The sequence below is a fragment of the Cavia porcellus genome, unplaced genomic scaffold (genome assembly GCF_034190915.1).
Source record: "Cavia porcellus strain 051 isolate PalLab524CR breed Dunkin Hartley unplaced genomic scaffold, mCavPor4.1 scaffold_277, whole genome shotgun sequence".
In the NCBI taxonomy this organism is placed as follows: Eukaryota; Metazoa; Chordata; class Mammalia; order Rodentia; family Caviidae; genus Cavia; species Cavia porcellus.
In genome coordinates this window covers 1,955-74,043 of record NW_026947760.1, presented here as the reverse complement: position 1 = coordinate 74,043, position 72,089 = coordinate 1,955, and the positions used below count along the sequence as shown (strand labels likewise).

The window sequence follows — 72,089 nt, the reverse complement described above, 5'->3', positions numbered from 1 at the left end:
TAGCCTGAGTGTTTTTAGTGTCAGTGTACTTTGACTGTGATGCTTCATGTGGCAGTGTGGCAGGCAGCATTCCAAAGGTTTGGGATTTTGTAGCAGTTTGGTATCGGGTCCTGATCTAGATCGCCCATCTCCCAAATGAGTGTACGGCAGAGGTTAAATTAAAAGAGAGAAATTGTATGATTTTTTAGGGCTTCAAGAGGGTCAAGACCCTTTAATTAAGCCCGAGACTCAGAGGGCTGAGACAGAGATTTCTCTGGACCGCCCATTTTATTTATGAGGTCCAACAACAAGGGGTGGGGAAACTGAGGAAAGTGCAGGCAATGAGCAGGACCTTGGGAGTCACTTCAAGGACGTCTCCAAGAAATGAATCAAGTCAGTTCAGTAGCTCTGTCTTATCATGAAGACATGCTAGGAGTGACTGTAGGAGTAATTTCTGCAGCTGCAGTCTTTACCTAGTTAATTAGGGTTGGAGCCAAGTGTCTGAAGCTGTGGCCTTATTTTGCCCTTTGAGGTATCCCTGACCTCACAGGCCACTATAGGCCTTAGCCAGGACCAGTGATTCATAGAGGTTCACTTACTATGAATCAGCTCCCGTCGCCAGGCAAGGTGCCTAGGCCTAGGACAGACTCACAGATAAACATAGAAAGCCAACTAGTAAAATTTAAGTCCTGCTCAGAGCTGCTTTTAATGGTCTCGAACAGTTTGGATTTTGGGTGTTTCATCAGGGATGCTGCCCGTGGCGGTGAAGCAGAGCAGCATTGGAAAGGAGGATTAGCTCTGAGGTGGCACCAGGAATTCGGGAGCCTGGGTTCCAACCCTGACTCCGGTGCTGCCAGGTTGTGTGGCTTTGGTAGGTCACACTGAGCAGTGATGTTTGCTTCTTAATCTGTAAATCAGAAGGATGGGCCAGGTCTTGTCTTTCCTCGTGGGAGCAAACCCAGAGCAGCCTGAGCCCCTTGTGAGGTGAGCAGGTAAGCGCTCTGCTGCTGACCCTGCTGCGTGGTGAGAAGAGGTCCGGTGAGCCAGATGCTGTCCTGTGTGTTCTTTGCTCACTGCTGGGCATTACACTGGTAATCGACGGTCCAAGGCTACAGTATTATCATAAAGGGAGCTGTAGGGCAGTGTGGGAATGAAAGAAAAAGAAGATCTTTTGTTTTCTTCCCTCAACACATTGAAAATAAAAAAAAAAAAATAAAACAAGACTCAGGTGCCCAGATGTTTTTAAGCCTGTAGAGAAAAGTTGAAAAGTCCTTTGTTGCAGGCCAACACCTGGTGTAACCGAAGGCCTGGTTTCTTACCCACTTGTCCTGTAGTATATACACTAATCCACAGAAAGATCCTTCTGGAGTGTAAATATATGTTATCAGATGAAGCAGCATTATGGGTTAGAAAATGAGAGTCAGCGCTTTGTAACCATTCTGCTAGGAAGTGAGAGCACTACTCACCCTCACGGGATCCCTCCTGCGTGGGAGGGAGAAAGTTCAGGAGGGCTCCGGGTGACTGCAGCTTGGACCTTCCTTTGCCAGGACTTCCCCTTTCAGGAGTTGCTGTTCTTCTCTTCCCCGGCTGCTCCCTGCAGTCTCCATGCAGATCAGAAGCAGTGTCCCTTGGATAGTGAGGCGTCCATGGCTAGGCTGGTGTGAAATTTGTTCATGAATTGCTACAGTATTCTCCTCATGTTTCCTAAAACTGGTCATTAAAATAACTTGATTCCTTCTTTTCAATAATTTCCCTGACTTCTTTGGGAAATGAGTGTGTGTACATTTTGTTACACTTTCAAATGAGTAGAGAATGCTTCTGTCACAGGTGCATACAGAAATCTGTAAGTCTGTGGCACCGAGTGTTCCTGTTTTACCCAGTGTCCTGGGTTAGGGTGTGATATGTTTGGATATTGGGTGCTTTTGAATTTTAATCACAGTTTTTGATGACTGTCTCTTTTTATATGAAGAACATTGGCCATGGAGTCAGGAGACATAGTTTCTATGCTTACTACTGCCACAAAAATATTGGAGAATCTTGGATAAATCTCTTGATGTCCTTATGGTTTATTCATGTATAAATAATGAGGGAGGATTAGATTTATGTGGTCTAAAACATAGCTTGGGGATTTCTTTTTCTTTTTGTTGAGAAAGTAGATTTTCACCCCGCCCCCACAGGTTTGCCTGCGGCCTGTCCTTCCTTCTGTGTGCTGCTAACAATATCCCTTGGCTGGTGCTGCCTGCGCTTCTGCCCTGGCTGTACTAATTTTAGTTACCCTTTTTGTTTCTGGAATTTTTTTCCATCTCTCTGAAAATGCAGAGAGTGAAAGTAGAGCCCACAAGTACACAGGCTTCCCAGCCTGGTGTCTGCTCTCCTCTGGCATTTTTTCCTCTCAAGGAAGTAGTTTGACCTTCTGAGTTAAAGTCCTGCTCCGCTGCTGCCCTGCTGTTGCAGAGTGGTGCTGTGAGCCCAGCCTTGGACACAGAGGACGGAATGGTGGCCCTGCTGCTTACAGGTCCCTGTGATATTTTGAGGCCCATCCTTTAACCGCACATTAAACCTCAGTATATCTGTATGCTTTCTTAGTATGTCTGTCCTTCTGCCCAGGGGGCTGTGAGGGTCCAGTGGTGTCATAGATCTGGAAGTACTCTCTAAAAATAAAAGTTTATGTCTGTACTGGAGTTGCTTCTGCCCCGTACGGTGTGCATCCTGAACCGATGAATTCAGCATTGGTGGAGTACTTGCTATGAGGAGAGTCAAGGGTTTATAGTTAGGTTGGGTTTATATAAAGTGTTAAATATCGCAAAGAAGGTGCAGCTGAAACTTCTGAGAAAGTTGGGGGAGGTAATTTCAGGTTAGAGGTTTTAACACCAGCTCTATAATTTTTATATTTATTTTCTAGGTCATTATGTATTTTAAAAGCTGTTCTTATACTTACTAGGCATAGTTCTTTATTACCCCACTGCCATTGGAGTTTTATTCGCAAATAGATGGATTTAGTTGTTCTGTAATGTAGCACCTTTTTTTTTTTTAAAGGTTTCTCCAATGCTTGATGTCATTTGCCAATTTTAATGGATTTAGTTCCATTTCTGTCTTCTGGTTTGAGAATGAAGATTCATAGATAAATATGGGTTAAAGATTTACCCTTTGAGATTAAAATCTCCACGGTGGGCCTTAAGATCTGATGTGTGACTTTATGGCTGTTGTACAAAGTGTTTATAGTGTGTTAAGGAGACTCCCAAGCTCTCCTGAGGAGCCCACCATACCTGCTGCTTCCCCTTAGGCAGGGCTTTTCACCCTTTTTCCTGGCCCTGTTAATCTGCAAGCTGCTGCCTCCTCTTTGTGTTGGGGCTCCTGGCTCCTCCTCTAGTGCAAACAGTGTGCAGAATGGGATTGTTATAGTTACGTTGTCAAATAGCATTCACATTGTTTTTCAGAGCGGAAGTACGCATTTATTTGTTAGATTTTGGATAGCAGAAATAGGTAGTTCTGTTAGTTTTTTGTCTGCAGATAAGATAGAAGATACAGGAGGAAATGATATAAAATATATTGAGGTCATGTTGACATTGGGATTTACCTTTATTTTCCCATTTCCCTTATAATCTGGTAAGTGGATAAAATATATGACAAGTAGAAAATATTGAAAAAATAAAAAGCCATCTTTAATCCACCACCCAGTTATAATCTCTTGTGAGCTCTTTGCCCATCTTTTTAAATACACTTGTTTAACTTCATTACCTGTATTGGTGCTGTTCAGTGTTTCCCAATGTGTTACTTCATCACAGAGCCAAAATTTGTGCATTGGAAACATCCCTTATTTCAAAAGATTTTTTTTTTTTTACACCTGTTGTGTTACTGTCTTGGTAGTTGTTTTGAAAACTTCACCTCTAATGCCAATGACTTCTGAGCGCTCCTGGTGATGCTTAGATCCTCCCAGGCAGGTATGCAAGTCTTCCTGTGCACTTCAGCTATTGCTGGAGTAGTTTGAATGGCTTTAGTAATGCACTAGCGCTGTGCATATCTGTTTTGTTGGTTTGACTTCCTAGTTGTGTTTAGTATGATTCATTGTTTGATAGACTAAAACCCAGGAATATATGTACATCTTATATGACTTTACTGCAAATAATACTTAAGGATTTTTTTTTGCCAACTGCCAAGCACATGCCACTTTTTTGCAGTTACTGTGTTAGTCCTAGATTTGCACTGGTGCCAGCCTGTCAGTCCTGACTCCAAAATCACTCTACTGTGACTCCATGTCTTTGACTCTGAAGTTACTGCCTTAGTTTAAGTTTTTTTGTTGTGTTGTAGGTGCTAGGCTACTGCCTATATTCTTGCCTCCTCCTCTTGTTTTATAATACTTTTCAGCAATTTATTTTAGCAAATTTGAAAACTACAAAAACCCAGAAGATGTCCTATAGAGACATGAGCTTTATGCTATGTGTCTTTTTATCAGTGCTGTGCATACACCAGTGTATTTGGTATAGCTTTTGAAGTTGGATCAATCTATGCATTTTAATCTTTTAAAATATTCTGTGCATATTTTACTGTATTTCTTTACTTTTTTTGGTTCTAATGTAGACACATTATGATTTATGCCTCATTGCTGATATTTCCATTTTTAGGCAGGTCCTTTGCCATGTGTTTTAGCTTTTAACATTGTATTCCTAGGGGTTGGTCTGCATTATGATAGGTTATACTAGTTGTTGTGTTAATGTATTTTTTTTCCTTCTTGTAGGGAGCGGTTTTAAATAGCTGCTGCTGCCCTGCCCCTCCTGCCTGAGGGCATTTTGTGTGTCAGCCTACATTTCCCATGATCCTCCCCTTGCCTGCAATGCACATGACAAGCAAACTTCCTGTTTCAGCCTGCCTACATTACCCATAATCCTCTCCTGCTTACATCATATAACTAAATGTGACGATGACCTATCAGATTAAGCCTTCTTCCTGCCTATGGCCTGCCCCCACCCTATATAAGTTGTAACCATTTTAAAAATAAAGGAGACTCGATTGGAATCTCATCCTGTCTCCATCTCTCTTTTCTCTTGTCCTGCCCCCATCCCCGATCCCCTCTCCAGGTTGAGACCCATAGATTGATCCGCAGGCCGGGTCACCTTCTCTCTTTAAAAGGCAATGTGGCTTTAGATAATCTGCAGATAAAAGAAAATGCTCTGGTAAGTCTTTTTTAAAACTACGCTAATAACTCAGTTAATTTGGTTACTGGGCATCTGGTACCAGGTACCATATAAAGTGATTGAGTCATTTTATTTAATGACAATGATTTTCCATTAGGAAATCTCAGATTAAAAATACAGAAAAAAATTTCTCCTAATGATCAAGATAGTATCTTTTGGAAAGTGGAACTTTTACATAACCTAACTTGACTATAACATCATAGTCTACATTTTTCTTCTGAATTATCTTTACACGTTTTTCAACTAAATAAGGGCTTGACTTTAACAACTATGTAATGAATTATAGTAGTCTGGCATTATAAAACAGTAATAATAAGAAAAAAAGAATTTTTTTAAAAAATAAGAATTTAAAAAAAAATACTAACTGCAGAAAATAATTTTTGTCCCTTACTGTGGAGCAAGCAAAACAATTTTTCTCCTATCCCATTTGCTTTCTATTTAGTTTGTTGGGTTAAATTTACATTTATGAAGTCACTTCATCACATTTTCAGGTTCCTAATTTCTAGTTAATAATATCTTTCTGCATTGGTTTAATCATCTTTAAATCACACTTTATTATTTATTTATTTGTCTTTTTGAGACAGGATCTTGCCATCTCTTTCTGACTGGCCCTGGGCTCACATTGTAGCCCAGACTGGCCTCTAATTTACAACAATTTTCCTGCCTGAGCCTCAGGAGTGCTGGGATTATAGGCACGTATCACTACGCCCAGCTAAAGCACAATTAATTTATAGCATTAAAATACCTGTGTTTGTGGCTTGAATAAGATGAAAAATGAACTGGAGGGCTGGGGATTTAGCTCAGCGGCATAAGCACCTGCCTTGCAAGCAGGCGGTCGTGAGTTCGATCCCTGGTACGGATAAAAAGTTAAAAAAAAAAAAAGAAAAATGAACTGGAAAACTGTGGGTCCTCAGAATATTTGGATCTTTTTTCCTGTGTTTATATGGCACATCACAACTTTTAAATTTTGTCCAAAAACTTGAGTTATTTTTGTATTGTTAGAGATTGGAATAAAGCTTACTTTTCTCAGTTTATGTCAATATTTTATAAAAACATAAGTATAAATAGAATTATGAGCATAGAAAACAAATTGAATTCTTAGCCTAAGTTGAAGAATGTATCTTTAAAATTTTTTTATTTATTTATTAAATATGAGACAATTATTTAGTTAGTTTTTTTTTAAGTTACTGTTTTAGTTACTGTGTGAGATAACTTCCTTTTCTTGTTCTAGCATTTCAAACTATGTCTGTGTGTTTAAGTTAATGGAGCTTATATTTGATTTGATTTATTAGGGCAAATTAACCAATTTATCCACTTCCATTTTTAAACTACAAGCTGTTTAAATTTTTCTTATTAATAGTTTTCCATGTGAATTTTTTATGCAGAGTCAAAGTTCAGTAAAGATTTTTTTCTTTTAAAGCTATAAACCCTTTTCTGAATTACTGAAATACGGAAAATGCATTATTTATTTTTTTCTTTAGAGGGTACTGTATTTCTGTATATACGTGATACTAGAGTAACTTTTTGGGGCTTAATAATGTGAGATGTCCTTTAAATTTCTCTTTTTTCCTGAAGAGTGAATTCGACGTTCCTTTTAAAGTCAAGGCTCGGCAAATTGGTAAGTACTTAACTTTTTGTATGAATTATTATTATTCCTTTGTTTTTTATTTTTTTGCATTACTTAAACTAAGAAATGGTGTTAAGCTTGACCAAAAGTGTGAGAAATTTTTGTCTTCCATTAGTGCTTATAGAGTTCTGAACTTAATACACATAACATATAAATAATACCTACCTGAATGTTTTGGCAGAAGGGTAGAAGTTACCCTCCAAGGTGAGGGGACATTTAAACTGCGTCTGTGCTCTTCAGGCTTGGCTCCGCTGCATAAATACAGCATTGGCTTGACTATAGATATCCACCTTGTGTAAGCTTTTCTTTGTTTGTGAAAGTAGTATAATTCATAAACTATTAATAAACTTTAAATGCAGCTTATTTCCCTCACGTTTTGTTCAACCATTTTCGCTTGCTGTATTACACAGCAGTGTGGTACGGATGCTATGTTTTGGTGAGTATGGGGTCTTTCTCTTTGCAGCTAAATTTTTTTTGTTTGATTTCTGGAATCGAACTCAGGGCCCTTGCACTTGCCAGTAGGGTGCTGTGTCGCTGAGCTATATCCCTGGCCCTGCAGCTAAATTCTTACACTTAGACCATACACAGCTAAGTATATGATTTTCAATAGGAAGTTTAATCTACAAAGTTCTCCCAACTAATCCACACTATTGGAGATGTCTGTCTGTCAATCTATCCATCCATCTCTACACCCACACTTGATTCCTTATTTATACTGTAGAATCTTCACTTTTGCCATATCCGTCTATATCCCAGGAGTGTATCACACTGCTGCTTCTCTTCATTTGGTACTCAAGGTTTGAGAAGGCTTTGTTTTTCACTACTCCAGTGTCTTAGTAATTACTTACTTATTCGGGTCCATTTTTATGTGTCCTGTTAATGTAAAGGAATGTTTTCATGTTTTTTCACATTGGAAATAAGAGTCCCTTATTTTGGAAATATCTCAAGTACATGTGTCACCTTTTTTGTTTGTATTTTAAGTAGCATTGACTATTGTTGTGCTCTTTAGCACTGCTTGAGAAGTATTGTTGTTGAGGCCGTATGCTTAATGAAATCCAGAGTGTAGAACTTACAGCCATTTATTCATCCTTTTACTTTACATACATGTGCTAAATCCAAAACTCTGCCAATAGTTGTGGGAGAGGCTAGGGTAAATGTGGTATGTTTGCCTTCAAGGAAGTTACAGAGATCTAAGATTGGGACATAAGTTAAAATTGCATTTCTAGTATATTGGATGAGTTATACTGACATATGTTATATAGCTAACATATTTTATGTTATTCAAATTTTTTTTTTTGGTACCCCAGGGGTCGAACTCAGGACCTCATGCTTGCCAAAGTGCTTATGCTACTGAGCTAAATCCTTGGCTACTCAAATATTCTTACAAGGAGATTTGTATGTTGGAATAAGTTTTCTCATGATTTAAAATTTGTTCTGTTTTCTTTTAACGTGCCATGAGGACTTATACCTTTTCCAGGATTATTCATTGAGTATTGAGAAGGCCATTACATATTAGGATATAAAGTATATTTTATTTTTATCCTTTTCTGGTTTATGGAGTGTTTATATAAGTTATTAAATTTCTGTTCAGGGTTAAAATATTGTACCTAACTTGTAGAGTCAGTGTAGCTAAGTAAGCTGAAACATGGTTTGATTTTCTAAGAGCTAATCATATCTGTGAGCGACTCTAGGTTGTCCTTGTACTTAAATTAAAACAAAGTTCTTATCTCTGAAAGGAGGGGATAATACAACTAGCTGAGTTCCAGGACCTTCTGGAGGGATGAGGGCAATGAGTTAGGACAGAGGGAAGAAGAGGTGTAGGACATAAGCAGTCCTTTGTGGATATAGCACCTAGAGGAGCGCTTCCCAGTCTCGGTCTTCTGCTAGGAAGGCAGTCAGATACATTTTGTTATGAGATTGTGAGATGATTGCAAGTAATATGTGTATGGTAGTATCATGTATGCATTTGGTACCACAAGATTGTCAGAGGTGACTAGAAGCGCGGTGGTCTTAGCAGATCCCCTGCCTCAGAGCCCCTTAGAAACTCAGCACGTTACCAGCCAGAAAGAAATGGCGGGTATTTCTGGCTGAGTGCTGCAACCCGGCAGGACAGTCTGCATTCCAGATACTACTTTATTCCCTCTTCAGGTCACTGCATTCTTTATCAGTTCTTTGAACTTTGGGCATCTTCAATTACAAATGCCATTGATTCTTGTACTATGGCTTAGTGTGAGTTGAAAGATTCTTTTCTGCTGAAAGTCTTGGTCAGCAGTACTGAGAGAACTGTAGATGTTATATCATTATTTTTAAAAAGTTATGAGGAAGGAAGGTATTTATTTTTGGAACATAAAAAGCAGGGATAGGAAAGATGTGGGCAGGATTGTTACTAATACTACTAAGGGGAGACTGGGCCATGGCTGCATGGAGACCTGGACAGGTAGATACAGAAGGAGACAGGATGAAGGAGGACATGGGAGAAAATACCCAAAACAGATTTTGTCCATTTCAGAATTTAGCTTTCTTCTCTGCCTTTTGCCCTGCATACCTTTCTCTGGGAATTTCATGGGCTCATCTTTGAAGGACCTGACATTAATGACCTGTGTCCAAAAGAACAAATGTATTCTGCCTCCCAGTGGTTTGTAAATACAAGTTAGGAGTATAAATGGTCTGAGTCGTGTAACACTACTAACATCATAGCATTATTGATAAAGTAATTTATCTTGCCTTTAGAGCTACCCTCTTTTCATTGTGGCGGTTCAGTCCCCTGGGGCTCCTTGCTGTGTTGTGCTTTAGCTCCTGGCATCTTGCGCAGATACCATTTTACACTTGGGCTCTGGAGAGTCAGTGGCTGATATGAGTGGACGCGCATGGGTCTGCCCGCAGGGTTCTGGGTGCTCTCTCATGGGCTGCAAGGATTTGGGACAATTTAACCTCTCCCAGACCGAGTTTCCTCTGTTAAAAAACTGAAGGAGTAGCTGCTTCATTTCTCTTATCATTTTAGAATGTCAAATAAGAACTAGCAAGAAATTTGACAAATATAAAGAAGTTTGCTTCTACTAGTAGTATTATATGGAAAAAAGCTTTTAAATGCTAGTGTTGCAATTTTCCTGAGTAATAATGTATGCATGAAGAATTTTAATGATACTTTTAATGAAAAGTGAGAAATTTTTCTCTTATTGAGCAGTGAAACAAGGACTTAAGATTGAATTATGTTTCTGTAGGTAAATTAGCTTTGAAGATTCCTTGGAAAAACCTTTATGGAGAAGCAGTTGTTGCGACTCTAGAGGGATTGTATCTGCTTGTTGTCCCTGGAGCAAGTATGTTTTAAGTTATAACAATTCAGTGATATCATAGGGATATTAAATTGTTGTCTGGGTTAAATATCTAATGTATTTAGTAAGGTACGAATATGTATACATAAATAGCCACATTTGTGTGTATAATGTCTTATTATTATAAAGAATATATGCAGTGTTTTAAATTCTATTCTCTGAGTAATTATTTTGCATCTAATCTTTCTGTTAAGATGCTTTAGGCAAATTTATTAGGAAACGAAATGTAATAAATTGTTAAAAGTGTACTGATATGTTAATTTGCCCATTTCAAGATAAGAAAATTTATTCTTTATTCTATTTCACTGCTTCTGATTTTAAGTAAATGTTTTTTCAAAAATTTGTGTCAACATAGGTAAATTTTTAAGCAAATTGCATTATTTTAATTTTAGTGAATTTCTTTGAAATATTATAGTTTAACATCTTTAGTTAATTTTTTCCACTTGAAGAGTGTGATAAGAAAAATTTGGATGTTTTAGGATAAAATTACTTAATAATTTTCTAATCATAGTACAGATACAAATTTCAGTTTTGTATTTTGCTTACAAAGTTTTATTATATACATTATAAACCTTTAAGTAGCAGCAGCATTGACCTGTCTTTTATGTAAGATACGACATTTTTATGTAGTTTGTAGTTTGTCTAGTAGTAGTGACAATTTTGAAAGGCCGTAATGTGTTCCATGGTGTGCTAATGTTTGATCACCATTATAGCGAACCTTGTCGATATCTTTTTTTTACAAATCTTTTAATGTGTGCTTTTACTTTATTTCCTTAAGATACATCATCAGAAATGAGATTTCCTAGACAAAAAGGGTATATATTTTATGATTGTTGACACATATTCCTGAATTAATTTCTGAAAGCCTTTTTATCCTTTTACATTGATATCAGGTGGTATTGGATGGGAAATCATTTTTGTAGTTACTGAAAATTTTTCAGTAATTGCCAGTATTCTCAGGTATTTCTGTCTTCAGTTTCTCTTTTTATGTATCTGTATAGCCTTTTCCCTCTTTCCCTTTTTTATCTTTGTTTCTTTTTGTCACTTCTTCGCTCTTTTCCTTTCTTGGTTATGGTTTATAAATCAATAGAAATCGCTTATATTTAAGTATTTTGAGAAACTAAAGGATACAAAAGTGTTTTTGAACTTAAAAAATATATTATGTTACACATTTGTAGTAAGTTTGAACTTTTCACATTTATTTATTGATTCCATTTCTTTTGTGTGATTAACTACACATTTTTAGGTATTAAGTATGATTCTGAGAAAGAAGAAAAATCCTTGCAGGATGTTAAACAGAAAGAGCTTTCCCGAATTGAAGAAGCCCTTCAAAAAGCAGCAGATTAGGGTAAGTAAGTTTATGTTTTAGATAACTTAAGCCTGATATATAATGCATACTATAGATATATTTAGTGTTTGTAAAATTTGTTTTACTTGACAAAATAGAGTGTTGCTCACTGTCATGTAAAAAAAAAGAAACTTTGATTTTATTTCTAGAGAATTGGCTTCCTTGTAGAAATGATTACTTTTGTCCTTTTGTTTTACCATATCAGTTTATATTCCCCAGAATATGAAATTCCTGATAATAACAGAAAACTCCTAAATTTTAGATTCTGTATTTAAAATGTTAATTCTGTCAAAGTACTATATAAATATACCCTGAAAAATCCAAAGCTTTGCCAAAAAAGACTTATGATAAGAAAAGGCAGCTTGGCTTTCAACATTTGCTGCTCTTCAAACCCCCTCCTGAGAGGGAATCACAAGCCTGAGCAGCAGACACTCTGCTGTTGTGCAGCTTATTAGTGGAAGGCTGGCAGGCATTGGCAAGGACTCCTGCTGTGGTGAGTCAAGGAGTTTACCTCTGTTACTGCCTCTTCTAACCTGCATTGCCTTCTTCCTTATCCCATAATATGGATGCATCATAACTTTGGCAATTTCTGGTTAGTACTTACATTACTATGACAATATTATTGTGCACTGCATAGGTTAAATAATGGATGGTGGTCATGTGTCCTTCCTTCTGTAGTCATTTTTCTTGCATTGTAAATGCTTTTTATTTGCCTAGTCTTCTATGTATACTTTAAATTTTTCATGTTATGTGAAATTGATCTGTTATATGACTGTGAAAATTGTTTTCAGGTTGTCTTTACCCATCTCTTGGTCCTCTCCACCTCTTTTTCATGAAGTTTTCCCTTTGAACTGTTGTGTTTTTTGTAGCACTAGGTGTTGACTCCAAAGCCTTTGGTTGAGTAGGCATTATGCTGTACCGCTGAGCTCCACTGCTGGCCTTGAACTGTTTCCTGTTTCATTCTATTTTGTTTTTTAAAGGCTTGTTATATACTTGTCTTCCTCGACACTGTTCTTTGTTGCTCTTTCGCATTTAATTAACTATATCTAGTTCTCTTTCCGTTTTTCTGTCTTTGCTTTCCCATACTCCTGTTATGGGTGTTGTCATTAAGAGACATTTAGTAGCTTTTAATGTAATTTTGTAAAATTTTTAAGTCTAAATGTTGTTTTATTTTACTTCTAGCCTTGTGTATTTTGCCTAGGGATTAAACCCTAGGTAGAAAATCAAGAATTTGAAGGATGCTTTTGAGAAGTCAAATGTCAGTCTGCTTACACATTGTTGGAAACGTAAAACTTAGAAAATTATTATATCCTCTTGTCAGGGATCTTACATTTGATTTGGACAGAGAGGCAGTTGTATAAAGATAAGCAGGAGAAAGTGTGTTGCATCCTGATTAAAAGGTGCAGGCGTTAGGGCAGCTGAGAATTGGACTTATCATGTGCAGCACAAGAGATTGGGGCAGAAGGTGTCGTGTTGTTTACTTCAGCTAGCTGTGAAGAGTGCAGAAGAGTAAGAGGTGTAGGGAGCGGTTTTGAATAGCTGCTGCTGCCCTGCCCCTCCTGCCTGAGGGCATTTTGTGTGTCAGCCTACATGATCCTCCCCTTGCCTGCAATGCACATGACAAGCAAACTTCCTGTTTCAGCCTGCCTACATTACCCATAATCCTCTCCTGCTTACATCATATAACTGAATGTGACGACGACCTATCAGATTAAGCCTTCTTCCTGCCTATGGCCCGCCCCCACCCTATATAAGTTGTAGCCATTTTAAAAATAAACGAGACTCGATTGGAATCTCATCCTGTCTCCATCTCTCTTTTCTCTTGTCCTGCCCCCATCCCCGATCCCCTCTCCAGGTTGAGACCCATAGATTGATCCGCAGGCCGGGTCAAGTGGCGACCACGAAGGGACCTCACCTGGCACGAGGGATAACGATGTGGGACCGTTCACAGGAGTAAAGCGCTGGCCAGCGTGACTGATTCAAGGACATCGTTCCTGTGATCTGTGCAGACGGCCACCTTACGTCTCGCCTGAATCACGGTAGGTGAACGGCATTAACATGGGACAAGCACTCAGTGAGCACGAATTGTTCGTGACTGGCCTCAGGGAGGCTCTCAAGATTAGAGGGATTAAGGTTAAGACAAAGGAACTAATAAAGTACTTTCAGTTTATACATTCAGTGTGTCCATGGTTCCCCCTAGAGGGTACGATTAATTTGAACAGGTGGAATAGAGTAGGAGATGCTCTTAAGGACTATTATAAAGTTTTTGGTCCAAAAAAGTTTCCTATAACTGCTTTTTCATATTGGACTTTAATCTCTGAGCTGCTGGCACAACGTCACGCAGATCCCCAGCTCGCGGAGACGCTTGCCCAGGGTGAGGCTGCGTTAGCTGCCTCCCACAATTGTACTCCGCCACCACCGGTCTTATCTAAGGCACCCAGCCCTCCCAGCTCTGTTGTCCTTGAGATCCCGGAGCCTGTTCAAGATGGCGATGTGCCGACACTCCCTTTGTCTGGAGACCACGAGGGTCCTCAAAATGGCGCCGCCATGGTCCCTCCTCCATACCGCCCTATTTACCCTGACCTTTCCAGTGGCCAGGAAGTTGATTGGTCACAATTAGCAGAAGAGGCTGCCCAATACCATTCCCCACCGGGATTTATGGCCCTCTTCCCAAGGGCACTTGTGGGTTAATTCTTGGACGTGGCAGTACAATATTAAAAGGGTTACAAGTTGTTCCAGGAGTCATAGATAACGACTATACTGGCGAAATTGTTGTCATGGCATCCTCTATCTCTGGCCTAGTTTCCATTAGCCAAGGACAATGTATTGCTCAGTTGGTGCTGCTGCCTTTAGTTCAAACTTCTAATGCAGCTGTGGCTTCCTACAGGGGAAATTCCTCCCTTGGATCCTCAGATATATACTGGGCTCAATTCATTTCCAAAGATAAACCCCTTATGGCTTTATTGCTTAATGGGAAAAGTTTCTCAGGGCTCATAGATACAGGTGCTGATGTAACAGTCATTAGAAAGGAGGACTGGCCTCCCACATGGCCCTTAGAAACCACTATGACGCATTTACAAGGGATTGGACAATCGAAAAATCCACAACGTAGTGCCAGTCTACTTACCTGGAAATATAAAGAAAACAATCAAGGACACATACAGCCCTATATTGTAGAAGGGCTGCCCCTTAACTTGTGGGGCAGAGATTTGCTACCTCAAATGGGAATGATGATGGGCAGTCCCAATGCTGTAGTCACCAAACAAATGCTCACTCAGGGCTTCCTTCCTAATCAAGGTTTAGGCAAACGAGGCTCAGGCATTAAAGTGCCTATTTCCCCAACTCCAAACCCCTCTAAAGCAGGCCTAGGCCATTTTCAATAGGGGTCATTGACCTTCCCGCGGCCCATGCAAAAGAGATTACTTGGTTATCAGACAAACCTGTTTGGGTTGATCAGTGGCCCCTTACCTCTAAAAAGCTCGCAGCTGCACAGCAGCTGGTGCAGGACCAGTTAGATGTGGGCCACATTGTCCCCAGTGATTCCCCTTGGAACACACCCATCTTTGTTATTCGAAAAAAGTCAGGGAAATGGAGGCTGCTACAAGACCTTAGGGCAATAAATAAGACCATGGTCTTAATGGGACATCTGCAGCCAGGACTCCCTTCACCCAGTGCCATTCCTCTGGGATTTTTAAAAATTATCATTGATCTTAAAGATTGCTTTTTTTCTATTCCCTTACATCCAAATCCAAAATACAATCAGTCCACTACAGATCCTGTTACTACTGTTCAAATAACTACAGTAAGTCCCTCAGCCATAACAGTTTCTCAAGCTCCACTACACCAGGCAGATCATAAACCTGCCCCTCAATATTCACATTCTAACCTGTTCAGTTTGATTAAAGGAGCATACATGGCTTTAAATCATACCCAACCTGATCTCACCCAATCATGTTGGTTATGCTTGGCTGCTCCTCCCCCATATTATGAAGGAAAGGCCCTCAATTTAACCTTTATCAGTTCTTCTAGCTCATCTGCCTGTGATTGGGACAATCACCACAAGCTGACTCTCCCTGACGTCTCAGGTAGAGGAACTTGTCTTGGGGACTCCAGCTGTCCACCAGCACTGGCAGCACAACTCTGTGCCCAGCTTCATTCCAAATTCAAGCCAAATAATTACCTCATTCCACCCCCAGGAACGTCTTGGGCCTGCAATTTTGGCCTATCACCCTGTATAGCAACTGCTGTTTTTAACAAGTCTACAGATTTTTGTGTTCTTGTACAGGTTCTTCCATGCATAACCTTCCACCCAGGAGACTACTACCTCCAGGCATCGCAGATCAGCTATATATCTAAGAGAGAACCTGTGACATTCACCTTAGCTGTGTTACTAGGATTAGGAGTAACAACGGGAATAGGGACAGGGACCACAGCTCTAGTGTTGGGAAATAAGCATCTAGCTCAATTACAGGCAGCAGTAGATCAGGATTTAAAAGAAATAGAAGCATATGTGACAGCTCTACAGGCGTCCCTGACGTCTCTATCTGACGTAGTCCTACAAAATAAAAGAGGACTAGACCTCCTATTTATGAAGGAGGGTGGTTTATGTGAAGCCCTCAAGGAAGAGTGTTGTTTTTATGCTGACCACTCGGGAGTAGTCAAAGAGTCCATGAGTAAACTGAGAGAGCACCTCGAAGAGAGAGAGAAAAGGAGCGCATCGGAGTAACCACCTTCTCCTCCATGTGGGAGGATCTCTCCCCTTACATTGCCCCCCTCTTGGGACCCCTAGCTGCCTTGCTGTTGCTGCTTACTGTAGGACCTTGTATTTTTCAGAGGATCGTGACACTCATTAATAACGTTAATAACAAGGTTGACACATTTATGGCAAAGCCCATTCAGGTATATTACCATTGGTTGGAAATAGCAGAACAACAAACTTATCGGGAAAATTCACCCACTGACGGCCCACATGATGCTGTGGCCCAGACGCCCTGAGGCACTGGACAGGCAGTCAGAGACGGGCAACTAGGACACATATGTAATGCCAATCGGCCACCTAAGACAGGTCCAGGACCAAGAGCTGTCCTGCAGGCCCATGACAGGTAAGGCTCGATTGGGTTCATATGAGGAGTCCTTGACCCAAGACAGGCGCTGTCCTCCCAGGGCCTGCCATGTTCCAAAAAATATATATAATAATAAGGGAGGAGATGTAGGGAGTGGTTTTGAATAGCTGCTGCTGCCCTGCCCCTCCTGCCTGAGGGCATTTTGTGTGTCAGCCTACATTTCCCATGATCCTCCCCTTGCCTGCAATGCACATGACAAGCAAACTTCCTGTTTCAGCCTGCCTACATTACCCATAATCCTCTCCTGCTTACATCATATAACCGAATGTGACGATGACCTATCAGATTAAGCCTTCTTCCTGCCTATGGCCCACCCCCCACCCTATATAAGTTGTAGCCATTTTAAAAATAAAGGAGACTCGATTGGAATCTCATCCTGTCTCCATCTCTCTTTTCTCTTGTCCTGCCCCCATCCCCGATCCCCTCTCCAGGTTGAGACCCATAGATTGGTCCGCAGGCCGGATCAAAGAGGGGAGAGTGAGGGTGGGAAGGTGTGTACTGCCTGTGATGGTTAGGGAGCTGCATAGGGTGTGGATCCCTGGAAGGCTGGGAAGCTAATTTAGGGTAATTTTAAGAGGTTGGAAAGCCTCAGTGATGCAGGCATTCTTCGGAGTACTTCATATGAGTTAGCTCAGTGAATTGTTCCCAACCAGCAGTTCAGGTACTGTTGCCATCTGTTTTAGAGTTGAGGAAGCTGAATGTTAAATCATTTGCTGCGTATGACACAATGAGAAAATGGTAGCTCTAGAATTTTAATATACTCTGACTCTAGATTCTGTATTCTTTTTTTTTAATGCTAGGAATCAAACTCAGGACCTTGTGCTTGCCAGGCAGATGCTTGTGCTACTGAGCTATATCCCTAGCTAGATTCTGTATTCTTAATAGTGAACTTCAATCTGCGGCCAGCAGGGAGCTAAATTCTCCTTTTGCCTTCTTTAAAAATCCAAAGAGGGGGTGGTGAGCCCTAAGGATTCTGACATTGTGTCTGAAAGCAGATCCTACCAATTTAAATGAGGACATTTCCGCTGACTCTGAAATTAGTGTTAAATATCACTTTTCTGAAATGGGCAAAAGAGCAGGCAAAGAGAACCAAAGGAATAGATTATTTTGTTCCATTTGAAAATTTGTAAAATATTTCAGTAGTATTTGCCTGTCTTGCTTAATTTGATTGTCACAGTTTTGATTAAGAATTTTTACTTTAATACTACGAAAATGCAGTTTGTATGTGGAAAGAATAAAAATGATGTCACTGTAAGTATTTCTTCAGAAGTAGATGGTTTGGTGTCATTGAATTTCAGTTGTCCTGTGAATGGTTTCTAATTCTCTTTGCAATCAAGGTTAGGTGTATTTTACACGTGGAAATTAAAGTTGTCTTTTAATGCTTTGCGTTTTGGTTATTGCTGCCATGTGGATACAGGTACACATTCAGGACAGTTCATATATGGCTTGGAAAACTTGGTTTACAAGGACGTCAAGCCTGGTGGGTATGCATGGTTAATTATTTTCAACTGTAAAAGTTATACTCTTATCCATGCTTGTGCTCTTAGAGGAGTCCATTTGATGGTGTGCCATCCTTTGAAAAATATGGAAATGTAATTCATACCTTTCCCTTTACCATCGTTTCCTTTTTCCTACCTTCTCCAGCCATTGATTCATTCACTAAACATTTGATTATCTCTTTGTGGCAAGCATGATGCTGGGTGCCAGTTGTTCAAGGTAAACAGGCACAGTTCCCTGCCCTTGTGAAACTCCAAAGTTTGATCTGTCGGTCACTGTGAAATTTATACTGCCTTTGGGATTTTAGTTTTCTAGCACAGTAGTCCAGTTTCTCAATTAAGTCCCTCCTCTCTCTTTAGCAGTGGTTTTCAAGCTTATGAAAGAAACAAAATGGACTTTTCAGGGTGGGGGGAACAGAACTATATTCAGAATTCTGATAGAAGGTCATCATGGCATTTTTTCTGGTATTCTCCCTGATCTGTTTGGCTTTAGAGGTAGTTCTGGGGGGTCTGTAGCCTACTGTTATGTAGAGCACGTTGATATTCAAAGCTTCATAAGGACAGATTGAAGGTTGCCCTATCAAATGCAATTATTTTAATACCATAATTTGATTTATTGCATTTTGTACTTTAAAAGTGTAAAGAATTTGATATATTACCCGCACTTAAAATTTAGTTTGATGAAATGGCAAGCGGGCTCTGTAACTCAAATTTTAGACAAAAAGCATTGTGCTAGAATTACTTCTGCACCTAGAAACTTGTTTAATATGTAGGTTCATTGTGACAGTTGGAAAAAGAATTTGCTTGGCAGATTCACAGCATTAAGTGAAATTACCCAGAAAGCACATTTCCTTGTAGCAAATCTACCCTTTTAGTTCGCTAACTATGTTACTTTGTTTTAGCTACTTTTATGTAAAAGGCAGCATGCAGATGAATATGGCTGTCTGTCCAGTTTAATAGGTTGTGGTTTTCTGTAGTCTGCTGCACAGTATTTTTTAATCTTTCTAGGTATGACCCATCCCCAATGTACAAATGAGTACTAGTGGCCCAGTGAGATATCTCACAAAATCCCTGGGTGCTATTGTTAAAAGCAGTGGAGAAGTCATTATAAAGGAACACCTAATGGATTTGGTTTTCTTCTTCCTTTGTAATGTGCATTACTTTGGATAAAAAATGAGATCCAGAATATTGATGATTCTGAAATGGGAACAGTTAATTTTGTTGATGATATTTTCATTCACTTACCCAGGAATTCCTGTGTACTTCATGATTATTTCTTTTCAGTTTCCAAACATATGTTCTTTCCCCTTTTGGTGTCAGTTTTTTTTTTTTCTTTTCTGATTCTAAGACAGTGGTTCTTCAGAGTCAAAAGCATTTTCGTAATCATGCTAAGATATTGCTTGATTTCGCACAGTGTCGGACATTTGCCCTGTTGGCACAAATGCGATAGTAAATTGCTGGCTCATGGTTCAAGGCAGGGCACCCTGCTGCGTTGGTAGTGGCTGTGTTCTTTACCACCTTGCCTTTTCAGTATTAACATTTTTCTTAAAGTAGGAAAATTACAATTTTAATAAACTGCAACTTTGATCACATGTCTCTTTAATGTCATATGCAACAAAAGAGCAAGTGTACTTAAGGGGTAGGTCTGAAGAAAGTGTTCATGCAGTTGGGTTGCCTTTTTTAATGGAAAATCATGTTTACCTGAAAAAATAATTGACGGATTATCATTATTCAGATTTGGGAGTTGTTCGATGGAACAAAGTAACTGAGGAATACTTTAAGAGTTTTGAAAACCTTACACTTGCTACTTTGAGCTTGACATTTCTTAATACTTAGAAGACTTTTCTGATGAGACTGTTGGTGATAGTAACTGATAGGACTTTGGATATTAAATAAGGAAATGACCCAACATTGGACAGGTTTGCACAGTTCAGATAAGCAACATTTCCAAATGCACTAGTAATGAATAGAAATAAATCATTTAAAAGGTTAAAGTGCAGAGCAAACCAATTGATTTTAATGCTAGTGAAAAGTTCATTGATAATGTTTTAGATTTCATGAGACAACTGCCTTTAAGAGACTACCACTTGGAATGTTGTATTCATAATTACTTGGAAAGGTCATGAAAATATTTGTCTTTCCCATTGTGTATCTGTAGTGAAATGATGTTTTTGCCATATCCTTCAGTCAGAACAACGTATCTCAAAAGATTGAATTAGAGGCGACACATGAATCCAGCTGTGTCGTGAGCCAGCTGTTTTTTTTTTTTAATTTAAGAGGAAAAAGAGAAAAACACAAAACAAAACAAAGCAGTGTAAGGTTACACATAATACAGAACTACAAAAAAAAACATAACAGTAAGAAATCACCTGTTAATAGATTACATATTATCATCTTGGAAATAGTTGCTCAAATCACAGTATCAAAGAATACAAAGTAGACATTCAAACAGAGAGACTGCAAACAGCTGTGTTCAATGATCCAAAAACATTAATATAGTCAGCTAATTTAACATCCCTAAACACACTTGCTGTTATATCCGTTAGAGCTCTTTTTTTTTCCCTCCCTCTCTTTTTTACAACAAAATTTACACATTTTGGATTTTATTACTCCTTAGTTCTTATTACTTTTTTGTGGGGGGGAGAGAATAAAGTCAAATATGGCAAAACAAAGCTGTCAGTCAAAACCAAGGATAGACATAGCACATGATGTAGAACAGAGTACAAGGTTATTAACAATGGTTATCAACATTGTCTCTTGTTTCCTTAAAAGGAATTGTCTATCTCATTAGATATTATAAAGTTGGACAAAACAGTGGAGAACAAGACCAATAAAACTTAGGCATTGTGAACATTACAGGACTTCCAAAGGAGACAATAGTCAAACCAGAATGGGCATCTTTGTGAATCTTATTGCCTTCAAATTAGTTGCCTATACCTTCAAACTTGCTACTATCGCACAGAATGGACCAGAGTCTAATCAGTCAAAACAAGATCTTGGGAGTATTACAGGACTTCAAAACAAGTTAATAGGAGATCAAAAAGAGTTACTACTATATATCCTAATTTTTTAAATTTTTCCCTTAATTAAAATAAACATAAGAAATAGCTAAATAATTTTTTTAAAGAATAGTAGTTACCATAGTGTCTGTCTTTTTCCTTAAAATATTTGGATAAAACTTCATATACTATAGCTTCAAATATTTCCATATCAAAAAGCCCAGAATAAAGCCTTTCTAATTAATAAGTGAAAATTTTATAAGGCTTCAAGGCCACATAATGGGGAATCATGATTATCACATATTTTTATATATTTGAATCATTACTTACATTAGGGAAACTATTCGGTATTCATACATGCGAGATTGATTTATTTCACTTATGAGTATGGTCTCAAGCTGCGCCCATTTATTGATAAATATCTCAATGCGATCCTTCTTTATAGCTGAATAATACTCCATTGTATAGAAATACCACAACTTTTTTATCCATTCCTCAGTTGATGGACACTTGGGTTGTTTCCAAGATCTGGCGATTACAAATTGTGCTGCTATAAACATAGGTGCACATATATCCCTGTGGTATGATGCTTTCAGTTCTTCTGGGAATATGCCTAGAAGTGGAATAGCTGGAATAAATGGGATTTCCAATCCCAACTTTTTGAGAAACCTCCAGACAGACCTCCACAAAGGCTGTACCAGTCTACACTCCCACCAACAGTGCAGGAGAGTTCCTTTTTCCCCACAGCCTCTCCAGCATTTGTTGAGCATTTTTTCATGTATTTATTTGCCATTTGCATTTCTTCATCTGAGAATTGCGTATTCATCTCAGATGCCCATTTTTGGATTGGATCTTTGAATTTTGGAGGTCTGAGTTTTTTAAATTCTTTATATGTTTTAGACAAGAGTCCCTTGTCTGAGAGAGAGTTCACTAAAATCTTTTCCCAGTTTGTGGGTTTTCTTTTCACTATGCTGGAGATTTCTTTTGACATGCAAAAACTTTTTAATAAGAAGTGGTCCCAGTTATTGATTCTGGGAAGTATTTCCCGTGCAGTTTGAGTCCTATTCATGAATTCTCTACCTACTCCTATGTCTCCAAGGTTTCTATCCAATTTGTCTTCCAATAGATTTAGCGTTTCTGTTTTAATATTCAGATCTTTGACCCATTTAGATTTTAATTTAGTACATGGTGATAGACATGGGTCTAGCTTTAGTTTTCGGCAAATGGAGAGCCAGTTTTTCCAGCACCATTTATTAAAGAGACTGTCGTTCTTCCAGTGAACCTGCTTGGCTCCTTTATCAAAGATAAGGTGGTTGAGTGTGTTTGTAGTTGTGGTTGTATCTTCTAATCTATTCCATTGATCTTCAGCTCTGTTTTGATTCCAATACCATGTTGATTTTACTACTGTTGCTTTGTAGTATAATTTCAAGTCAGGGATTGTGATGCCTCCTGCTTTGTCTTTGCTGCTTAGAATTGCTTTTGCGATTCTAGGTCTCTTCTGGTTCCAGATGAAATTTAGGAGTGATTTCTCTAGATCTATAAGGTATGTTGATGGTATTTCTATTGGGATTGCATTGAATCTGTATAAGAGTTTTGGGAGAATGGCCATCTTCACAATGTTTGTTCTTCCTATCCATGAGCAAGGGATGTCTTTCCATTTTCTGAGATCATCTTCAATTTCCTTTTTCAGTGTAATATAGTTTTCACTGTATAAGTCTTTCACTTCTTTCGTAAGAGTAATTCCTAAATATTTCATTTTTTTGCTTTATTAGCAAGCAAAAAAAAGAGCCAGTTGTTAAAAGGGTTGTAACCGTGTGACTCTTTCTCACTCCAAGTTTTTGTTTAGGAGTATATGCTTGTCTTCTTAACTATATGCTGTCTGTGTAATTATATATGTAATAGTTTATTATTTTTTTAGTGAATTAATCAAAAATACTTCAAAAATTCTGTTTTAGATTTCCAGCATAATTAATGTCAGTAAGTTACAACCCACAAAAGATAAAAACTCTTTCAAAGCCTCAGGTTTTAAGTGTGTCAAAGGATCCTGAGACCAAAATATTTGAAAACTGCTTTAGAGCATGATTGAGAATAATAGATTTATTATTTACCAGATTAGTTAGAAATGTTCTCTAAGGAACTATGTAGTACTCAGCTGTGAAACCGTTCAGAGAAGTGTAATGTGGCATCTCTAACATGGAGTTCAGAGACGTGACAAGGGGCTGGAACAACCTTGGAACAACAAGGACAGGTCAGACAAGAAGAGACCCTGCTGTTCTAGCCAGGTAGAATGATTTTCAGAGCTAGTGTCTTACTTGTTTGTTTTCACATGGTATTTGAGAACTCAGTCTTTTTATTTATTTATTTAATTTTGTTTTTTGAGACAGGATCTCCTTATGTAGTTTAACCTGGCCTGAGTTCGTTATGTTGTCCAGGGTAACCTGGAACTTGGCCTTCATTTTCCTGCTTTAGCCTCCCAAGTGCTAAGATTATAGGGGTGCATCACACCATGCCTGGCATGTATTTTTAATTTATGAATGAAATAGAGTCCAGACTATCACTGTGACTAGAAATACTATTATTAGTACTACCCAGATTCTGTTACATATTTTAGTAGATATTTTCTCCTTGAAACTTGGGATTTTAGTCTTATAAACTGAAGTTGATTCTTAATTTAGTAGTGTAACAGTTTACAAATATCAAGAAAACAAAGTAAAATTTCAAGCTAAATTTCATGTATATGCTCTCAAATGTATGTATAACATGCAGTCTATGTATAGCAATACAATTAATCAACAAGTCAATTTGTTACATAGACTTTATATGTTTTGTTATAATGTTTACATGTGGGTTTTTTTGAATTCATTTTAACAGTGCCTAGATTTTACACCCTGCCCTAAAACAAACAGACTGCCAGAGGAAACCTCCTGCTTCAGGGCAAGGGACTTGTGTAAACACCGTGAATGCAGTGTAGTGCTGGGATTCCCTGTGTTTGCTGGAATTCCAAGTGAGACTTGACCCCACATTACTTAGAGGAGTTAAGTAAGGCTACACCCAGACAGAGGTGCTGAGCCTGAGGTTTCCCGGTCTCCTAGAAGTTTGCTAGAAGGTAATTTCTGGGAGGACAATCCAGCTTTAGGGAATGATATTTTACACAGTAGACTTTGTAAAGTACGGCTTGTATTGGAAATTACAAATAATATTCCTGAAGTTTCCATTATGAAGATGAGTGGCTGGAGATAGAAGCAGACAGGGATGTCTGAGGTTACATCACAAAAGAGCTCTTTTTTGTCAGGCAAACATGATTTAATTTTATCTGGCAGGCGTCAGAGAGCCTTTAACTAATTTTGAACAAGGGCTTAACAGGCTGTGGGTAGTATTCAGAAGAAATCTACATGGTGGGTGGAAAGAAGGGCCTTCAGTAGGCAGGAAGCAGGGCAGCCATGCGGAGGCCACCTCAGATTTGGAACTGGAGGTGATGCCCAGCGGGCAGCTGGGGGTGAAGGATTGGAAGTTGGGCTTGGGAGAGGCGGGTGTCGGTTAATTCTGGAGTTCACTGAGTCACTGCTAAGTAACCAAGGATGAGGTTTAAGGGAATTACTAAGGCAGTTCAGTGCATGGTTCTGTGAGCATTTCCTGTCACTCTCATGTTCTTTGCATCCTTGACTCATGGGTTTTGTTTGCGAGGCGGATCATCTGGGGAGTCATCTGTCGGCATCCTGCCCACCCATTTCACTTGTGTTCCTGCCACACATTTATCCAAACCTTCCTCTGAAAGTTCTGTCATTATTACATTTCCAATATTTTGGTAGTACTAAAATCGAAGGGGAACTTTTGTCAAGTAATAAGTAATGTATAAAGGATGTTGCAAGTGAATATTTTATCCCATTTTTGTATAATTGTACCTTTAGGTTATTTTCTAGATTAAGGAAGGTTATTCTTTACTAGAAATGTTATTGTAAATTAAAGGAGGTCTATGAATTTGTGTTTGTATTGATTAGAGTAAGTTGAATCATACCAAAATTTGCTTTTGGGAAGAATTCTCTTATTTTCTTTTCTATCCTCTTGTCTGCTAACTTGAATTTTATCCTTTTCTCACTAATATGCTTCCACTGAGAAGGACGTAAGCGTAAAAAGCACAAAAAACATTTTAAGAAACGTTTTAAAGGTCTTGATCGCTCAAAAGGTAGGTAAAAGTAGTTTTTATGCCATGTGTTGTTTACACACATTGCCACTTGATCTATCTCAGAAGGTAAAATGAATGTTAGCTTCTAATTTAATTTCAAGTATGAATTTCAAGTTGAAAATCACATTAAAATCTAAACTAAATCTGAGAAAAAGTAATGACGCTAGGGCAGGTGTAATTTCCTCTGAGCTGTCCCTACCTCTCCTTCGGGCGTCCGTTACATGGTGCTGTGAGAACGGCACGGCTTGAGCTTGTGTTTTCTGTTTTTAATAGATAAGCCTAAGGAAGCAAAAAAGGATACATTTTTGGAAAAATTGGCAACTCAAATAATAAAAAATGTACAAGTGAAAATCACAGACATTCACATTAAATATGAAGATGATGTAAGTAATTTCAATTATTTGGTTTAAGTTAACAAATGTATATTATATAATAGTCTTGGTTTGTATGGTTCATCTGTACCCAACATGATTTATTTTTTATTTTTTGCAGTACTGCAGATCCAACCCAGTTACTCTACTACTGAACTACAGTCCTAGACCTTTTAAAAATTTTTCGAGTGTCTTGTGAAGGGGCCCATGCAGGACTTGAACTTGTGCCCCTCGTGCTTCAGTCATCTCAGTGCAGTCAGTAGAGGCATTTGCTTTTGTGCCTGACTCTCGTATCTCCCCAGAATCTGAGATTAATGTTCTTGCATGTGTTTTCTGCACTGGGCTCTTTTCATTGAGTACGCACATATGTAAAGGTGACATGAAACCACCACGTGTTGTCCTCTGTTTTTTAAAATTTTGTTTTATGCGTTAAGACTGATAACTTTAAGGATCTGAGCAGTTAGTTCCTGGAGTTTATTAAATAACCAGTGGTAGTGGTCATCCATAGGAAAGGGACTAAAACAATGGTCGTCTGAGTGTGGTGCCGTTCTCTTTCCCTTCTACTCAGTGGATTAAGCCACCCACAGCTACTTACAATATGCGACATTATACTTAGAAACCAAAAATTTCACTTATGACCAAAAGCTTACCATTAGTTGATAAGAATTTAGCTAAAGTATAATGTATCTTGAATTGTGTCTGTTTCCCTGAGTTTAAAGCTTGAAATAAACCAGGGGTGGGGTCCACTGGAATAATCCCAGCTTCCTGGGAGGCTGAGGCAGGAGGATTTTAAGTTTGAGGTGAGCTGGGCAATTGGGCATGATCCTGTGTCCATATAATGTTAGAAAAGGGCAGGGAGTGTAGTTCAGTGGTAGAATGCTCTTGGTTTAGAAATTTTAGCTTTTATTATTTACTCAAGAAAGGGGAAATCTTAGTCCATCTTTCTAAAAATGCATCTGCATTCTTTTTTGTTTTGGGTTTGAATTAAACAGTACTGACAGTAGGTATATTTTCATTTCCTGATTAGCTCTCTGTGCTTAGTACTCAAGCACACTGGTAGCTTTTCAGAAAGGATCTCTATTTTAGAGTAGGTTTATACACTGGCTTTACGGAGTTTATTCAGATGAATTTCATTAACATAAATGTCTTACAAAACACATTATAAAAGCTCATGTTCTAACACACAAAAATAACACAGGAGAGTGAAAGATTTTGTTAAAACTATGAAGAAATGTGAACCCTCAGATACTGATGGTGGCAAAGCAAGTTACTTACTGGAAATACGTAAATGAACACAAAACTCCCTAATGATAAGAAGTGGACTGTTAAGAGAAAAGATTGTTGAAAGCCACATTTTTCTTTCTTTCATTCTTTCTTTTTTTTTTTTTTTTTTTTTTTTTTTGTCTTTTTCCTTTTTATCGGTACTGGGGATCAAACTCACGACTGCCTGCTTGCAAGGCAGGTGCTTATGCCACTGCGCTAAATCCCCAGCCCAAAAGCCACATCATTTTATAGTAAACAAATGTGTGGACTTGGAATTGGATATATACATTGTCAATTTGGAAAATAGCAAAAAATCACTCTGACATATTATTGGATGAAGGCCTCAGTTTGAACCTAAACTAAGCTTTTTACTGACCCAGTATAATTAGAAAGGTACATTATTTCTTTCCTTTTAGTAAAAAAGAGATGCACAGGAATAGGGTAAGTAACATCTGTCATGTTTTAATTGGTGACAAAAATGTTTTAGAACTATCTAAAGAAGAACATTACAAAGCATAAAGAGTTCCTGTTACAGCTAAAAAGCTATGAGAAACACAGAATGTAAGAGGTGGGAAAAATAGCCTGGCGTGGTGGCACATGTGTGTAATTCCAGCACTTGGGGAACTGAGGCAGGAGGGTTGACACGAGCTTGAGGTCAGCTTGGTCTACATAGTTTCTTATTTTATTTTTATTTTTTATTTTTTGGTAGCAGGGATCGAACTCACAATCATGAGCTTACCAGGCAGGTGCTTACGCCACTGAGCTAAATCCCTGGCCCTGGGCTACTTAGTTTTAAGACCAGTGTGAACTATATATTGAGACTTTCTCTCATAAAACAAAAAATCAATGGGAAAGTATTTTTTATCATAAACGTGCTCACTGGCTAATAGTAATTGTGAATAGGGTAGTGGAGATTGTGGAGTTGTGTGTTGTTGAAGTTCTTTCTGAAATAGCCACAGATTATTTTATCTGTAGGTACAAAAAGATGAATGTAAGGAAATAGGGAAGTGTTTTGCTATAAATCATTACCTGCGTTAATTACAAGTAAGGCTAAGAGTGCACAGTATCAACTATATGAGGGCGTATATGCATTTTTCCTGTTTAAGAAGAGCGTGTGGTAAAATTTTGGGGTCTTGGGTTACTTAGAATATTATACTAGTATTTCTTTGTGCTTTGCTCATTTCTATCATGATCAAGTGATTCTTTTTTTTTTTTTTTTCTGTCTCTCTTTTGGGTGCCACGAATCAAACTTAGGGCCTTGTGCTTGCGGCAGGTGTTGGCGCTGCTGAGCTACATCCCTGGCCCAATGCAGTGGTTCTTGGTAACTTGACTGTCTTCAAGATGTCTCAGATAATGTCTGTGCATCCTGTGGAAAGCTCTGAACACTCTGTAAATATAACTTACACCAAAAGTTCAGGAATAAAACAAAAGTTTAACATGGGTAGATTTTGAATGAAAAGACAGGAAATTAAATATTAATCTAATTTTTCTTAACAAAGCATTGTAGAAATGCTTCGTAAGAAAGCACTGTCAAGAAAAGTAAAGGCCCAAAGAAGCAATTTGTGTTTCTAATTATGACAATTTTAAGTGTTATAAAAAGGAGTTAGTGGCAGTGTTATTGAGTGTCTTGAAGACGGTCTCTCCTTAACTCTCTCTAGGACTCTGTTAGCGATGGTTACTGAGTCTCTGAACCTGGGAAAGCATATTAGATCCTGAAGTGTGTTGTCCCTGGTGCTATGGGTGCTGACCTGCTCTTTCCGGGCCTTTCTTTCCTTCCTGTCAGTTGGGTTGTATGACTCACCTATAATCATTTTTCCCCACCACTGTTGGAAGGGATGGGCCACAGGTCACCATCACTTTCCATGTATCCTGATGTCCCTTTCCTTTGGCAGGTCACTGATCCGGAGCGGCCGCTCTCATTTGGTGTTACCCTGGGGGAGCCTTAGTCTACTGGTAATGTTGCCTTGGTTTTGATTTTGGTGGAACCTCTGAAATATCGCTGTGAAGTCATAAGCTGAATTGCCTAAAATCAACTATGTCTGCAACTAGCTAATGCATTTTTTATATTAGGTTGCTGCAGTTTTGTAGAAATTCAACATTTTTGGTGATGCTCTTATTACATGACATTCTTTCATTTTCATTTTTCTTACCACAAGTAGATCTAAATACCAATTTTAAAAGTTACTTAAAATACTAAATTTTAAAATTTAAATTTACAAATATATCTAAATAGCAAACAGTCTGAAAGGAATAAGAACTATCTTAATATGTGCGAAAAGTGGGGTGGAAAGTGTATGTTGGGCTAAGTGCTACCACTTGATACAGGTAAATGGATTTTCTAGGTGGCTGTGCATGTGTATGTATTTACGTAGATCTGTCACATTGGGAGACACATAAGTGATTCAGTTTGGTTATTTCATAAATAGGTTTGTTTCTTTGCTAGAGAATACAGTTGTATATATATAGATTGGACTTGCTTGTATTTAGGGCAATTGTAGGAAACATTTGCCGGGGGAAGGGCATAGAAATGAGGAAAAACAGCTGCATAAGGCTTTTCTACAAATAAACGGCATATACAGTTAAACTCAAGGGCGGTGGATGATAAGTCATACGGGAGACTTGCCACTGACGGCGAGGACCTCAGGGAAGGCGAGGAGGAAACGTGAACGAGGGTTACTGGCAGAGAAACCGAGAGATGTGGTGATGGAGCAGTCCTAAAAGCACACACCAGGAAGTGCAGGTATATAGGTACATGCAGTGGAAGAGTGAGGCAGAACAGTGAAAAAGAGAGCTGGACAACCAGTGACAGGAATTAATCAATGAACAGGGAAACTAGGGTGTGTCTAACCTTTCAACCTAACATCCTCCTCCCGCTCTATTCAGGCCTCGTACCCTCAGAAACCTGTGTCCCGCCCTAGCATCCCATCTTTCTGCTTTACGTCAGTCTCCCTCTCCTAAATCTTCATCTCCTCCTGCCCACACACTTAAACATGTGCATGGCTCCTCTTTATCACACAGCTAAAAGCCCCTCCTTAATGTCCCCAGTCCCTCTCAGGCCCTGAAACTACTGCCTTCTCTCTCTTATACAACCACACTTTTCTGGAATTTACTACCTGTGCCTTCCCCCTTTCTTGTCCTCAGCAAGGTCATCAGTAATGTGCTGGCTGTTAAATCGGGTCCAAACAGCATTGTTGGCTATGCTGTCCTTGCAGGGCACATGGCCCTGCTGTCATTCCCATGCTTTTCTGGTTTGCTTTCTATGTTACAGAAAGTAGTATCTTTTAAAAGTGTGTGCCTTCTTCAACAGAATACAGGCAGGCTTTCTTGTTTCTGTTCATACCCAATTCTTTCTTCCATTCACACATTAACTGTAATTTCCTAAAGGAGTGAACCCAAGTTATGTTTCACAGTTCCTTTGATTTTGCCTTGCAGATACATAAAGAATTAGGTAACACTAGCCAACAGTAGCTAAGTATGTTTTCTTTATGTGTTATTTTGTTTCTACTTGAGGATACTAAAACACTGTCATATACCACATTTCATAGTTATTCTTTTTCTTTTAGACTACAAATGAGAATTGGACTCCATGCATATTAAATGAAGCAGAAAAAATTATATACAAGGTATTGTATTATTATTATTAGAGTAAAAATTCTTTTGTTAGTTTTCTAGGTGCAAGTACTTAATGTCTTTCCTTGAAATGGTGGAGCAGAATGTGCTCTTGGGGTGAATTGAAAGTCCAAAGTCTAGTTCTGGCTCTGCTTCTTACTGTGTGACTCTCAATCTTAGGTTGTTCGTCTGTAAGGTGAAGAATATGGTATTTTATGAAGCATTAGGTAATTGAGATACTATTAGATTTTTTTAAAGGAAGTAAAGGTTTATTAGCTCAGTTTGTGGAGGTTTCAGTCCATAATCAGCTGGTTCTAAGTCTCGGGGTGGTATGGGAAAGGGGCAACCGTTCATGGTGGTGGAAGACAGCCAAAGAAATGAGCAAAAGAGGAGCAAGCCTCTTCTGTTCTTTTACATTGTGTGTGGGCTGCCTACCCTAGGCTGGGTGTAGACTCACACCCCCCATCCCAACAGGAGACGATGAATCAATCACAACTCTAGATTCAGTCACCACTGGAAAGCCAGTCTTTCTGACTGTATAAGGCTTTGGGGGACATCTAGACACAAACCATAGCGTTCTGCCCCTCGCCCCCCAAAGACTCATGTACATCTCTTTATGCAAAAGACATTTGGTCCATTGCTAAGAGTTGCTGAAGTCCTAACAGTTCCAGCATTGCTGAAAAGTCCAAGTCTCAAGTGTCTCTCAAGATCTAAGGCAAACTGTTAGCTGTGAGTCTCTGTATGAATGAAAAGAGACTTAAACTTCCAGGATGCAATGGCACAATACAGGCATTTCCATTCCAAAATGTACAAGCAGGGTATAAAGGAATGGGACAAAGCAAGTCCAGAATCCAGCAGGGCAAACATTAAGTCCTATAGTTCCTGTAGTTCCATGTCCAGCCTTGGAGGCAATCTGTGGCAAGTTGTGAACTCCAGAGGGCTTGGGTGACTGCCCCATGGCACTTCTGATGGTAGTGGCACCTAGGGCTTCTCTCTTGACCCCCTCTGCTTTTGCTTTACACTCAAACCTTTTACACACTGCCCTCTTAGGAGCACACTTGCTTTGCTCTGAAATCTAGGCAGAAGCCGTCCTGGCTCAACAACTCTGCCATCCTGTGTCTTGATCCCGCAACTCTGCTATCTGTGTGCACCTTCAGTTGGCTGCGCAAGCCTAGCTGAAGACCTAGAGTTCATGGCAGTGCCCTCCATGAGTCTAACTGGAGGCCTGGAGCGCACGACAGTATCTCATGTAAGTCAGAGATGCTGTTAGGTTTTGTAGGAAAAGTATTCTCTGGTTAAGTGAGGCTACTAATTTTAAGTAGCAAGCACGCTGTAATTAGACAGGTGTGTTTCATTTTATTGTAAGCTAAGGGCTTCAAGGTACTTTAATATGCTAATAAGTGCAGTGAACCTCCTACTGCAATGTTCATAGTGTTAGCGGTCCTCACTGTGTTGGTTAGAGATGCTCTGGCACCACCCTCCCCTCCCTTGGAGACAGTCGCTGGTGTCTGCCAGAGGTGTCATTTCTTCTGTGTCTAGTAGAATGTTTCCTGGATCTGCTAACTGCTAAACTCCGGTCAGTTTGATAGTTGAATGAATGAATATCTTGGAAATTGTGTTCTTGGGCACACAGTTTAGCAAATACTAAGCTTAATAATAGAGACTGTGAACATATTTTCCTTTAACTTTGCATTATTTTCTTTAAAAGTTCAAAGTGGCAGTTGGTTAATCTCAGGGTTGTGAACATGAGCGTAGTCTTCTACCATAGTTTGCTTTATCTTTTGTGTTTGTTCATTGCTTGACAGTTTTTCTTTTCTTTCCTAGCTAATCCAACTGGATAGTCTCAGTGCTTGCTGGAATGTGAACTGCCGTCTGTCCTACTTGGGGTCCCGAGAACAGATCTTGGTAATTTTGGAAGAGCCACCTCCACTCCCTAATTATGTTGTATGACAGAGCCCCTCAATGAGGACAGGCCACAGTCCTTTGTTTAACTTGTATGTCACTGAGTTGGAAGTGTGAAAAACAGTGTTGAAATCTGTATGCCTTCAAGATAGTTTCTGATTTGAATGTTTTGTGAAATTGTTCGCTACATAGTGATGTAAGAACCTATAAAACTTAAAAACTTCATTTGGGCTTTTATACTCATTTTAATGGCACTCTTAGATTGTAATATTTTATTTGACAATGATTATGAATATTGTAAACAAAGACAAGAAAATAGGGAAAGAGATGTCAACCAACTCATCACCTAAGAAATTCTGTAGGGCACACAAACACATGAAAAGATGTATAAACATCTTGATTCTGTAGGGAAATACAAGTGAAAACCAAAGTGAGATAATGTTATAATTTCCTGGAATTCTTATACGAAGCTGGTGAGAATGCCGAATTGGTAAAATCATTTTGTAAATCAGTCTGTCAGTTTCTCGTAGCTAATGTTACACTGAGTGTTTGTCCTCTATTTATCCACAAGAGAAGAGAATTATATCCACAGAAACATGGACAGATGTTCAGGGTACCTTCTAAGAGTAAGAACTATAAACAACCCAAATGTCTATTAGATGATTAATACTACATCCAGTTAAAGGGCAAGAATTATTAATACAATAATAAGGACCAGTGTTAAAATAATTACGCTGGCTAAAAGAAACCATACTGTACTTCTTAAAAAAAGCATAGGAACTGCAAATGATCTGTAGAGCAAAAAGTAAATCCGTGGTTGCCTGGAAGTCAGTGGTGGGGAGGAACTGGGGCTTGTAAAGGGACGAAGTGAAACTTGGGATGATGAGTATATTTATTATCTCTACCGCAACAATAATGTCATGAATATACTCCATGTCAGAATGCATTGTAGTGTGTATTTTGTGTGTGTACTTTGTGTGTGTGTGTGTGTGTGTGTGTGTATGTGAGTGTGTTTGAGACAAAATCTCAGTGTGTATTACTACAGCCTGGCTCTAAACTTATGTAGTCTAGACTGGGCTTGACCTCAACAGAGATCTTCCTCAGCCTCCCAAGTGCTGAGATTAGAGGTGTGCATCACCATGCCTGGCTAAAAACATGTGTTGTACCTTAAAAGGTGGCGAAGTGATGAAAATGACTTAATGTGTGGTCTGGGTATACAACTAAAAAGACCAAAAGTAGGACTTAAACATGTTCTTATGCTGGTGTTCATGGCAGTAAATAACTTAACCTTTGACTAGAAATTTGTAGGAGTATACATATATATGGGTTTTTTTAAAGTCAGAGAGAGGGGCAGTGTGATGCCACATGCCTGTAATCCCAGCACTCGGGAGGCTGAGCAGGAGGACCATTGAGTTTGAGGCCACCTTACGGGTACAGAGTGAGCACAAGACCAGCCTGAGCTACATAGTGAGACCCTGACTTCAAAAAAGAAAAAAAGGGGGAAATAATATTACAATGTAGACATTTAGTGTTTTAAAAATTACCACTTTCTATATTTTTAGTATGCTAGAGAAATATATCTGTAAATGATACTCAGCATGTTTTTCCTATAGACTAATTAGTTACAAAGAGAGGAATAAAAATATTGATGTAATAACCAAGTTGTTTCTCGTATATGTGGCTGAATCTGTTTGCAGCTTCTTTTCTAGTCTCAAAAAATTTAAATGCTTTCTTTAGGATCAACTTAAAAATGAAATTCTTACCAAGTAGACAGAGACCTCCAAACCATCAATACAGTAAGTACTAGTAAGTTGTAGTGGAATATTTTACCGCACTTCCTTATTAAGTTATGTGGACAAGAAGAGCACACTCATTTTATGCCTTCATTTCATGGCTAGAGAGCTGTGCTGCTTGGGAATAGCTCGAAAGGCATCTGCTGGAGAAGGAGGCAGGAGGGCCCGAAAGCCGTCAGCTCCTTGTAGCCAACCTTCTTTGGCTTCCATGTTTTCTTTATGCCTTGTAATTGTACTCATTTTAGGACTTAGCAGTTCTTTTTCTTTCTTTATAAAAGATAACCAAGTCTCTGACCCCTGGGTATTAAGCATTCCTCCTCTGTGCTGCCACTATTCTTGCAAAATAAATCTGCCCATATTTTTAAAGTGAGCTTTTCTGTTTTTTGACAATGTCACCTTTATTTGAAAGGTGTCTTTCCCATATTTTCTCTATTTCAGTTTCATTCTAAAGAAGGTATTGGTTTGCTTTTGCTTATTGTGTCCCTTTGTAATTGTCCTCAGCTTTTTTAAAATTGAACTTTTAAGACCTTCGCTTACCAGGCAGGTACTTAGCCGCTGAGTTATGGCCCTAACTGTCCTCAGCTTTTGTACCTGTGTTCTTCCATATTGTGTATTCGACTGGTTTACTTCTGTTGTCTTCTTCCTGTTCTCTTGCTGTTGGATGATGGTTGTCACTTTCTATCCTACTCATACTCCTCTCCTTAGTGATGGTAGTTTTCAAGCGCTGTTTGTGAAAGCCTTTAGTTTTTTTGCAGGGATGGAGGTGGGTTTGTTACTGGGAATCAAACTCAGGGCAGCCACTGTGCTGCAGCTGTGTCTGCAGTAGCATTTAGTTTCATTGATGGATAAACGAATACAAAAACACTACAGCTTCATTCTTTGGGCTCATCTATATCTTGCAGCTAAGTTAACACTTTTCATAATTTTATGAGCATCATAAAGTGTTGTAACAGTTAAAATTATATTCACAAAGCTTATCACCTTGCTTTGAGCTATCATCTTTGCTAATACACATTTTTTTCAGCCTCCAAATTACATTATTTATTTCATTGTAATAGTACATGTGTCATGAGTATTTTAAAAATCATAAAGTAGTGGTGTCTTTTAGGTATTTAATTTTATTCATGATTCTGTTCCTAAATTTTAGCAATGATTAAGGAAAATTAATTGTATTTTATTTCATTTTATTAGTATATTTAGTGAATAATAAGTGTATTAAATGCTTTGTGCAAGGGTAAAGAAACTTAATTTTATACAGACTGAGTAGCCAAAGGTAGACTGTGTTATGTACATTTCTTACCTAGGAGTACAGGACTTCAGTGTGTATACAAACATTTATTGGCAGGGTGAAGATGAACAGCTACTTTACATGTTTTTGGGAGTGATTTTATTTTATTTTCGATCATTTTACTTCTAAAATAATAGTGCTCTCAGATTATTTAAGTTGTTCATATGTAAGGGTGTATAAACATACTCATATCTTCTCATGTGATGTCAGTTTTCCAGCCAATATCCAGCCAGTTTCCTGCAAAACTCTACATGAATCCTCATGCAGAAGTAGAACTCAAAACTCCCAAATTAGATTGGAGCATAGAAGTGCAGAATATTGCCATTGAGCTGACCAAGCCCCAGGTGAGATGCAAGGGCACGTTAGTAGTTTTGAATCTAGGTCGCTTTTGTCTTTTGTGATGATTCTTTTGTGAAATCTGTTGGTTCTCTTTGTTTGTTTTGTGGAGATTTGACTTTTCAAGTAATCTTTTTCTGAAAAAAAAATTTCAAGCTGAAGAATTTTTTTTCATTTATCTGACTTTAGATGTTGCAGAATCTTATCAAACTATAATGAATAATATTTTCATTTATTTAAATTTTAATGTGGTTTTTCCTTTCTTAGTTTTTAACACTAGACCTTCATGTTAAGTGTTATCTATTTTGTAAAATAAGTGTCTTGGCAGCTTTTTTCTTTTTGTTTCCCAAGTATAGTTGTATGACTGATTTGAGTTGCAGATTTAGGTATGAGATTTGGCCAAGAGAGTTTAGCCCAGTACTGTCTAGTTATTATACAGCACTTTTGTAATGTTAGATGTTCTGGTTAGCTACATTAGCAAAGCAAAAAAATGAGATTAACTTTAATAACCTATTTTATTTAGCTTAATATTTCCAAAATCTTATCATTGCAACTTGTCATCATAAAAAATTTCAAAGAAATATTTTACATCTTTTCTCTCCCCCTCAGTCTTTGAAATACAGATATGTTCTTAATTTAAATACATTTAAGTTCGCACTAGACATGAATGTACGTAACCGTTGAATTGCTTTAAGAAAATTGGCAAGGAGCAAACTGAAGTTGCCTTTTCTTTGGTCTTGCTTGCATTTGAGTTCGCTCTGTGTATATCTCGTGCCGTGCCGTTTGAAGTGTTGAAGTGTTTGAAATCCGCACATTGTTGTGATGGTGGTAAGCTAGTTGGTTAGTTAGTTTTATCCTGTTTAGTTGCATAGCGGTTTCCTGGAGCAGTTTGAAAATTAACTCATAGATAGCTACCAGTGAAGTTATGATCCAGCAGACATGGAAATAGTTTTAAAAATAAACTAGTTCAGAAATAAGTAGAACTAGGTTGTTAAGAAGTTCAGAGAAGAAGTCTTAGAGTAAAAAATATAATAAAATTTGACATTTATTGAAAATGTGTAATATAATGAACCTGGTTTTTTGTTTTGTTTTAATAGTACGTAAGTATGATTGACCTTTTGGAATCGTTGGATTATATGGTTAGAAATGTACCTTATAGGAAATATAAACCTAATTTACCACTTCATACCAATTGTAGGCAATGGTAAGTATGAGCTTGCTTTTTTTATTTTATGAGAAGCATAATTATACAATATGTCAAAATTAAGAGACCTGTAAGCAATGTAGTATACCCACTCAGAAAAAAATAGGGTCTTCCCCTCCTCTCCAAAAGCCAAGGAGGGACATCTTTTATATGGTTGTGGTACTTTTTTGGTAAGCACATCCTTTTGTATTCTTGCATCTATAGTTCCAAATTTTTTAACTTAGTATTTAAGATTTTCAGCATTTAAAAAACCCTGCTTTCTCTGTAGTCATTTACTGGGACCTAAGGTTGTAACCATGCTGGAATACTATCATGTGTTGCTTAGCAGTGGCGGTAACTTCTGAAACATGTATCTGTATGTATTCACTTCCTGAACTTGCTGAACTGGGATAGCTGTGAGGGCAAGAGGGTCTGTAATCTTACAGGACCACCAGGGCATATGTGGTCTGCTGGGTGCCAAAGAGTTGATTTGCTTTGGCATACCTTCTTCCTGGAGGGTGTTCATTCTGAATGTATTTAAGCCAGAGAACTATAATTGAGACACACTGTTAGAGTGGAAATTTTATTCCAAGATATTTAACAGTGCAATATCTAAAAGTCAGAGCTATTTTCCTTGATTTCTCTTAAATGTTTTATGTGCATATGCATTAAAAAGTTTTGATTTTCAGGTGGAAGTATGCCATTGATTCAGTTCTTGAAGTTCATATAAGAAGATGTACACAGATGTGGTCATGGTGTAACATAAAGAAGCATAGAGAGTTACTCAAGAGTTATAAAATCGCTTACAAGAATAAGCTAACTCAGACTAAACTCTCGGAAGAAATCCAGAAACAAATTCAGGTATACTTTGTGCACAGTGGTGAGAGCCCTTAATTGTCTGATCACCTTTTAATGTTGATTCTTCACTTATTTGAATTAAAATATAATTTTAGAACAGCTTGTGAGAGGATTTTATGGGAAATTTAAGAGTATGTTTTTCCCATTTTTTTTTCTTTAATAAAATCTTTTCCCAGTCCTGAGAACAGATGAAATAATGTTACTGTAAACCCTTTTGGTAGATGTTTAGGGTTTTGTAATAGCATTTTTATATATTTACTAGTTAGCTCTGTTTACATGTTTTTCTCTTAAAAGTTCCGTATTTATGTGACCATGGCTTTTTTAAAAAAGAGTTTAAGGTATTATTTTTTAAAACAGCTTTTAGTCTGGGGTAGGACAGAGGTTTATTTGTTCTTATAACAGATAGAAAATATACTGAATACATAATTTGTCATATGATCTGGATTATAGAACTCTTTCTGCCACTGATTGATAATGCGAAGTACAAGTTGAATTTGTGGTATTGTAAAATACGTAACAATCACTAGCATAATATATTAGAATTGGCATAGGTATCAGAGTCAGCTGAATTTGGGCTCAGGGCTTACGAAGTGTTCTGATCTTGGACACGAGTTTCTTAAGTCTGTTATTCTGAGGTAGGAAGTAGAAACAGAGCCTGTCTTACAAGTTGTGAGAATTGCATAAGATAATACATAAAGGACCTAAAATACAAGTCATCTGGGAAATGTTAAATACTTCCTACATACTTCATTGTAAATTCTGAAATTCAGTTTCTACTTTAGCTTACTTACTGACTTGCAGAATTTTATATTCTTAATATTTTGTGTGTTTTGCAATGATGCCTTTAGTATGATAATTGTGAAATAATATGGAAAGTAGGAAGTGTAAGAAGTAAGGCTACTACCTAAAAGAAATCCTTTTTCTCAATATGTTTGTTGCCATGTACATGTAAAGCTGTCTGTGATTTTTAAAGTTTCACCGAAAAGTTCTTATTTTCTTAAGGTGTTTAAATGGGATATACTTCCTTAGAAAACTTAATTTCTTGCTGTAAAAATTAAATGGTTTCAAAGATTAGCATATGCTCCAGTTTGATTATATCACAAGTTTTGGTAATGAACTAGATAAGCCTAGAAATCTTGTAAGAAAACTTTAATCTAATGATTATTTCCCTTATTTACAAGTGTCTCTGTTTCGTAGGACCTGGAGAAGACTTTAGATGTTTTTAACATAATTTTAGCAAGGCAACAAGCACAAGTCGAGGTAATCATTTTTATTAGTTCATTTGATGTTTTCAACATGTTAATACAGCTCTTTTAAACCTAGGATCAGGACATCTAAGTTTTATGGGAAGTTATTCAGATTTACCTAAAGTAGAGAAGAGATTTAAGTTTCCATTGATTAATTTAGTATCAGAAGAAAATAAATTGGAGTTCTAGAAAAAAGCTACGAACACTAAGGTGAAGAGCTTTGAACATTTATAATTCCTATTTGAAATACATGGAAAAGAAAGCAAATCGAGATCAGTTATCATCTTAGCAACTTAGAATGCTTTTGTTAACCTTTCTATGTGCAGGACTCCAGTTTCTCTTTCATACTTATGTACCTACTTGTTTTTTATCTTTCATTTAAAAAAACTTCTTTTGTTTGTTTCTTTTTTCCTGTTTCCTCTTTCTTATCTCGTATCTCTTTCCTCTTGTCTTCTTTCACTTTCCTTCTTTACAAAGTTGGACTGAATTATGTTTGTAATTGTTCATAATTGCTTATGTATTGTGCCTTGTTCTGTGTAGTTTGTATAATTGTGTCGGATGTTTCAGTGATAAGCTCCAAGCAGTACAACTCACTGTAGAAAAGTTAGAAATACAGATCAACAATGGAGAGAGAACCATCTCACAGGCTCTTCTCAGTCGTAGTCACTAATGTTAACACTTTTCTGTGTATTCTGTTAGTCCTTTTTGTAGCTGTAAATTCTCTCTACCCATACTCATTTTAAAAATGAGATTAAAGCATACACAATTTTCCATTTATTTAGCAAGTGCTCATTGAGTTTTGGTTTTTCTAGCCTTACGATTAAGAGTATGGAGTTGAGAATCAGAGCATCTGAATAATAATAGTTCCAGCTTTGCTATCTTCTAATTGTGTGATTTTGGGATGTTTAATTTCTTCTTGCCTTATTTTTGAAAAATGGCATTAATTATTAGTACCTGCGTCATAGGGTTATTGTAAGGAGTATGGCTAGTCCCTGTGAGGCAGTTAGATTCCTGGGGGCATGGCACGTAGTAATTAGTAAGTGGTTTTTTCCTTCATCACTGTTTGCGTATTACACAGAAATCCACATAACAGACATAACTTTTTTACATTCCATTAGGAGAGGATAATAAGCATATACTTACATGAAGTCAGTAGGAATGGATGGAGAGAGGGTTGAGGCTGGGCAGTATTGATAGACATTGCTGTTGTAGACTGGAGGGTTAGAGAAAATCTCCCTGGGAAGATGTTTGAGCAAAGACAGAGGAAGCTGAGGGAGTCATTCAGAAAGGTTTCTAAGGAGAAGGATTATTCCTGCAGAAAGAGTGAAGCATAGCCAGCTCAACGGTCTTGGGGTGGTGGGAACATATCTGCTGCGGGGGGGGGGGTGGTGGTGACCAGTGAGTCAGAGGAGGAAGGAGTGAAAGGGGTGCTGTGGGAAGGAGGAGGATGTCAGATTCTGCAGAATCTTGCAAACTGAAGTGTAGATTTTTGCTTGTGTTCTGAGTTCGGAAGCTGTGTATGGTTTTTGAGAACAGGACGGTATAATGTGGTGGTTTTAGAACTCTGGCTGCCTTGAAAGCAGGCTGTAAGAGAGTGGCAGGAGGAGGGCAGGGAGACTCTTTGGATGTGGCTGAGATAATTGAGGTCAGTGGTAGTGACTTCCTGGGGAAGTTTGCAGTGAAGTGGAGAAAAAGGGTCGATGGAGTACAGGGCCAGTGTTTCCTGCCCGATTAGATGTGTGTGTACGAGAGCGAAGAGATGACTTTAAGGATTTTTTCTGAGCATGGTTGGAAGGACATAGTCCCTATTCTGTGAGATGAGGAAGGCTGGATTTAGCAAGTGTGAGCAAGGTGCGAGAAGTTCAGGGGTTCAGCAGGCAGCTGGGTGCATAATTGTGGAGTTAGCAGAGAAATCCGCGCTGGTGTGTGAATCTGGAAAGGGTCAGCCTGTAGGTTGCATTGACAGTCATGCGATTGGATGAGATCATTGAACTTCTTGGAGTAGCAGGAGAAGCGGACAGTACTGAAAGATCTGAAGTACCCTGTTGTTATGGTCAGTGAGATGGGCAAAGCCCAGCAAAGATGCCCATGAAGGGGCTGCTGGAGGTGTAGTCGAGAAGCTGTCTGAATGCAGTGTGTTCATACTGGAGTAGAGGAGAATTTCAGGGAAGACAGGGTCACCTGCCTCATCATTTGAGGTGGCACTGAGAGTTAAGTATTACATTAAAAACCTTTAAAGTTACACAAATATATTTATAGATAAAGGTGCGATATCATACATATATACACACATATCTCAAAACCATACTCTCATGCACACATAAATGTATTGTGGTTACTTGACTGTTCGCATCTGTTATCTTTTCTGTTGAGAATTGGTCACATATTTCTATTTTTCTTCCTTGTTTTTGTTCTTATATTAGCATATTTTTGTTTTATATGTCCTGTTAGGTGAACATGATACTGCTGTATACTTACATTGTTATCTGTATATATATTTTGCCCTTTTGATGTTGTACTGTAGCTCTGTGAGCACTGATTATATTTCTTCCCCGATCTATTTTTCTCTGTATTTTAAAAATTGAATAGTTTCAATTGTTCTCTTTTGAAAGTCACTCTTCTATCATCTCCATTTTGCTATTGAGCTTATCCTGTGAGCTCTTTAATTTCAGAAACTAAGTTATTTGACTGTTGGTACCTGTTACCATTAAGGTTGAGAACTGGCCACTTTTCCCTGTTTTCTCTCTTTTTTTTTAATGTCAAGTGATTACAGATTGTATTTTTGATGTTGGGGCTACTGTAGCATGTAGTCTTTGGATCCCGTTATACTTGTCTGGAAAATGTGATTATCACAAAACCTGGTTAGGTTCTGGTCCTAAGGTGTGCATTGCCTTCTGTGGATGGTGGCTCAAGTCTGAATTGAGTTCCTAACCCTTCAGCATGTAGATATGAATCTGTTATACGCATGAATTGTATGGGGGTTAATTTGAGCTCTGCTAGAGGGATGGTTTATGTCTCAGTTCAGGTCTCTAAGCCTTTGTCTCTTTGGTTGAATCAGTTTCATACATAATGAATCTTGGATTGAATTGGATTGTAGGCAGATTCACGTGCAGAAGTAAGGGCTAGAAATAAAAACAACACCACTTGTTCAAAAAAAAAAAAAAAAAAAGAAGTAAGGGCTAGTCTCTGCTCTGTCCCCCATAGGATTTCTCATTGTATACTCTGGCCAGCATGGACTTACTTTCTGGTTGTTTGGTCAGAAATAAGGATTTCTCAGGGTTGTAGCTGCCTGCACAGCTGTGCTGCATGTATTTCTTGCAGCTCCCTTCCTTGGTTGGAGCCAGGTGTGGTACTTTTCTGTGGGTCTGTAGGAGCTTAGGATAGAATAACACACTTAGACTACTTCAGTTTCTGTGGGCAGGAAGTCTCGGCATGGCTTGGCTGAGCCTTCTGCTTGGGAAGAGATCAGAATACCGCAAGGTGTTACCTGGGATGTAGTATCAGCTGAAGCATGGCTGACATACTCCATTCTCACTAGTTGAATGTACTTTGGATTTACCGTCTTTCGGCTTTGGGGTGGATTACTGTTTTTCTGTTGCCTGCTGACTCCAGGCTTCTCCTACCTCTTAAGTGTCACTTTCTGTTTCTTGCCTTCTGAGTCATGTGCTTCTCGTAACTTGGCAGCTTACTTCTTCAAAGGGAGAGGGAGACTCCCCCAGGAGGGCTGCTGTGGTACTAGGCTTATAACAGCAACTCCCACACTGCACAGAGTGAATGCGTTGTACCACCGTTGGTTAGAAACAAGTCAGAAGGCACACCCGCATTCACAGGCAAGAGTTCACCCAAGAGCGGGAGATGCTGGGGCACATCACTGAGAAAAACAGAAGACACGGAAACTCAAAACTCTTGTGTGTTGGTTCTCCATGTTTGGGTCCCTTTCTACCATCTGTCTGCTTTGCCTACTTTCAGGCTCTGATGAATGTTTTTTAAAATATGTTTGGAATTCTTAGTTTTAATCAGTAGAAAGGAAGGGCTAATACCACCATGGAGTCAAAACAGATTTGGTAATAAATTACCAATTCGGTAATACATTTTTGTAATAAAGAGCATTTTTAATAGAAGGTACAGGCAGAAACTTGAAAGGAACGAGAGAGAATGGAAGACTAGGAACTGGAGACTCTGAGTAAGTACAGACAGTGTGTGCAAGGGGAACGGAAATGAGTGGCAGCGTGGGAGATGTGGAATCAAGAGGCTTTATATCTTGCTTCTTGTTGTTTTCTTGGTTTTTATTTTATTTTTTAAGTTACTAGGGTTTAGTGCTGCTACTGTTACTTGTTGCGCATCATTTAAACAACTGGGTAGCTTTCCAGTCTGTGCAGGTATCAGAATATGTGTCACTGTTTGCATTAGCTGTATTCCATTGTGACACTAGTGGGTAGTCTTGTCTATCTTGAGAATAGTTTGCAATTATAAGGTCAGATTCCTTAGTGGATAGTTGTTGGGTCAGGGAGTACAAATATTTTAAAGAGTTGTTTGCCATTTGTGAATTGTTCTAATGAAACAGAAATGAATCACTGGAGGAAACAGATACTTTCAGGCCTCCTTAAGTCACTTGGGTTCCATTGTGTGCTGTTAGGGCCACTTGCAGCTGCTCAGAACTTGAGGATGGATTACTGGACAAGGAAGGGCGGGTATAGGGCAAACAGAGGCAGTGCAGTTTATTTAAGATTGGCAGTTCTCATTGTGGAGCCAGAGAGTTTTAAATCAGGGCTGAAGTTTTGCTTACTGTAATCCCTTTGTGAGTCAGGGAAGGATGTGGGTCACGGATACGTGGAACAGGTGAGAGGGCTGTGCTGGATCTGTGTTTCTGTTGGTCACTTGTATGAGCACTTTGATTTTTAACAGACACATGTAAAAGAGGTCTCTGTGTGTGTGTGTGTAAAAATTTTAAACTCTGAAATAATTATAGAGCCATTACAGAAAATAAGCAGCAAAGATATTTTTCAGAGTCCCTGTATATCTTTGACTCAGTTTCCCCCAGGGGTTACATCTTATGTAAATTAAAACACAGTATCAGAACCAGGATTTGAAATTGGTACTGTTTGAGTAGAGTTTCTGATAGCTGTCATGTTTTTAAGTGGTGATTCTTAGATTTTTAAAATGGTAATCATTTTAAAATGGTAATCATCAAAACAAATCAAAGAGTTTTTAATGAACTCTTTATTTTCTTCATAGTCTTTGTCATTGAGGTTAGTGTTTTCATTAGATGTTTTTGTATTAATTTATATCTTTTCTCTTTATTAAGTCTTTCTACATTTTTTCCCCTTGTAGTAGAACAGGGGATCAGAGCTGGGACTTTCACACTCAGCTCCATCCCCAGCCATGTTTATAATTTTTTTCTTTTGAGAAAAAGTATTGCTAACTTTTTGGGTGTGTGTGTCAGTAAACTTGAACATCTTGCCTCAACCTCCCAAGTGCTGGCTGGAATTATTGTATGCACCACCTTGCCTAATTGTTTTTCTATTTTTGAATTTATTTTGAAACACTTTGAAAATTTTAGCATGTTGATCACATCTCTAACTGAGATTTCAACTTTGATAGTGACTTTATCTTCCTTTAAAATAATTTTTTTTTTTTGGTAGCAGGAATCAAACTCAGGACTTTGTGCTTGTCAGGCAGGTGCTGCGCTGCTGAGCTGCATCCCTGACCCTAAAAGAATTTTTTAAAAGATACTTAAGTAGAGATTTGAAAAAGAGAAAATTGAATGTTGCCATGTGTTATTCCATTACTTGATGTCTCTTAACAGAGTATTTATTTTAATGTTTTAATGATTTTTTTCAATGAATTCATGTTTTTTCAAAATAAAAATGTATCTCGTTAAAATACATGTTTTTATTATCATAAATTAGATTTTTTTATGGAGACTAAAATGATGGTTATAATTTGTGTCTACTCTTTTAAAGTGATCAGTTTACTTAAAAATTTTTAATACTCAGGTGCCTTGCAGTTTTTCTGGCATTTAGGTTTATGAAGGATGCTTCATAAATCCTCCCCTTTGTGAAGTGCAGGTATCCAGGAGGGGTTCCAGGGTGCCATCTCAGGCTGCATTTTCCTGGGAGGGTTGTCAGTACTGTAATTCAGACCTTTCAAACTCCAGATGGTAGGCATGTGATTGGGTATCCTTTGCAGAGTAGCTTAGTTTCATCTGCTGTGAAAGAGTTGAAGCAGCTGAACTCCCTGTGGGCTGGTTTTTTTTTTTTTTTTTTTTTTTTGTCTTTTTGAGGCAGAGTCTCTCTACGCAGTTCAGGCTGGCCTTGGCTCACTTTGTAGCCCAGGCTGGTCTCCAATTTGCGATGATCCACCTGCCGCAGCCTCCCAAGTGCTGGGATTACAGGCACGCACCACCATGTCCAGCTTCTGAATGTCCTGTGTTTTGATCTCTGCTGTTGTTGAAGGAAACTCCATTGTTGTAGTTTTGAACCTGGTGTACATTAGAGTCACCTGGGGAATTTTTGTAACATATGGATGCCTGGAGCCCCACACCCTTAAGATGATTTAATTGGGGTGGGCTTGGGCCTTGATGTTTTTCTTAAGCTTCTTGATGATGCACATGCACAGAAAGGATTGAGTACCAGTGAGCTGTGATATCTGCAGTAACTGTCTGTCATTCACTTGTGACTTGCAAATTCAAACAAGATTTTAGTGTTTCACTCCTCCTTGGCATATGATAAATGTCTAACATTTTCTCATGCTTTTAATCTTTATAATTTACTAACCAAGCCTGTTCTCTCTACTATAGAATTGTTCACTATCAGCTTAGAATATTTTATGTTCTAACTGAAAATTTTCTTTGCCTCTGTGTTTTGTTTTTTGGTTTATCTGGTAAGTGGGCAAAGAGAGGGAGTAATAGAAACAGATGAGAAATTTGTTGCGGAGAGAGTCTGATGTGTGATTCGGGTGCCATCTGTAGCCCTCCTCTCCTGCCATACCATAGTTAGCAAAGCAGCAGTGGATGTGAATTCTGAAATACAATTGCTTTGAACTGATACGTTTTGGGTATTGAGAACATCTTTCTTTAGTGGAAGCCTTTGCTTTACTAACCTGCAATTCTAGTGCCCTGAACTGAAAGATTTCTGGATTATAACCCTCAGACCAGTCTTACCTGAAACCAGTTGTATTGCTGGTCCGATTTAGTCTCATCAAGATGCTTTCCATAGATACAAGGGTGCTGTTTACCAAATGGTATTGTGAGAATCATTTAAGAAGGACCTGGCTTTTGTGCCTGTTTTAGTCTGACATTGTGTTGAGCATGAAAATGAAGAAAGCATTTATTTTTCAGTTAATTTTTTAATTTTAATTTTTTAGGTGATTCGATCTGGGCAGAAACTAAGGAAGAAATCCACTGACACAGGGGAGAAACGGGGAGGCTGGTTTAGTGGGTTTTGGGGTAAGAAGGAGTCTAAGAAAAAAGGTGAAGAATCATTGATTCCTGAAAGTAAGTTCCGAGTCTGCCAGTTTATTGTATATTCATGAGAAAAAATTAGGTTAATTATACCTTAGTCTTCCAGTTGAACTTCATTTCAAAAAACTTTTATTTTGAAAAAAAATCAGCTCAGTATCCTAGTAAATTTATCTCAAGTAAAACTTTTTCTTGAGAAGAATTATATGAAATTTAAAATGTTCAGATTTAGGGGTTTCAGCACTTAGCACTTACCTTTTCCATGAATATTTAATAATAAGTTTCACTTCAGTTTTAAAATTTTCTAAGACCCTCTTTTAAAACCGTTTGCAAACAGAATTTCTTTTGTACCATCTCTTTGTCTTTACTGAAATGGTGAACACAGACAGGTGCTTATTTTCGTCATAGTGGAGTATTAGAGGAAATTACTTGGCTGATTGGTTTTATCGTTTGCCTCTGTTGATTTTGGGACATTTGTTTTGACTTGTTGGTTTTATTTGTAAAGCTGAAGAAATTAATTTCTTGAATTACTGTTTTCCTTGTAGCTATTGATGATCTTATGACCCCTGAGGAGAAGGACAAACTCTTCACTGCTATTGGTTACAGCGGGAGCATGCATAACTTGACTTTGCCCAAGAAGGTAATTACACTGCACTGGAGAGGTGTTTCCATCCTTCCTGCCGCGTGGTCTGTAATTGGATTACATAAGTTCCAACTTTTAACTGCTGGAAATATGTTATTGTTAGTTTCTACTTTACTCTTCAGTTGTTAAATGCTTCCAGTCAGACCTTACCAATTAAAATTTTCCCTTCAACGTTAGATATTAGTGAGTGTAAGGATAATCTGATTAAAAAGTGCTTCTTATAGTTTAAATTGAATCTTTAAAAGTTTTTTTGCTGTGAAACATAACTCATGTAAGAGTGAAAGAAACTGAAATGTCCTGCTCACTTGGTTGATCAGAAAGGACACAAGTGTATAATTACTGTTAGGGTCCAGATTAGTCTTGCCACTGATATAGAACCCCTGTGTATATTCCTGTTCTTCCTTTTCAGAGGCAGTTAATAACCAGCTTTTTGTGTTAACAATTCGTTTGATTTTTGTTTTACTATAAACACTGATTTTATTTTGTACATTTTTGTCTTTCTCTAAATGGAATTATAAAGTACATGTTTGTGTTTGCTGTGAGGCCCATCCTGTTGTACTGCATATATTTTGCTCATTTTTGTCGCTCCATAGGATTCCAACACTTACAAAAAATACCAAAAGTTATTCATTTGTGCTTCTGTTGATGAACATTTGGGTTGTTCCGTTTGTTCGGTTATTATGAGTAATGCTGCCATGGATTTCTTGTAGGTATCTTTGTAATGTGTATATCTTAAGATTTCCTGTGTATTATCTACTTAGGAATAAAACTGCTGGGTCATAGGATACGAGTGTATGTAATAGTGTAGTCTCTGAAATAGTTTTGCAAGATGGAAAACATTTCCATTTGCAGATATGAGGATTCTGCATCTTCACCAACACTTGGCATCAATCTTTTAAATTTTAGTGGTGTTAAGCTCTGATTATTTTAAAACAAGAGCTCCCTGTGTAGACCACATTGGCCTTGAGCTTGTTATCTTCATCTTCCTAGCCTCCTGAGTGTTGAGATTGCAAGCTTGTGCCACCATGACTGGCTTGATCTTTGGATAAGGGAATCTTGGCTACTCTAGATCATTCATGCTTCCACATGCTATTCCGAATCATCAGTGTTTCCAGAAGTACATGCTGACGATTTGTTAGAGATTGAACTGAATGTATGGGTTACTTTAGGGAGAGTGGTAATGTCACCAAACTGGATGTTTCGGTTATTTAGTTCCTTTCTGTTTGGCCATGCATGTACTATTACTTTCTGCCCAAAGAGTGCCCATTTCTGTATATTCTTTTTTTTTTTTTTTTTTGTACTGGGAATCAAACTCAGGACCTTGCACTTACCAGACAGGTGCTGTGCAGCTGAGCTACATCTCTAGTCCTATACATTATTCCTTTTAATACTGGTCTGTTGGTAATTAGTTTTCTAAAAATGTATCTATTTTCCCTTTTTTCTTGAAGGATTCTTTTTTCTGCATATAGAATTATAGATTGTTTGAATTCATTAAGCTATCTTGAGGTCTTATGGGAAATCACTAAAGCTTTTATTTTTCTTTCTTCATTCTCTTTCTCTTTTTAAAATTTCTAATATCTTTAGATTTTATATCTCATGTGTCTGTCTCTTCTTTATTCTGTATATCCAAGTTCTTAATTTAAATTGTTTCCTCTTATTCTCCCATGAGCTGATTGTTTATTCATTAAATTCCTTATTTTTTGTATCGTTTAGTTCTTGAGTTTCTGTTTGGTTCTGTACACTTTTTTTTTTTAAAGAATAGCTTTGAAATTCTTTACTAACATGCTCAGTTTTGTCATTTAGCTCCTTGAGTATAGTGAGCACCACAGTGTACCTCTAAGCTTACACTTCCTGTGAGTGTAAAATGTGATGTCTAGAGTCCCTGTGAGTATCTATTCTTTGTGGTTTTTTTGGGTTTGTTTGGACATATTCTGGATTCGATGAGCATATCTGTACATGTGCCTAATATATTAGATATTGATTTTGCAAATGATATATACTTTTATGTTTTAGAGACATAGGGAAATAGTATCCAGTAAGGTAGATTCTTGTTTCAGGGAGACGTTGTGTTTCTTCCTGGTGTCTGTAGCACCATTACGTGGGATCACCTCGGTCTTTTGGGGGGCTTGATGTGATTTGATGCTGTGCTGTGGATCCTGGGAGTCTGCCTACTTAGATGCTTGCCTTTCGCCCTGCACCGTGGCCCATCAGGGTCCTAGCCAAAGTTGGGGAGTCTCATCGGTGCCATTGCCCTTTGTAGGGACCTCGTTTCCAGTTTGGATCTTGCTGGCCAGCTTCACAGCCCCTTGGCTCCCTCATTCAGTTTTCAAGCACTCTGGCTGAGTTATGGTCTCAGATTCCAGAGTTATCTTCCGGTTGGTTGGCTGTCCTGTGTCTAGGTCTAGTCATGACTTGACAAGCATCGGGTCAGGAGTCTCCTTTTAGTGTGTTGCTAACTTCCTGCAGCCATCAGGTGGGTGTTTCTTATTATCATTTGTTTGTTTGTTTGTTTTTTTTTTGCTCATCTACAAGAAGTCTTATTGTACGTCATTGTTATACTACTTTAAAACTTAAGAGAAATGAACTTTGGATCTTTATAAATTGTATTAGAGAGAAAATTTTATCAAAATTTTATTCTGCTGTTCTTCATTTGTGGTAATTATGTGATTGCCAAAACCTCCATGTTGCTAGGTTACGTTATAATTCATCATATTTATTTAAAAAGAAACTGCTAAAGGTTATGTAAACTGTAACAATTTTCACTCAATTTTTTTCTTCAGTATGTTGCCTATATAATGACCTTGAAGTTGGTAAGCACTTCTATTGTAATCAGAGAAAACAAAAATATTCCTGAAATCCTAAAAATCCAGATCATTGGCCTGGGCACCTGTTGGGAGCCGCGTCTGTGATAGCTCGCCTTGCGCGGCGGACGTGCGGCCTGTGGTAAAGAGCAAAGCCTGAGGTAGATTACCCCTCCCATCGAATATGTTAGTTTCCTGCTTACCGCGTAAACAACCCGCTCAACAATATAGTCTGCCTGGCAACTGATGATGTTAGCCAATCAGCTTGCCTTGCTTACTTTAACATGATTGGACACTGTACCCGTATATATACCGGTGCCACCCCTGGGCGGAAGAAGAAGCCAGGTAGAAGCCTGGAAGTAGAAGCCCAGAAGGAGCCGCGGAGAGCGGACCGGTAGAGGCTTCGGAGCGAAGCCCGGAAGGAGCCGCGGGGAGCGGACCAGAGGAGGCTTCGGCTGGGAGCGATCCCAGGGCAGGCTGTACGGAGAAGGAAAATAAAAAGAAAAGGTTGTCCACTACCAGACTTTGTCGTGTGTCCTTCCTGCCGGCCGGGAGCGGACATCGACATTTGGAGGCCCGCCCGGGGACTGATCACCCCCGAGACGTGGAAGTGGACAACGCTCCAGTACAGAGCTGCGAGACAGGTGAGTTGGGGATAAGCCTGGGCTCTGGGTGGCGCGCACCTACAGGGCTTTTAGACTCCCCTCAGGCTCACGCGTAAGTGGCGGATTCCTTGGGCCTCACGCGGTGAGTAACATATTAAAAGATGGGAAACATGTTAGGTAGCAACACTAAGAGCGAGGGTGGTTGTGGAGAAAGCTCTCAAGAGCTTACAAAAGTACGCAGGGTATCTGAGCAGGCCCAGTCAGGGAGCTCCCGAGAGGGGTCCGTCAAGGGGAACAAGGATGCTAAGGAGGAGGACGGGGCTCTAGCCTCGGAGTCGTCTGACTCCGAGGACGAGGGAAAGTTGAATGGCAAGGAGGCCAAAGAGACCAGCTGTCAGGAGCCTAAGTCGCTCAATAAGGAGTCGCAGGGTTCTTTTCCAGCGTTGCCCCGCGAATTGCGCTCTACTCAACCTGGTCTGCGGAGGAGTAGAGAGCTCCTGAGCGCTCCCCGGCGCGAGAGGGAGGCGAAGCCTTCCGCCCCACCTTGGGGGCCGTTTCCGGAGGCGATTCCTCGCCACGAGGCGGCCGCCTGGGAGCTCCCTCCCCTTTCGCCAGAACAGGAAGTGATGCACGGGCCCCCATTTTCTGCCCAATCACGGCCGCTGTCTTATGCTCCGCCGCCGGCGGGTCGGTATTTTTACAGGCGGCTTTGGCAGGGGGGACGCTTGTCTCATGAGGTACATCCACCTGGGATAGATAGTGGCCCCTACGGGATATTTCCTGTACAAGTAGCTATGGGCCAGGGACGCAATGTATGGGAGCCTTTTGAGATAAAGCAGATTAGAGAACTTAAAAATGCAGTTACAACCTTTGGGCCGACTGCGCCTTACACCATTGCCATGCTGGAGAATCTGTCTTCTGGGCCCCTCACCCCCGCGGACTGGATTCAGCTGGCAAAGGCGTGTCTGCCCTCGGGCAGTTACCTGGATTGGCGAGCCTGGTACACAGAGTTCTCTGCCGAGCAGGCTGAGAAAAACGCCGGTCGAGGAAGCGGGGGCTGGGGATTTAGCTTAGCGGCATAAGCGCCTGCCTTGTAAGCAGGCAATCGCCAGTTCGATCCCTGGTACCGATAAAAAAAAAAAAAAAAAAAAAAAAAAAAAAAACGAAAAAGATAAAAATAAAAAATAAAAAATAAAAAACAAAAGGGGGAGTAGGCCAAGGCCTGGCCCCAAAGGCACGATTATCCATGGCACTATTCACACACAATTTTTTAAATTTAAATAATGATAATCGCTCCCCAGCTGTGGAGCACTGCAACCCTTCCCCCAACCATAAAGGGTGGGTGAAGTGGAAAGATGTCCTGACAGGACAATGGATGGGCCCGGATCCAGTGGTCAGCTGGAACCGAGGCGCGGTTTGTGTTTTCCCACAGGAACCGGGACGAGAACCACTGTGGATACCGGAGAGACTGACACGGGCAACAAAGCCCTCGACTGAAGATCAGACCTGCCCTACTGGAGATCCATCACAGACCAACCAATAAGATGAATAGAAATAGCGGTAGCCCGAAATGGACAAGAAGATCCTCAGGCATATGCATGGCTTGCTCAATTGGCCCACGACCGAGTCTAGATATGGCGGGCATCCCTCATTCTCCTCCATAAGGTGACAATACACAGCAGGGTAGGTGAGTCAATGACGGGTAAGAGCGTGCCTCCCCAGCACGACTCGACCTAAGCCAGGCCCTACCCCATCCTGCACGTAAGCCGCTGGACTGTTAGATGCTGCCCAGGTCTAAATTTCTCTCCGAGGGGATTTCTTTACGGAGAGGAAATGAGTGCAAGCTTGTGTGCATCCAGGTTCCGTCCAGTTTGTGCCTGGCCCTAGAAAAAGGACGAGGGCCTCAGGGCCTTGGCAGACCATGGCATGGCCAACCAGGGTCTAAGCCAAGGACCTACGGTGGGCCTACACATAGGGCATAAGCCTCTGCACCCAGTCCAGGAAGGGCTACGATGCGCACATTCATAAAAAATAAAATAGGGGGAGATGTTGGGAGCCGCGTCTGTGATAGCTCGCCTTGCGCGGCGGACGTGCGGCCTGTGGTAAAGAGCAAAGCCTGAGGTAGATTACCCCTCCCATCGAATATGTTAGTTTCCTGCTTACCGCGTAAACAACCCGCTCAACAATATAGTCTGCCTGGCAACTGATGATGTTAGCCAATCAGCTTGCCTTGCTTACTTTAACATGATTGGACACTGTACCCGTATATATACCGGTGCCACCCCTGGGCGGAAGAAGAAGCCAGGTAGAAGCCCAGAAGTAAAAGCCCAAAAGGAGCCGCGGAGAGCGGACCGGTAGAGGCTTTGGGGCAGACTGAAGCACAAAAGGAGCCGCGGGGAGCGGACCAGAGGAGGCTTCAGCTGGGAGAACCCAGGGCAGGCTGTACGGAGAAGGAAAATAAAAAGAAAAGGTTGTCCACTACCAGACTTTGTCGTGTGTCCTTCCTGCCGGCCGGGAGCGGACATCGACAGGCACCCAAGTATGCCAGGAGCGCAAGCCCTTAAGTAAGTTTTTAAAAACTTATTTCAGTTTTTAACTCTAATAATGATTGTAGACCAGAATATATGAAATGCTATGCAGCATGGAAAAGATCAGTAACACTCTTTTTTTTAAAGATTTTTATTTTTTGTGGTACCAGGGATCAAACTCATGACCTCATGCTTGCCAGGCAGGCACTTATGCCACTGAGCTAAATCCCTGGCCAGTAACACCTCTTTTTAAAATTTTTTTGTGTGTGCCAAGATAGTCATCTTGTGTTTCAGTTATTATGGAACTACATAGAGTTCATCATTATTGTACTCTCCTTCCTTTTCTTCACAAACATTTGATGCCATGTGCTTCAGGCTCCGAAAGCTGTGTGTAGGCACTGTGAGCCTTCGTTTTCAGGAAGTGTAAGCTGTAGCTGGTACGACATACATAAAGCTAGTAATTCAGGAGCTGTGTAACATGTTAGGTGGTCAGAGTGAGGTGATGGTGTACATTAGTACCTTCTGTTACTGCTGCACAAGCTCATCTGGGCAAGAGCCTAACTGAACCCACGAAGGCTTAGTCTGGCTGATGGGAAAGAGCACGAGAAGAAGCAGGGGAGAGATGAAGGCTGGTGAGGCTGGCATAGGAGCAGGCAGATAACTTCTCCCATTTTGCATGAATTTTTATTCACCAAAAAGTGGTCAGAACCGCTGCAGTCCCCTGGGGTTGGTGAAAGTGAGCTTTTCCAGCAGACAATGAGGTAATAAAAACAGTCACAAAGTGATAGCAGCATTGCAAACAGATGACGAAAGTGAATGGACGGCAGGCTAAGGAAGCTAAATTTCACTTCTGGGTAATAGACTGGGCCTGATTCTTGGAAGACTGTTTTAAGAAAAAGTTGTATTTCAGCCTATTAAATTACAAAGGCTCTTATGACTTTCTCATTCTCCTTGGACTGCAGGGTAGAAGCAAAGTTAGAACACTGGTATATCACAGGTCTGAGACAGCAGGATACTGTGCCATCCCTTGTGGCTTCCATTGGTGACACTGCATCATCCTTGCTTAAAATTGAGTTTGAAACCAATCCAGAGAACAGCCTTGCTGACCAGACGCTGACCGTCCAGTCCCAGCCCGTGGAGGTCATCTACGATGCTGTAGGTGCAGGGAGGCTGGGCTCCTTGCTGCGGCTGCCTTGCATTTAGTGTTTGCTTATTTCTCTTCTGTTCTGTTTAATTAGCAAACTTCAGTTTCATAAGCTTTTTCTTGTTTCAAAGCAGTGTGTGTTATAGTAGTCGATTTTAATTTCTCATATGCTATTGCCATTCTTTTCCTTAAGTATTTAAGATCTATTTATGTCTCCTTATGTTAGATGTAAAAACCCTAATATACCTACAGAGCAGCCTGTGCATGTGCCAGCTACTGCCGATTAGGTGCACACTGTTTGCCTGCTCTTTTTTGCTCTCCGTGTTTGGAACCTAAGCTCGAGGAGTGGGGGGAGAATTCCCAGTGCTGTCTATATGGGAGCAAGCACTGACGCTGAGGTGTTCCGGACAGCGCTGCCTCCAGCTCTGTGTCTGTGCCTCGCCCTCCGCTAGCCCAAGCTCCCTCTCACTCCACATACTGCCTCACCCACCGCCACCCTCCTGTACTTCACTGTGGAGGTTAGAGATGGGTTCCCAGTATACACGAAGGATGGATGCAGACACTCCAGAATGCACTGTGCTTCTGAACGTCTAAAAATTTTATGTTTTTTGTAAAATACACATAACAAAATTTACCATGTTAAGTGTTTTAAAGTAGTGTTAAGTGGCATAGTGTTCTATGGCCAATCTCCAGAACCTTTTTCATTTTACAAAAATCTCTTTTTAGAATTAACATCAACTTTTGTATATAAATAAGGCCTGAATAGTTTTCTTCTTACTTCCTCTCTAAATTTCAGAGTACAATGCAATCCAATCACAGTTTTCAAAAGTACTATTTTACTGACCGACGAGAGGCTAAAGCTAGCAGTGATGTCTGTAGTTCCTTGCCTGTGTCGCTGTACCCCTGTGGAATGCAGCTGACACTGAGGTGACATGCAGATGTTGGCAACTTCCCTATAAGCTTACTCGGCTGCTCTTCCTCTAGTGGGAGGTGAAATAGTCCAGAATATCTTTCGATTTCTCCTTTCAAAGCCATTACTATTTTAGAATGAGGCAAAGTCTTAAAAAGTTACAATATTGAAAGAGGTATATATGTTTAACTTGATTGTATTTTTAAATTCCTTTACAGAAAACCATCAATGCAGTGGTTGATTTCTTTCAGTCAAATAGGGGATTGGATCTTGAGCAAATAACATCAGCCACTTTGATGAAGCTGGAAGAAATTAAAGAGAGAACAGCTACTGGTAAAGAATTCATGTCTCCATACACTTGAAAAATGTGTGTTCTTCTGTCCATGTATTTAAACTAGTGTAGGTTCCTTCAGTTGTGCGGATTGTACAACAGACACGGCTTACTCAAGTGGAAATACAGGGACTGGGATAATTTAGCTAAATGGTACAACGCTTGTGTAGCAAGTGGGAAGCTTTGAGTTCAGTCCTCAATACCAAAAAAAATTTTTTTTAAAAACCTAAAAAGCAAAAAAGAAAAGACAAAAGTACCAAGGCAACTCAAGCTGAAACATCCATTCTAGGCTGGACAAGGAGAACGGTAGGGAGTGCAGATGACTCCACCTGCTCTATGTCCAGGACCCTGCCCGGAAGGAGCTTGAGATGGAGGCACCCTCCATCTGCTCTGGGAAGCTGCAGTCCACGCAGCGCAGGATGCTGGTTTTCAGGATGGACGCTTCTGTGTGACGGGGCCTCTACTCATGCCAAGTGTGTTACCTGCTCATTCTCTCTCCATAGAGAACTCTAGCACTGGACTCGTACTGAGCTGACTATGCTCCGCTGTGAGACAGTTACTTTCACTGACTGTGTGCAGGTTGCACCTCAGCTGAGAATCTGACTTATGAGAGCTTGCTGCCCTCCTCAGTGCCTTTCAAGTGAATCTGTTAGTCTGGTTAGTAGTGTGATTATACATTTCACCGTCTCCTTTTCTTTTCCTTCAGGACTTACACATATAATTGAGACTCGAAAAGTTCTTGATTTAAGGATAAATCTGAAGCCTTCTTATCTAATAGTTCCACAGACAGGCTTCCACCATGAAAAGTCAAATCTTCTCATTTTAGATTTTGGTACATTTCAGGTAGGTGTATGCACACTTCTGTCTGCTTTGACAGGCTTGGTAGCTCACTAACTGATAGCCTGCTCTTCTTTCCATATTTTCTTTATTACATATTTCAGCCTAACCATTTCATCTTCCATTTTTTTTCTTCAGGACTTAAACAAACATAATATTGAGACTTGAAAAGTGTTTGACTTAAGGACAAATCTGAAGTCTTTTCTGATAATGCCACAATTAGGTTTCTACCATAAAAAGTGAAACTTCTCAGAGTTCACTTAAACTAAACTAAGACTTTCTTAGCATTTGTCAAGGTTAGTCTAGATTACTCAGTATGAGTGTGAGTGTAGTTCCCTGGTGCTTGCCTACATTACAGTATATGCATTATATAACGGTTAAATAGCACTATTAATCAGTAGTAGGTGATTTCACATTGATGATGGGATTGCTTTTGTGTTTTCCTAATTGGGGAGGAACAGTGTTAGTTTTCATGGTTTCTCGAGATTAATTATGCAGTGTTGCATGTTGCTTATGTATTTTGCTTACAGGAGACTGTATGTATATATTTGTTTAATCACTGCCAGTAACTAAGTAGAACAAAAGAACCCATAGATTTTGGTGTTTGACTCTCATGGAATCTCAACCTCTGGAAGAAAGATAAAACTTTCAGAAATAAGTCTTTGCTTCGGCTAGGAAGGGGGAAAAGGAAGTAGAACTAGATACTAATTTCTCATGGGCTAATTGCTATCACCGAACAGTGGAGAGAAGGAGTAAAGCCCTGCTGTTCCTGGTGTAGGGTGGTGGGAGGTGCAGAGCCTTAAGGACAGTCTCATTTATTTAAGTTTTGGGAAAACACACAACTAAAATATGTTGATTTGTGTACATTCTGTTGTGTAAAAAAAATCAAAAATTTTTTCTTCATTTTAGCTCAACAGTAAAAGTCAAGGTCTACAGAAGACTACCAGTTCATCTTTGGAAGAAATAATGGATAAAGCATATGACAAGTTTGATGTTGAAATAAAGAGTGTGCAACTACTCTTTGCAAGAGCAGGTATAGCACTGATCAACTTTCAGAATACTGAAATTAGTGTGAATGGCTTAAGTCAGATACATGTATGTGTTCATGTGCATATATAAACCTTTATAACGATTTTGCACAAATAACTATTGGTGCTTAAGAAAACCATATAGAAGCATATTATGCAAACCACTGTCAGTTATAAACTGAAACAGTATTTGCCAATTCATCTTAGGGTGGTGTTTGAACCTAGTCAATTCACAAATTGTATTTTTGCAATATGATGTAAAACAGTTCAGAATCCAAAATGGAAGCTGTGATTGGTTCAGGTTCCTCTGTCCTGATGCTTTTTGGAATGTTTTGATGTCATTTTCCCATGTTGCCTTTATTATTATATATGTTACTTATCTTTTTTTTTAATTTTATTTAAGGAGAAAAAAACAGAAAAAGGGTACAAGTTATACAGAATTTCAGAAAAAAACAGGAAATCACTAGTTAATAGATTACATATTGTCATCTTAGAAATAATTGTTCAAGTTACAAAATTAAAGCATATAAAGTGGACATTCAAACAGTGAGACTGCAAACAGTTCTGTTCAGTGATCCAATAAAACTCGGTAATATGGTTACCTATCTTACACACTTAAATATACATGCAGTTATGTCCTGTAGAGCACTTTCTTTTCCTCTCTTTTGTACAATGACAATTACACATTTTGGGTTTTATTACTCCCACTGTTCTTATTACTTTTTTTTGAAAAAAGTAAAACCAAATGTGACATAATAGGACAGAGTCAGTCAAATCAAAAGGATGGACATAATACATAATGTAAAAACAAAATACAAGGTGATCAACAATGGTTACCCTTAATGCCTCTTGCTATCTTAAAAAGAATTGCCTATATCATCAGTTACAATAAAATTGAACAAAACAGATGTGGTGTATTCTCTATCCCATGAGTAAAGGCTTCGGGTATTTATACTTTCTCTAGTTTTACAGACACTAAGTATTTATTAAATATCTTTGTATATCACTTTGTGATAGATCATCGGAGAAAAGTACAGGCAAAATTACGGAGTACAGTGTACAATCTATAAGAGTGAGTTTTTTGTACACTAAGGGCCTGTTAGTTCCTGTAAGGCAAATACACAAACCATTAAACTTCCCTTTTTGAGTATGTATTTACAAACAGTTGAAGTACAAGTGACAAAACGTGCTCCACATTGCCATCAGGAAGACATGTACAAGACAGCCATTGGGAAATCTATCTTTAAGATTTTCTTTTCTTGAAAAAGTGATTATCACACTTTTTTTTGCTACTAGGGATCAAACTCACAACTTGGTGCATGTCAGGAAGGCGCTTATGCCACTGAACTAAATCCCCAGTCCATTATCCGATGTTTTTATCATAAAATCTTGCATTACAAAACTTTTTCTCTGCCATCATATGTGAAGCAAATGTAATTATTGCTCTTAGGAATTCCATCAACCTTACCCCCACCCTTTTGTGCTTTTTTCCCCTACTTTTTACCATAGCTACCTATCTTGATTGCTAACTCTGGAATTGAGGTAATTCCTGTTTTTTTCCCCCCTTCTTGGTTTTTTTTTTTTTTTTTGTGTGTGTGTGTAACGGAAGTAGAACTCACAACCTTGTGTTTGCCAAGCAGGCACTTAGGCCACTGAGCCCCCTATGCTTGCTTTGAAATGCAAGCATTGTCATATAAACATTTTCAAAAAGTATATAGAATTATCTTTATATCACAGTCTCTGTGAGCCTATGTTTAAAATACAGGTTACCCTAGTTCCGTGGTACAGTGCTTGCCTCGCATGTGTGAAGCCCTCAGTTTGATCCCCAGTACAGCAAAAATATCCTGTATAATGAAAGAATTAAAAGTGAGCATTGACTCTGTCTCTTCACTATTTTCTACTAAAAGTTTTCTGCAGAATAGTCGATAATGCATTAAAATTAATTTAAACTCCTTTTTTGAAGGGGAAAACTGGAAGAAGTACCGTTTTCAGCACCCGTCCACTATGCATATACTGCAGCCCATGGATATTCATGTGGAGCTAGCCAAGGCGATGGTAGAGAAGGACACGAGAATGGCCAGGTAATGCGTGGGTTTCTTTTGTTTCAGAAACCAACAAAGTGAATGCTGTCCATATCAGCTACTGGATAGATTTCTGTGGGAGACAGAAAATTAAAATACATTTTAAAGAAATGATAATTTGAATTATATGTAACCTTTTGAGAAGTTTTATCTAGACTTTTAGACAGTATAAAATTAGGTGATCTGTGTCTTTAAATGGCTTTCAGGTGCATTATAGCTCTTTCAAGGTGCATTATTAATGAGGTAAAGCCTCCAGAAACATGTTTCACCATGAAACTACCTGAAATCTTTAAAAAATCTAAGAGGATAAAAATTAAAACTGAATTTTGGTCAGTTAAACTGCCCTTTAGAAAAACATTTTTGTTGACATATGGTTGGCATTCAGTAGGCTGAGTCGTTGAAAGTGTATGATTTGGTAAGTTTTGACATGTGTGTATCTCCGTGAAAATTTCACAGGCAAGTAATGAACACATCCATCACCTCCAAAAGTTTCCTTGAACTCTGGTATTTCCTCCTTCCCTTCCTTTCCCTGTCTAATTCCTCTCCCCCTCAACCAATCCTTGGACAACATTGGTCTGTTTTCTGACACTGGGGATTTGTTAGAACTTTCTAGAATTTTATATGAATGAAAACATAGATTTTTAATTTTTTGTTTGATCTCTTTGAACATAATTAGTGATTCATTCACGTTGGTGTATGTATCAGCAATTCCTTCATACTCTTTACCAGATAGATGTTAAACCAACTGTCTTACTAGAGAAACCTTACTTGGTAATATTCAAAATATCATGGGGAATAATTTGCAAAAATTTTGTTAACAAGTGTTGTATCTGTGTTCATGAGGGATATTGATCCATGCTTTTCTTTTTTGTTTTGATATTAGGGTAATATTGGCTATGTGGGAAATGTTACATAGAAATCAGTTTTCTTTCTTCTCTCTCTCTCTCTCTCTCTCTCTCTCTCTCTCTCTCTCTTTCTTTCTATGTTTGGAAGAATTTTAAAATCTTTTTTTAAAGAGGAAGAAGTGTCTATTTTCCCACCCATCGGCTGCGTGTTTCTTGCAGCCCATGGGTATTCATGTGGAGTTGGCCAAGGGGACGTTAGAAAAAGACGTTAGAATGGCCGTCAGCACTTGGAGTTTTTCTTTTTTTTCTAGGTTTTAAACTATAAATTTAGTTTATTATAGAGATTCACATGTATTCAGATTGTTTTGAATCATCCTTTGAGTGTTGCAAATATTTTACATGATTTTAAGAAATTTATCTTTGTTGTTTGGTTTATTAGCATAAAATTATAGTATTTTCTTATTTGTTTAATACATTAATAATCTGTAGTCATGTTATCTCTCTCAATTCTGGTATTAGTGATTTGAGTTTTCTCTCCCTCTTTTTTTTTTTTTCCTACAAGTCTTGCTAGAGATTTATGAGTTTTCTTAACCTTCTTTTTAATTTCAAATATTTTCTCAAGTTGATTTCTGTTTTTGCCTTTTTTTGGTCCTCATTTCTACCCTGATGTTTACTGCTGTTCTTTTTTCCTGCGTATTTTGAGTTTTGTTGCCCTTTCATTCGCATTTTCTTGAGGTAGTAGTTGAGGTCATTCGTTTGAGCCTTGTTGCTCATGTAGGCATGTAGCGCTATGAGTTTCCCTCTAACCACTGCTGCCTTTATCCTGACCCTAAAAGCCCACCTGCAGGTAGGCATCTGTAAGCCCGGCTATTCACAGCCCAGCCAGGAAGCCAGGGATAACTTAAAAGAGTTTTATGGCGGCAGTGGCTGCACAGTGTGTTGGAGACAGGCAGACTGGGGTGGGTGCAGGGAACAGCTGTGGGGCCAGTTGCTGAGGACAGCAGGCCTGTGACACAGTGTGGACAGATGGACAGATGGCCTCAGGGAACTTACACTGCAGCCAGGGATGTGAGATGAGCTAGTGTATCCGTATATGACTTGTGAAGTGCTCCCAAGTGCTCTGTTAAAATAAATAAGAGACAAGGAGATAGTGACAGGATAGATACTCTTTTCCACTAATGATGAGAAATCTTGGATATTTGGAAATAAAGTATACATGGCGGTTTTGGTTTTAAAAAGAGAATTTGTTTAGTATGTTTAGGCTTTGTAAAAACCTTTAAAAGTTTGGCTGCTTAAAAAAGGATACCTGGAAATTAAATTACCAGGTATCCTTAAATTAATTAAATTACCTGGAAACCTGACTTAGAATCCCAGTTGGCTGACAGTATTGTCAGCACAAGCCGGGGATTGGATTAGAACTTGTCTACAGTAACCCGACTCTGCAGCTCCTTCCCCCTCTGCAGTACTGATGGAGAGGCTGGCTGATCCTGAAATCTTACGGCTGAATTGTGTTTTTAGATTTAAAGCATCAGGAGGACTTCCTTTGATGCATGTGAGGATTTCAGACCAGAAGATGAAAGATGTGCTGTGTTTGATTAACAGTATACCTTTGCCACAGAAATCATCAACTCAATCTCCAGAGAGACAGGTAATGGGTATGACACAAATATTCAATCTTCTGTTTTCAGACAACTGCTGTAATAGAGTAGCAGTCGGAAGGCAGTTTTAGGGCAAACTTTATGCTTGAAAGAACCAAAAATACAGGAAAGGAAAATAAAATAGAAAACATACTTTAAATAAAATTAGAAATATAAATCATCTTAGAAATGTTGCAAATAAAATAATGGGGATAAAATTTCCTTTTGTGTTGGACTTTAAAGTTCTGAGTCACTTTAATTGAAATAATTTTCATAGCATAAAAGAAATGTTGGGCCAGGCATGGTGGCACATACCTGTAATTTCAGCACTTGTGAGGCAGAGGCAGGAGGATCACTGAGTTCACAGCCAGCTTGGACTACATAATGAGATCAAGGCCAGCGTGAACTACTAGTGAAAACCCTCCTCTCCACCCCAAACACACAGAAGAAATGTTGGATTTTTGCTTACTTAGAAACACATTTTGAGAGAATCATCTGATGCTGAACTCATTTTCTAGGGACCTCTGATGTTCACAGCAGCTAAATGATAAACATTAATGAATCACCTTATCTGCTAGAGTTATACATAATTTTATCTTTTAAACATGACGACAATCTTAATTTGTAAATTTCAACTATTATTCAGTTACAGAATTTATCCTTCCTTTTTTATTTAAAATTTTTTTAAAAAACAGTATCCTGCTGTATAGTTCAGGCTGGCCTCGAACTCACAACAATCTCCTTGCCTCAGCCTCCTGAGTGCTAGGATTATAGGCACGTGTCCCCGTGTCTGGATGTCATGTATTCTGTTGGAAGATTTATATATGGCGTGTATGAGTTTTTCCATCTCTGAACTTTGTTAGTTTTCAGTCTCGTGTGTATTTAATCCTGTGAAATTCATATTTTGTTTTTGTTTCTGTGTACTTTGCTAGGTATCGTCAGTTCCTGTTGCTTCAAGTGGGACAAAAGTTCTCCTTGGTACTTCATTATTGCTGAGTGAAATGGATTCAGGTAAGGAGTGTAAAAGTGTGTTTCTAAATTATCTTTATCACAATAACATTTTCAGAAAAGCAGAGGTGTTAGGAGTGCATTACAGCAGTCTGCTGGTTCTGGTTCTCGTGCTGTTACCTAACAGTGTGCCTTCAGTTATTTACGTTTGGAAGGTCAGGTTTCTTTACTAAAGCCCTTTTGGTGGTCAACAATTTTTACTTCAGGTTCTAAGTAAGCTACTTGATGATCTGATCTCTGTGTGATCCTTTTCCGTAGCCATGCTTAGTTGATCTTTTGAGATTTCAAGCTAGAGCATAAGCTTGGCAGAGATAATAAGTATGTCTGTTCTGGTCACTCTTAAGTTCTTGGTGGCTGACACAGCTTGGAACATGGTAGATGGGTCAGTAACTATTTCATGGAGTACTCAGTGAGTGAACTAAGCCAAAAATGAAGTCACTGAAGGAAAGATTGTAGTGCTGTTTGATTTCAAATTTGATTATCACGTGCCTAACTGAGTCACCTCGTGGGACTTGATAAAAGCTCTGGGGCAGTTTTGAGTGTGAATGTAGAGTTACATCTAATGCATAAACTTTGCCTGAGAGGACTTGGGCTTGAGTGCTTTGTGCAGTGTTTAGTGGATGTCTTTCTACTCTAGAGTCTGACGATGAGTATTTCGACGCTGAAGACGGTGCCTTCCAGGTGCCTAGAGGTGCGCCAGGCTCCGAACCCCGAAAGGCTGCGGAGGTTCCGAACGAGGCCCTCGTTAATCTTCTGCTCAAGTTTGAAGTTAAAGAAGTATGTGTACTTTTTGTCTATGAATGTATTCTTGTCATCATTAAACTGTTTCATGGTAGACCACACATCAGGTTAGGAAAATGTACCCCCACACACCATGTCAAAACAATGAAAGTCTTTTTTTTCTTTTTTTTTAAATAGGGATGACTTGTGGTTTGATCTATTTTGGAAGAGCTCAGAGCTTTTAATTAGGATTTGTGTTTTTTCAGACAATTTCTGACTTTTTTTTTGTGGTACTGGAGATTTAATCCAGGAATCATAGAGCTACTTCCCTGGCTCTTTTTTGTTTGTATTTTGAGACAAGGTCTTGATAAGTTGCCCAGGCTGTTTCTGACCTTGGATTCCCCTTTGTAGCTGGGATTACCAGCATGTGTCACAAAGTTCAGCTTATTTTTTTAACTTTCATTTGTGAGTTAAATAATAGTTGCTCATTGTCATATTTATAGTTTGGAAAAATGTAAACATCCTAAATTTCCAGCATGCTTTTTCTGCCCTTTAAAAGTCATCTAGTAAGCTGAGTGTGGTGGCACACAAATGTAATCCCAGCACGCAGGAGCCTGAGGCAAGAGAATCCCGCAAGTCCAAGGGCAGCCTGGGCTACAAAGTGAGCTCAAGGCCAGACTGTACTGCTTAGCGAGACCCTGTCTCAAAATGGTCCAAAAAATAAGTCATGTAGTAAAAGGAAACCTGGAAATATGGTCATGGTATATAGTTTCTTGATGAAAATGGAATGTACACTAGCAAGGACACAATCTGTTTAAAATTTCATATACATGTTTTCTTTGATAAGTACAGATTGTTCATCTCGGGGTGCGGTGTTTACAGCTACAGATCTGAGAAATGTCACTGATTTGACTTGTGCATGCGGACCAAGCATTGCTGGTATTTGTTTTGAAGTGAGATGCGTTGGCCTTTTTAGCCTGCTGTCTTCCTCTTCCTCTTTGACCCCCAGTAGCAGCAGACCTCTCAGCTTTGTTTTCTATTGCACTCACATACTTGCTCTCCCCCACTGCTGCTCTATGTCCTGTCCTCTTCATCTCCGGGCTGTATCTTTGCAGCAGCTTCCTGACCGCTGCTCTGTTATCCATACGGCAGCCAAAGCGACCCTTTTAACACGGAGGCCGCGTCCTGGCGCTGCTCTGTTCGTGCCCTCCCCTGGCTCAGTGATGACTTGTGCTTTCCTGTGGCCTGCAAGGCCTTGCAGGGATCACCCGCCTGCCTGTTTGGGCCACTGTTTTCTGCTTGCTTCCTCTGTTGCAGTTGCGTTTCTTGCATTCCTCCAGTGAGTGCGGTGCCGTCCTCCACCAGACATCGGTGTTGATGTTGGAAATGGGTGGGGAGCGAAGTCCTTGCACCGCCAAGTCTACTAAATGTGTTTTTTCTCACATATGTGCACCAGAACTTTCTCTGCTTGCCATTTTTTGGTTGGGGACACTTTCCTAGCATGGCTTGGTTCTTGTGTGCTTCAAGCGCTTGTATGTGTCTCCTTACTGGGAAGACCTGACTACCTCAAGAGAGCAGTGTTCCTTTTCCTTCTCTCTCTGGCATGTGGGGCACATGAGGGCAAGAACTATGTCTGCCTGCTTAACCTTGGTCTTTTTAGCTCCTGGGACAGCCTGATACATGCATGGTACATGATATGCAATAAATACTTCATTGACTATTGAATGAACTGAGGTGAAAACAGAACTTTTGAAGGAAAAAGAATAATGCTGTTTGGAATACTTTTCCCAGTAGAACTTTTTAAAAAGGTTTCTATAGTGAAATCTATCAGTGTTTTTCTTTATGACCCAGTTTTAGTGTATGCCTAGAAAATTCTCACAAAATACTTACCCATGTTTATATATATATAAAATCTATGTATGTATGTGTATATATATATATATGTATATATATATATATATATAACCTATGTTTATATATATATATACATATATATATATATGTATGTATATATTAAATGTATATATTTTCCCCCTTTTACTTTTGTGGGTCCCAGGAATCGAACGCAGGACCTTATGCTTGTCAAGGCAGGCCCTGTGCCACTGAGCTATATTCCTGGCCCCATGTTTTATGTATTTACGATTTCATTGCTTTTGTTTAAATAATGCGTAGGAAGCTTATTTTGTATATAAAGTGTGTGCTGAACTTTACTTACTGTATTATCTTGTTGTTATCTTCTGTTTTTGGTTGCTTTTGGCTTGATTTTTCTTAAGTACATAATCATACCACCTGCTAATATTAGTGTGCCTTTTCCATAGTTTTTCTATTTTACTGGCTACCATTGCTGTTTATCAAGTTACCCTCACGCTTAGCTGCTTAAGACAGCTATTTTTGTTTGCTCATGCATTGTGGGTTAGGAGTACCAAAAAGCCCAGCTGGACTACTCTGGGTTTGCCTGTTGTCTTTGATCAGGTGTTACCTGGGGCTTCAGTCACTGGAAGCCTTGGGGTGCAGGTCCTTTGGTTCCCTTGGAGGCTGGCGGAGGCTGGCGGAGGCTGGCGGAGGCTGAGGGCTGGCTGCTATCTGGGCTTGACTCTCCAGGTTCCCATGGTGATTGTCAGCTTTCCCAGGCCCTTTGTGTTACCAGAGTCCTCTGCGCTCTATTGATTGAGGCATTCACAGCTGTCCAGGTTCAGGAGGAAGCAGCACAGACCTCTGTCTTTTGGAGAGTGTATTAAAGAATTTTGGGGGAAAATAAATAAATAAATAAATAAATAAAAAGAGGGAGTTTATATCTTTTAAAAGATACCATGCTTTGCTTTTTATTATCTAAATGTATCAGCTGCCATTCCACAATTAACTTAAGTAATATGATAACAAGCACTCTCGTCATAACTTTTTCTCTTGTTTTTGTTTTGTAGACATGGTCTTGCTTTGTAGTGCAGGCTGGCCTTGAGCTATTGGCAATCCTCTTGCCTCAGCCTCCTGAGTGCTGGGATTACAGGCATATGCCCGCCGCCTGACTTTCTTGTCATAAATTTTTACTTGAATAGCTTCTGTTATCACCAAATGTGATTTTAGTTTGAGAAAATATTAAGGAAGACTTCATAAATTCTAAATTTTTCTAAACTTAAAAAAGTCAACAAAAGATGTTAAATTTCACCATAATCTTTTATACAGGAATTTATACTCTTGATAATGATAATTTATAACATTAAATAACTTTATGGTGGGAAAGGGGTCTGAGCAAAGTTTTAACTGTATTCATGGTGATGTGTATGGAGAAAGACTTTGTTTTTTATTTGAAGTATGACTTAAACTTTTGTCAACTTTTCACTTGGCTATGCTAATTCTTTTAGGTAATTTTGGAATTTACTAAACAACAGAAAGAAGAAGATACAATTCTAGTATTTAATGTTACTCAGTTAGGAACAGAGGCCACAGTGAGAACTTTCGACCTAACTGTGGTGTCTAATTTAAAGAAGATCAGCTTGGATTACCATGAAATTCAAGGTAATATTCCTAAAAATGGAAGTGATAAAAGTAGCACTTTTAAGCATCTAAAACACTTTTATTTCTATGATAGTATCTATTATAAACAAGAGTAAACATTGTTCAAAACACTTTACAAATAACAATTCATTTAAATCTTATAATAACATAGTGTTACTGTTGGTAGTTTTATGTAACTAAGGTATAGATTTCTTATAAAATTTACCCTTGGTCTAACAAGGAGTAGCAGAGCCGTGAATGAAATCTTGGCAGTCCGGCAGGCTAGCAGTCTGGGGTTGCTGTTCTCAGCTACTCTGATTTGTTACCTCTGCCTTTGTGTAACTCTCCTTAGCAAACACAGGGACAGACAAAAAGGGTCAGAGAAGAATTCAGTAGCTTCCTTCATGTCATGTATTTATGGCTAGAAGACTGGAGAGTTTGTCTCTGATCCTACCATGTTGAGGGTCCCCTTTGTTTTTTCTTTCTGAGACAGGGTCTTACTATGTAAGGCAACTGGTCTTGAATTTTGCTAATTTAGCCCCAGCTGACCTCAAACTCATGGTGATCCTCCAACACTGCTTCCTGAGGGCTGGGATTACAACAGCTGTGCCTGGCAGGTCCCAGGCTTTCTGTGCAGTAGTGGTCACATGTCATAAGCTCCAGTTAAAAATAAAAATGGGAGAATACGAAGTTCACTCTCTTAGAAGCTCGACAACTTTATTCATCTCAGTATTTATCTTGTGACCTCAGATATTTGAGGCATGAAGGAATAAAATGTACGATAATTAAAATTCTTTAGTGCTTCAGTCAAATATAGAGGCCTGGGTTTTATAATTTGAGAGTATTTGTAACTGAAATCAGCCTCAATTTAGAAAAGAAATATTTTACGTTACTATTTTTTTGTACAGAAAGAAAGAATTTACAGAAAGAAAGAGGGAAATGTAGATGATAAATTTTCTAGGCTGTTTTGTCGTCATGGAGGATTAGGACTCGGGAGAAAGATGCCCTGTGCGGTGGGGAAGCAGGAGTAGAAGTCCAGTGGTCAGGTGGGCGGTGGGCGGCTGCTCCCTTCCCAGGGCCTGCGTGCGAGCTGCTCCCTGGCCCAGGTGCAGGGGTGGAGGCTGCTTGTGTTTAAACTTTACAGGAAGCATTGCAGTTTGCTTCTCTTGAAATTCTCTTCTCCCAGTCTACACAAAGTTCTCTCTATATAAAGTTCTTTCATAGAATTTTAGACACAACAGAATCCCATCCAACTTGTTCGTTACATTGTTGAAAAATATGTCTGGTAGTTTAAGTCAGAAGGATAGAGGTGAGCTGGAATTGATATTTCTTGATGCTGGCACCTGTAGTCTGTTCTGCTGCCTTACTAATGAACATGTGGCCTTAAAAATATCTAAAGAAGCTTTGATTAGTTTTGAACAGATGTGAATTCAACTGAAAATAAATACATGTTTTAAAGTAAATTAGATGCCTAAGGCAAGAACTTGGAGTGGCTTATTTCTCCATGAGTGATGGTTTTAGTATTTAATAACCATGAAAATATACACAGGTATTCTTTTGAAGCTTAATTAGCAGCTTTTATAAAGAAGTGTCTAGCAAGTTCTAGAAGCAACTTGTTTGAAAATGGTTTTTTTTTTTTCTGTAGGATCAAGAAAAAAGCCCCTTCACTTGATTAGCTCTTCTGACAAACCTGGGTCAGATCTTTTAAAAGTAGAGTATATTAAGGTAAGGACCATGGCAGTGCTGGAGAACCTGTGGAGAGATGAGAGCTCAGACTGCACCCCAAAACCCACTTCTTTATGGCAGAATGCCAATTAAGTGCAATTAAACCTGAATACTGAGATTTTTGTTTAGGAAAGAACAACTTCTACATTAGCATCTTTTGTCTTTGATTTGCCAGCACTAGTCTGGACTGTGCCCCTGGGAAGTGGACAGGACAGTGTGTTACTAATCATTCTGGGTGGTAGGTTAGTTTTTAACTGTTTCTTTTTGCACGTAAACACCTTGTTTCTCTTTCACTAAGTGAAGAGCTATTAGAAGGCTGCTGACCTCTTATTCTCAAATGCAGAAGCCTGGGCGGAAGGAGGCACTGTTTCTCTCTTTAGGGGCATAATTATATGTCCACACTTGTCTGTATAGTAGGTGACAGTTTGGCTAAGCCACATTCAAAGAAAAAAACACATTGGATCAGGTGCTGCAGAGAACTCCCAGGCCTGGAAAGAGACCAAGAAATGCACCAGGAAAGTGCTGAAGTAATTGAAAAAATTAGGTTCATTTAAGATTTAATAGGTTTGTTTTAATCACTTATTATTTATTGAATGTCTATATGTGTTTCTAAATGGATTACACTACCAGGTGCTTAGAGACACAGATGACAAACATTATGTTTTGCAGGCAAATTATAAACTAGAAGGGAGAGGTACAAAAATAAATAATTAAAATGTGTTGATTGGTTGACAATATGATTATTATATAGTAGTGTAATATGAATATAATAAAGCAAAACAAAAGCATTGTGGGAGCAGAGAGGCAAGCAGACAAGCGATGGCAGAAAACTCACAGGAGGTCTTTTTTTTTTTTTTTTGTCTTTTTCTTTTTTTTTATCGGTACCGGGGATCGAACTCACGATTGCTTTTTTGCAAGGCAGTCGCTTAAGCCACTGAGCTAAATCCCCGGCCCCCCGGGAGGTCATCTTTTGTGTTTAGAGTTACACTGTTTGTTTCAGGGATCAGAAATACAGTGAATAATAAGGCTGGGAGATTGCTTGAAGCAGTACAAAGACCTCATTAAATCAGAGCACCCTGATGATTGGATTTCTAAGAAGATGAGGTTTCTTTTACTGGAGATGTAAACAGACTTACCAGAGAAGTGGACAAGGGATTTCAGCATTAGGTGTCCAATGTACTAGATGACCTAGATGACCTTTGCACCTTCTACCTCCCAAGGTGTATCATTCTCACACCCTGCTGTAGGTTCCCTGAAGTGAGTAATTGTTCTCCCGGGCTCCCAGAGGAGAACACACAGCATGTTACAGTCAGTAAAATGCATGGCTTTACAGTGGATTAATTACTTTGGTCTTAATTCCTTTGTTCATTTTTTATTTAGGCTGATAAGAGTGGACCTAGTTTTCAAACCACTTTTGAAAAAACTGAACAGACATTTAAGGTAAGAAATTCTATTAAAGCATATATCCTATTGAAAATAATTATTAATGGAAATCTTTAGTATTTTGGGGGGGATAGGATCTGTGTAACTTGATGATATAATCAAGAACCAATAAAAGTTATAAATTAACCTTGTAAATACTCTGATTTTTAGTAAAGCTGTTACTTTTTTTAAATTTTAAAAGCCAAAGAATAATGATGATATAAAATTTCAAAACAAAGTAATAGGTTAACAGTGGTTATGTATTGTGTATTGTTCCCTTCAAAGTGATATTCATGTTACAAGATATAGGCATAAAAATGAAAGAGCAAACTTTTTTTGGACAAACTAATAGTTTAGTAGTATAGTTATCTATTGAGTGTATATAAAGAGTATATGTACGTAGCTGGGCGTGGTGGCTCATGCCTGTAATCCCAGCACTTGGGAGGCTGAGGCAGGGGGATCGCTGTGAGTTCGAGACCAGCCTGGGCTACAAAGTGAGCTCAATGCCAGCCTAAACTGCATAGTGAGATCCTGCTTCAAAAAAGACAAAAAAAAAAAAAAAGAGTCTATGTACATATAGTCTTTCCCCTCTTTGTTTTCTCCTTTCACCTATTCCAGTTGTTCTTTCCTTTTGAGCAGATTCTTTTCCTATCACTTTCCTCAGTATCTATTGTATATTTTGGATCTTTCTTACTCTTTCAGTGGTTTTTTTTGTTTTTGTTTTTTGGTATCAGGGATCGAACTCATGAACTTGCACTTGCCAAGCAGGCACTTACACCACTGAGCTAAATCCCTGACCCCCTTTCAATGTTTTACTTAAGAGAGACAGTACAATACTTAACACATGTAAGTCTGGTTTATTTCACTTATGAGTTTGATCTCAAGTTGCATCCATTTACTTATAAAAACCTCAAGTTTGTCCTTCTTTATAGCTGAGTGGTACACCATTTTATAAAAATACCACATCTTTTTTATCCATTCCTCAGTTAATGGACACTTAGGTTGTTTCCCAGATCAATCCAATTATAAATTGTGCTGCTGTAAACATTGGTGCACATTTACCACTTTGACATGATGTTTTCAGTTCTTCTGGAAACTGCAAAATTACCCAGTCAAGGAATAGCTAGATTGAATGAGCCCTCCAGTCCTAGTTTTTTGAATAATCTCTACACTGATCTTCACTGTGGCTGCATTGGTCTACATTCCCACCAACAATGGAGAAGGGTTCCTTTTTCCCTACCGACATTTGTTATTGGTTGATTTCTTGGTAACAGCCATTCTTTGTGGAGTGAAGTGTAATCTCAATGTTGTTTTAATTTGCATCTCTCGAATGACCAGTGATGTTGAAGATTTCTTTGTGTATTTATTTGCCATTTGTATTTCAACATCTGAGAAGGGCATGCTCATCACAGATGCCTGTTTTTGAATTAAGTCTTTGAATTTGAGGGGCCTGATATTTTCAGCTCTTTATATGTTCTAGTAAGTCCTTTGTCTGAGGGACAGGAGGCTAAAATTTTTTCTCTATGGGTTTTCTTTTCACACTGTGATTTCTTTTGAAGTGTAAAAACTTCTTAATAAGATAAGAATCCCAGTTGCTGATTCTTTGAAGTACTTCTATGCAGTTTGCATTTTTGTTCATGAATTCTTTGCCTACCTTGTGTCTTCAAGATTTCTATTTACCTTATCTTCCAGTAGATTTAGTGTTTCTGTTTTAGTATTTGGATCTTTAATCCATTTTGACTTT

At 38.9% G+C, this 72,089-nt stretch overlaps 1 protein-coding gene across 7 annotated transcripts; it reads left to right on the top strand.

Moving 5' to 3' along the window:
- The first annotated feature begins 13,327 nt into the window (after positions 1–13,327).
- Positions 13,328–50,550, top strand: LOC100723044 (intermembrane lipid transfer protein VPS13C-like). Of its 7 annotated transcripts, XM_063244548.1 has the most exons (15): positions 13,334–13,517; positions 18,019–18,081; positions 25,214–25,279; positions 25,553–25,662; positions 28,806–28,866; positions 30,477–30,536; positions 32,347–32,427; positions 34,162–34,220; positions 35,716–35,849; positions 36,939–37,045; positions 37,714–37,885; positions 39,080–39,142; positions 46,495–46,624; positions 47,134–47,228; positions 49,492–50,550. In XM_063244548.1, exons 8-15 carry the CDS (start codon positions 34,175–34,177, stop codon positions 49,645–49,647), a joined length of 903 nt encoding a protein of 300 aa, XP_063100618.1. In that variant the 5' UTR covers positions 13,334–13,517; positions 18,019–18,081; positions 25,214–25,279; positions 25,553–25,662; positions 28,806–28,866; positions 30,477–30,536; positions 32,347–32,427; positions 34,162–34,174; the 3' UTR covers positions 49,648–50,550. The 7 variants fall into 7 exon arrangements, 6 of the variants coding, with proteins under 6 accessions (XP_063100622.1, XP_063100617.1, XP_063100618.1 ...); XR_010046140.1 differs by lacking the exons at positions 18,019–18,081; positions 25,214–25,279 and having other exon boundaries at positions 13,328–13,517; positions 49,492–49,704; positions 50,012–50,550; XM_063244550.1 differs by lacking the exon at positions 25,214–25,279.
- The last annotated feature ends 21,539 nt before the right edge of the window (positions 50,551–72,089 follow it).

Coding starts and splice junctions, on each gene's coding strand:
- LOC100723044 (XM_063244547.1), top strand. CDS start 34,175: ATGAAATTCTTACCAAGTAGACAGAGACCTCCAAACCATCAATACA. Junction 34,221..35,715: donor ACCTCCAAACCATCAATACA/GTAAGTACTAGT, acceptor ATGTGATGTCAG/TTTTCCAGCCAATATCCAGC. Junction 35,850..36,938: donor TTGAGCTGACCAAGCCCCAG/GTGAGATGCAAG, acceptor TTGTTTTAATAG/TACGTAAGTATGATTGACCT.